At 49.4% G+C, this 70,060-nt stretch overlaps 2 protein-coding genes across 18 annotated transcripts in view; one reads left to right on the plus strand and one right to left on the minus strand.

Moving 5' to 3' along the window:
• The first annotated feature begins 2,529 nt into the window (after positions 1-2,529).
• Positions 2,530-44,288, plus strand: TRAF2 (TNF receptor associated factor 2). Of its 8 annotated transcripts, none has more exons than XM_027829863.3 (11): positions 2,531-2,642; positions 11,821-12,041; positions 14,000-14,078; positions 15,966-16,064; positions 26,692-26,853; positions 29,873-29,947; positions 34,757-34,831; positions 36,492-36,851; positions 38,537-38,714; positions 42,228-42,376; positions 43,565-44,288. In XM_027829863.3, the coding sequence occupies exons 1-11, from the start codon at positions 2,625-2,627 to the stop codon at positions 43,781-43,783; spliced, it is 1,635 nt and encodes a 544-aa protein (XP_027685664.2). In that variant the 5' UTR covers positions 2,531-2,624; the 3' UTR covers positions 43,784-44,288. The 8 variants fall into 8 exon arrangements, with proteins under 8 accessions (XP_043386654.1, XP_027685664.2, XP_027685665.2 ...); XM_027829864.3 differs by lacking the exon at positions 2,531-2,642 and adding an exon at positions 2,708-2,979; XM_043530717.1 differs by lacking the exon at positions 2,531-2,642 and adding an exon at positions 4,208-4,421.
• Positions 44,289-52,655: 8,367 nt separating this feature from the next.
• Positions 52,656-70,060, minus strand: part of FBXW5 (F-box and WD repeat domain containing 5) — a 24,377-nt gene continuing 6,972 nt past the window's right edge. For all 10 annotated transcript variants that reach the window (XM_027829866.3, XM_043530716.1, XM_037879446.2 and 7 more), the window contains 6 exons: positions 68,262-68,436; positions 67,307-67,455; positions 64,748-65,237; positions 57,853-58,000; positions 56,353-56,565; positions 52,656-55,616 (listed from right to left, as the gene is read on the minus strand). In XM_027829866.3, the coding sequence (XP_027685667.2) occupies positions 55,370-55,616; positions 56,353-56,565; positions 57,853-58,000; positions 64,748-65,237; positions 67,307-67,455; positions 68,262-68,436 (1,422 nt within the window). In that variant the 3' untranslated portion in view covers positions 52,656-55,369. The remainder of the gene's footprint in view (positions 55,617-56,352; positions 56,566-57,852; positions 58,001-64,747; positions 65,238-67,306; positions 67,456-68,261; positions 68,437-70,060) is intronic.

Here is a 70,060-nt window from a genome sequence, read left to right on the forward strand (position 1 = left end):
ATGGCTCATGTGAGATATCATTGGAAAGATTAAGATTTACTGAATGTGATTATCCTATTTGTGTACCTGTATCATTTCTGTATCTGAAGTTAGGTATACTGACTATATCTCTGTATTTCAACTATGCTACTTTGGGTGACACCCATTGCCAACACTTCAGGTACAACAATGGAAAAGCCAGACAGGGTGGAGGGCCCATCAACAAGGACAATTGACTGTAAAAAAATTTTAGTTTCCCTATAAACATGGGGGTCAGCCTGTGAAGAATGGCTACAAGGGCCCCACAGAGTCAGGTGGTCTTGTCTTGTCTAAAACATTGCCTGAGACGACTTGGAACTTTCCACTGTAAGGGAAGGGGGGGGGGGTGTCACACTAGGAAACACAGGACTCCCACCTTATGCCAATCCTATTTAAGGGTGGGAAGTGAGGTAATCCTGGTGGTCAGTTCTCTCCTGCTACCCCACCCAAGATGATGTCTGGAAACAACTAAGACTGAACGGGGGAAAGAACTAAGCCCAGACTGGAAGGGCATCTGGCCTGTGAAGAAGATTATTAGAACCACATTTAGGGTGAGAACTCACATGTAACCAGTTTCTTTAGTGTATTAAGCTTAGTTTGCATGCTCTGTTTTATTTTCTTAGTAATCTGCCTTGTTCTGTCTGCTACCTCCTTAGCTACTTAAAATACACCTGCTATAGTTAATACATTTATGTCTGGTTTATAATACAACCCGGGTTATGTGATTTCTATCGGGGAGGAAGGGGTGTGAGAAATTGTGCATACCCTCTTCCATATTGAGGGAAGAGGCAAATATAATATATCTTTGGGTCTGTACTCCAAGGGAGGTGGATATCTGAGTGCTGGAGCAAGTCCCTTAAGCTGAGTCTTCCCAGAGCTGATCTGCAGCTGGGTCTGGCCCTGCCTGCGTGTGTTAGAGGAGGTTTTAAGAGCCTGGCTCAGCCAGACAGGTGAAAGGGGGCCCAGGCTGGCAGAACAGGTAGACTCAGTGGTATCTCAGCACATCAGGTGACTTCCTCAGGGTTCTAACCCACCACAGGGTGAGTCCTGGCTCACACAGACAGACTCACACTAACTTTCACCAGCCTTGTGCGCTAAGAACAGTCGTGTAGCCACAGTAGCCGGGGCAGCTGCAAGTAGTGGCACGAGCTAGCCCCCTGAGTATGTACTCACAGAGCCCAAGTACTGAGGGTGCTGCCCCTCGCTGCTGCCTGTGCTACCACTGCTTTTAGCGCTCTAGCGAGAGGATGTCTGCCTAGCTGGGCATCACACCCCTTGCTCCAGGTGTGGCTGCACCCCCACACGGCAGTGGGAGAAGAAGAGCTGAGGCAGGGAAGCAGGTTATAGCAGCAAAAGCCCCCTGCCTGCTCTACACAGAGGGCCCCAAAGGAGGCTGGCCAAGCTTTGCTGTAAAGCCAGCTGCCTGGGACTTGAGAGTGGGAACCCTACAAGTGCATCCACAGCGGGGTCAGTCCAGCCAGTGTGGGGTGGTGGAGGCAAGGAGCCCTGGTTGAGGCTCTCCCCGTTTACAGAAAACTTCCATCCACTAGTCCCCCAATTCACTGCACAAACACCCCCCAATTCTGGCTAATCACTCTCCCTATCATCTATCAGCTCCCTCAACTGCAGGCCTGGTACCTGCTCCTGTCACCAGCTGGGGAGCAGGTTGTACACTGAACCTGGAGCATTGCAGCTAGGGGCTTGGTGGGAGGCCCCAGAATTGCTTGACCCAGCCCTACAAGAAGCAGCTTTTCTTGACAAGCTCCAGAGTAGCACACAGTCCCCTTTGGATGCTGAAGGAGCTGGGGTGTGTGTATGTGACTCCCGCTCTGGACTAAGCCCCAGTGTGGGGACCAGCAGCGCTGTCCCAGGGCTTGCCAGGGGCCAATTCAGTCCTTAGTGTGTAGGTTATAGCTGCCTCAGGGACTGCCATAACTTGCACTCTAGCTGCAATGCCCCCTCCCCCCACCCCTTCCATTGAGCCAATCTAACACCTGGAATAGCTGTGGCATAGATCCCCCTGCACCAGTGGCTCCCATGAGGGCAGTGGTGTAGACCTGACTATGCCAGCTCTGTGCCTGCTGGGGACTCTCCTTGCTCCAGGTGAGCTGAGCTCCCTGGGAAGAGGACAATCTGACTACTTCACACCCGGCTAGTGTAAAGAGCACTGAAGACCTCAGCCCTGTGGCACTGAGACATGGTATTCTTGACGGTGGGGACACAATGAAGAGACCCAAGAGCCCCTTGCACTGCCCAAAAAGGACTTAGATTTGCTAAGCTAAGTATCAAATGATCTCTATGGGGTGGTTAGGGAGGCAGAATAGAATGATCTGCTTTGAAATGTACACTTGTCTTTGTAAAAGTCACAGGTCTTTTGGCCTGACCTTTAGCAAAGCCAAGTTCCCCCTGTGAAAGCACCTATGGGTGGCTATTGCTGGCCTGGAACGTCACACAGGGTTCTGGTTTTCAATTCCCTTCTCCTCAGTTCTTATTAAAACAAAGCCAGCCCCCTGCTGACTCTCCTCTAGGCATGCATCTCACTTCCACTTTCTGTTCTAAGCAACCACCGCCCAGCCAAGAGCTGATTCTCAGAGCTGGAATGAGCAATGTCACTCTTCTCAAAGGTAAGGGAGCTCTGCTGCTTTGTTTAAGGTAATCAAGTGTGTTAAAGAGCCTTTGGAGGCCAGTCCTCATCCTGGGGTTTAGCCCACATGCCTCAGAGTGGGCTGCAGGTGTTCTGTATGGCATGGAGAAGATGTGCATTGCCTAGAGTTCTTAGTGGGGAGCCTCAAGTGGGGGATAGATTGTCTTACGAGGAGTGAAATTCATCATGTACCCAGCCAACGGGCACAGCACGGGCTGCAGCATTATCGATGCAATACAGATGCCTACAGAGATAGATTGGATAGAAGCTAAACTGCCCTGCTAATCAGCTTGACTTCTAAAGACCACCTCAGTGGGGTGAGTACTTTCCAGTGCCCATGCAGTCCATGGACCCCTCTGCTGAGGCTGCCAACAGGGGCTAGTTGACGGTGGTGGCATGAACCCCACCTTTGGATGCTCCCCCCACAGCAGGAGGAGCGCCCTCCCCTCACGGCTGGTGGAGCCCTTGTCCAGCTGGCCCAGCCCGGGCTGCCCCTGGCGGGGCCCAGCTCCAGGCTGCCAGCTGGAGCTAAGTCTCTGCTGGCTTCAGGGGAGAGGGGGAGGGAGGCAAGGTCTGTGTTAGTGGAGGCTTAGCCTGCCTTGGCCTTTGATACCAGCCGCCCATGGTGGTGGGTTGTGTGGTGCAGGCACCGACCTGTCCACTAAGGATTTGACCGAGATCAGCAACTCATTTGACAGGAGTCACTGATTTTGAACCACTGCCACACTGGGCTGGATTTGACCTAGGCACCTTGGGCTGAAAGGCTTGGACTAAGTTTTCTAGCAGTCTGAAGAATTCATTTGAAGGATTACACACATGTACTGTACGGGTGACATCCTGGCTCCATTGAAGTCTGTGGGGGTCAGGATTTCGCCCTGGGAGATTATAGAATGAGCCTGATCCAAAGTCTATGTGAGTCTCCATTGACTTCAATGGGCTTTCAATAAGGGCATGCTGTTCTCAAGCACAGGGTAAAAGCTGTGGGCCTCTGCAGGGTGGAGGTAGTATGTTTAGTGATTACAGAACGGGACTGGGGGACACAAGATGTAAGTTATAGTCCCAGCTCTGCTGTTGACTCTGTGCTATTGGGCACCTTGGTTTCTGTAAGATCGCACGCTGTTGAGAAGTACTTTCATTTCTGTAGCTTTGTAAGGTGTTGGGATCCCATCATGCTGAGGTTGGGATGAATGGAAGTAGAAGTACCCAGATGTTCTTCTGAGTCTGGCTGTCTCAGATAACTGCATCTCATTCCCCAAACTAGCATCCACCAGGGAATTGAGAAATGAAACAGAGACCTCAGCACTCACTTTCATTCTGTCTAGTGAGGGGTTCTCTTTTGAACGATGCTGGGAAGAGCTGTGGCTGCCTCAGCTGCCCCAAGTCAGGCAAAGTGGTGTTTTGCATGAGGTGTCTGATTACGGAAAGTGCAGGGAGCGGAATTTCTGTGATTCTTTATTAACTTGAAGCAAGGGGGTGGAGAGTGGGGGGAAAGCTATGACACTCGGGACTTTTGAGAAGCTTTACTAATTATTAATGTCTTAGTATTGTCTACTTCTGTGGCACAATGGATGTGCCTGGCATTTACAGCTCAGCAAAATGAAAGGAGACAACCCTGAGGAGCTTACAAACTGTGTGTGGAGATTGGAGGATCATCTCTGGATGTGTGCGGGAAGTGGTGGACTCTGCACACAGCTCTCCCCTCTCCTCCATTCTAGAGGGGCCCTCGATGAGGCTGGAGATCTGTGTGTGGGAGCGGCAGGTTAGAAGGGGGATTTAGATCATCCTCTTAAGAACCCCCTAGTTGTTCTGAGGAAGGAGTAGAGAACATGCTTCCTGGGAGATCTGGGGAGAGAACTATGATCTGCATCCAAGATAGCCTTAACACAGGGACGGATACACATGAGATGCAGGCGGATTGTGTTGTGTTGTGGGCCTGGGGGGAGGGTGCAGAGTGCTGGGATGGGGGTGAGACAGACAAAGGGCCGAGAGAAGGGGGCAGGTGGTGACACAGGGACAGGTCTGGGGGGTTAGAAGTGTCACAGGCAAAGGACCTGGTGGGGGGGGGGCAGGTACCATGGGCATGAGGGGATGGGTCAGAGGATGACCCAAGTACAGGGCCAGAGTGGGCAGGTTGCCATGCATCTGGGGGTAACGTAGGCACGGGGACGGGGCCAGGGTGCCATGAGTCAGGGGTAACGTAGGCACGGGGACGGGGCCAGGGTGCCATGATCTGGGGGTGACATAGGCACAGGCGAGGGGAGGAGGATGCCAAGGTCTGGGGGTGACAGAGGCACAGGCGAGGGGAGGAGGGTGTGGAGGGTCAGGGGGTGACGGAGGCGCGGGGCCGGGAGGCAGGGTGCCGTGGGTCAGGGGGTGACGGAGGCACAGGGCGTGGGGGCAGGGTGTGGTGGGGCAGGGGGTGACAAAGGCTCGGGGTAGCGTGCGGTGGGGCAGGGGGTGACGGAAGCGCGGGGCCGGGGTGCCGGAGGCGCGGGGGTAGGGTGCGGTGGGGCCGGGGTGACGGAAGCGCGGGGCCGGGGGGCAGGGTGCGGTGGGGCCGGGGTGACGGAAGCGCGGGGCCGGGGGGCAGGGTGCGGTGGGGCAGGGGGTGACGGAAGCGCGGGGCCGGGGGGCAGGATGCGGTGGGGCCGGGGTGACGGAGGCGGGGGCCGGGGGTGACGGAGGCGCGGGGCCGGGGGGCAGGGTGCGGTGGGGCCGGGGTGACGGAGGCGGGGGCCGGGGGTGCCGGAGGCGCGGGGCCGGGGGGCAGGGTGCGGTGGGGCCGGGGTGCCGGAGGCGCGGGGCCGGGGGGCAGGGTGCGGTGGGGCCGGGGGTGACGGAGGCGCGGGGCCCCGTGGGTCGGGCCGAGGGGGAGGGGGAGGCCGCCGCCCGTCCCCCAACCTGACCTTCAACCGCCGCCAACGGCCACTTCTGGCCGCGCCGCCGAGCGGAGGCGGAGCCGGAGGCGGGCCTTAGCCCTCGGGGGCGTGGCCCGGGGGACGTGTCCGCTGGGCGGGGCTTATGGCGGTGCTTCCGGTGTGGCTGGCGGGGAGCGGAGCGAGGCTGCCGGTAAGTGGGGCGGTTCCCCGGCCGCCCGCGGGCTCAGGCCGGTCGGCGCCCGGCCAGAGTCCGGCCCGGGGCGGGGTGCGGGCCCCAGGGCGCCAGGCGCAGCGCGGGGCGGGCGCGCGCAGCGTGCGGGGCCCGGGCCGGGGGCGGCGCGGGAGCGGCCCCTGTCCCGCGGGAGGCTGGGCTCGGGTCCGTGCGTGGGCGGGGCCCGGGCGGGCCCGGCGCGGGAAGCGGGGCCGGGGGCCTGGGGGCGGCCGGGGTGTTCGAGCGAGAGCCGCTGGCGCGGGGAAGTCGAGGCGGGAAGTGCTGAGGGGAAATTCCAGCGCTGGCAGCCCGGGCGCTGGCGCGCGTGGGAAGCCCCTTGCGAGCCGGGCGGGTGGGTCGCTCTGGGCCCCTGGTGCCGTGGCGCCTGTCAGCCCGTGGGAAAGCTCGTTGCTTCTGGCCTTTGCTCCGGGCTTGTTTCTGTTTCGAGTTGAATTGGGCTTTAGTGATCAGACTGAATGACTCAAGTCAGGGCTTGCTTTTATTAAGCCGCTCCTTGTTATTCAAAGAGAGTCTCTAACGGGAGATCCCTGAATATCACAGAGCCGTTTAACCTACATGCCGCCAGTAGGTACAATAATGTGGTCTCAGCAACAAAAGCTGCTACTTCGCCACTTCTGCATGATTCACGCTTGCCTCACATCCTACTTAACATTGCCCAAAATGCTGGGAAATGGGACTGTGGGAAATATACAGAACTATACTTGTCAAAAAGGTGGCCTCCACACAGTCCCTGACAACCTTAAAGGGCTTTTTAAACTTAGCGGGTGAATGTCAGTCTAGTTCCCAGCAGATAGGAGGAGGTGGCCTTGCAGAAACCTTTGTGGAAAACATTTACTGACACCTGGTTGGCATTCTCATCAGAATGGTCATGGGTTACATTAAAAGAACAGGAGGACTTGTGGCACCTAGAGTACTAAGGTGCCACAAGTCCTCCTGTTCTTTTAGTGGATACAGAGTAACAGGGCTGCTACTCTGAAACCCTGGGTTACATTGTGTCAGTGGTTAAACACAATGATGGGGATCCTGAAGTACTGCTGTCCTGTGGATGCCTGGGGGCATTCAGCCTTCAGAGTTTTCAAGTATGAAATTCACCTGAAAATTAGAAAAAGAGGAAAACAGTTAAAAATAATCTTTCTGTATGGATTTTAGAGTCCATATTCTCACATTACTCTTGTTCAATCACTGTAGGCACATGAATATGTTGGTGTAATAGGACTACACTCTTATTAATGAGAGCTTTTCTTGCAGTGCAGCAGACCTATACATTCTCTCCCTCACTTGCCAGCCCCACTAATTTTTTGTTTTCTATGCAGCTGTTGTATAATGTATTTAAGTGCTGTCGTTAACATGACTGGTACTTTTAGCAGAAATAACATTTTTGTGAGTTACTCTGTCTATAAAGGGCACTACATTTATATTATAATTAAACTAGACTTGAACATTAAAGTGTGCGTCGCTCAGTCTTTGTCTTCAAAGCTATTCATGGGATTGACCCAAGGTACCTAAGAGATCACTTTGCTCTCTGAGGCTATGACCTTCCATTCTAGCTATATTCCACTGAAAGAATGGAAGTGGTTAATAATGCCAGCAGAGTCAGATTCAAGTGTGAGACTCAGTTTTCTCGGTAATTGGCCCATGGTTGTGGGAACTTGCTCTTAGAAGAGTTAGAATTAATGCACTTCTTTCAATCTTCTGATCAGAATATAAAAACTGCTTTTCTGATCTAGTCTTTCCATGATGATAACTGAGTGGGGTGTGGAAGAAAGATATGGCTACTGTAGTGATGAGCATAGTACAAATGTTTAGATAAGCATAACATGAATAAAGGATAAAATGTACAGGTCCATTTATTTATGGTTACAATGTCCCACAGGTGCCCCTGTACTTATTTAAATTGAACACATGAGAACGCTTTCACCCACCTGCTCTTTAAGCTCGTCTTGTGATCTTTTGATGACCACAGGCAATGAGCATTTTTTAGATCTCAGCTGATATGTAAAGTGCAGCATGGTGTGCTCTAGCATCTCTCTAGGTCAGGGATTGGTAACTTTAAGGTAGTGGAAGGCTACAAAATCCACTAAAATCTTTTAGCTAGCAGGGGTGTGTGATGTGGCGGAGAATTGGGTCTTGCCCTGAGAGGTTGTGGGGAGGGGGAAATCTGGTCCTGGTGCAGGACTGGCGAAAGAGCCCATCCTGTGCTTACCCCACAGCAACAGTTCTTGTCCCATGGAATTGGGTCTGGCTCACTGCTCCGGCTTGCTGGCTCCTGTCACAGCGTTATCTGATGTGCACATTTCTGCCCCCTGCAAAGCCCTGTGCCTTTCCTGGCCCTTACAATGATCTAGCAGGCCAGATTTGTCCTTTGGGTCACCAGTTGCCTATCCCTGCTCTAGGTCACTGGTAGAGCTGCACAGGAAATGGCTGTCAAACGGTTTTGAGAATTGAAAAGTTTTTCTGTTCTTTATTGGGACAAACCCAAAACCTTTTGAAATATTTCATGGAGAGTCAGAGAGAACTCACTCCAGAAAAGCCTGGTGGTTATGGTACTTGCTTGGGATGTGGGAGACCGAAGTTCAAGTCTCTGTTCTACCTAATTTGGAGCAGGGACGTTACTCTGACTATCAAGCTATTCTGGTGGGTAGCTTCTGTCTGACCAGAAATTCTGTCCTGGACACAAGAAACCTTTCAGAAGAAAGTTTCATTGAAACTGATCTGTTACCACACAAAGTTTTCGTTTTGATAGATTGGCATTTCTGATGAAAAACCATTTTGTAGAAAAGTCCCTGGCTACCTCTAATTCCTGGCTAAGTATTCCCTTAGAGGGAAGTGCAGACTCATTAGCACCCTCTATTCCTATACTTTAAGACCAGAAGAAGGGACCATTAAAAGAATCTGGTCTGACCTCCTGTATGACATAGACCAAAAGATATCACCCAATAATTCCTCCATCAAGCCCATATCTTGTGATTGAGCCAGAACATATTTTTTTCCCTTCCTGAAACAGCCAGGGTTTTTACTGAAGGTGAATGTCGAAATTCTTGGCTAAATTAAATGCAGCCAGCAGTGGAGTGGCTTAGTACTCTTATATCAGACTGACTTCTGAATTGTTCTTAGCTAGTGATTCTGGGTTATGTGGAATTTACATGAACTACTCCATCAAAGTAATGTCTAGCCAATCTGGAAAGCTTTTTAACAGGCTGTGCCACTGAGTTTGTCTTGCAGGGGGGAAAAAGGCAGCAATACAGAACTAAAAGTGATTGGTTATAAGTTATGCCTCTTCTCCCCAGAAATGATGGTATTTACAGGAGCTACTGTATCTATGCCAGGTCCAAAACAATTCGCCTTGCTTTTGGTTATGGTAGTTTTACTGGGAATAGAGGGAAGGAAACCAGCAGTCTGTTAGCCCACTTGGAACAGGGTAATAAATAATGGTCTCCACATCCTATAGAGTGCCATCCAGCAATGGCCCTCGGGGCACTTTATAAACATTGATAAATTAATCCTCAGGACTCTCCTGTGTAGTAGCAAAGTATTGGTAACTCTATTTGACAGATGAGGTGTAGAGGCAAAAAGAAAAGGAGTACCTGTGGCACCTTAGAGACTAACAAATTTATTTGAGCATAAGCTTTCATGAGCCACAGCTCACTTCGTCGGATGCTCACGAAATCTTATGCTCAAATAAATGTTAGTCTCTAAGGTGCCACAAGTACTCCTTTTCTTTTTGCAGATACAGTCTAACGCAGCTGCTACTCTGAAACCTGTCATTATGTGAGGTGTAGAGGGGGATTTATATGTTCAAGGTCAGGCTTTCAGTCTGTGGCAGAGCCAGGAATATAACCTAGTTAGACTTGCTGATTTCCAGTCATGTATACAAACCTCTAGGTCAAATTGTGGCCGTTTGGAACCCTTTAGATACTCTTAAGAATATATTGTTCTGAGATCAGTGTGCTTAATTTTTCATACACTGGTTCCTCTCCGTTGGGAACATTCCCGCTGAAATTTTACTTTTTCTCCAGAGAGACTCTGATTATTCAAGTCTGGCTGCAAACGTATAATGCAGTCTGTGAACCAAGAGCATTTTCACCTGCCCTGATGTCGGCTCTCTTGTCAGTGAACATTGGCTCTGAGGTTAGGGCATTACATGCACAGCTTTACCCTTCTTCTGGCCCTACATAATTGCATGCAATCAGAAGGAGCCTTCCTCTTGTTCTATCCCCCTTCCTTCCTCCTCCCTCCCCCCCGCACTCATCCATAATTTGCTGTGGCTGCCGTTGTCGGCAGTGTTCACTGTCCACAAAGTGGGAGGATTTCTGATTGGAACAAGGACAGGGTCTTGAGCTGGTGAGAGGCAATATCCAGCAATCTTCCGCTTATTACCTGTGGAGGAGTTATGCCTCCTGGCATTGCTGGTTGTAACTCCTTATCTTCCCCAAGGCACCACTGCCTCAGAAGAAGCAGGATTTTGACCTAAGTTGGTTTCCTCTAAAGCAGTGGTTCTCAATGTGTTATGTGGGCCACATCCAATACTACCTGTATGGCCCTGAAGATGTCACATGGGCTGCAGCTGTGTGCTGATTGGGCCGCAGGTTGAGAACCACTGCTCTAAAGACTGGCTGGGTCACAGAATGATTCAATTACGCAACATGCGTTCTTTTTTACGTAGCTTGTTCCCAGTGTTCTGGATATACTCCCCCACCCCATGCCCCTTCATATCTTCTCCATGGTCCAGCTACACTTAACTGCTTTTGTGCCATTGGACACTTATGAAGGGAGAGATCCTGCAAGATGCCCTCAACTTTTCTAGAGCTGTTAATTTATATTTCGGGGAGGCATTTTTACAGTTTTGGTCGATGGTCAATAGCCAACATTTACACCAGGTTACTTCTCTTAATAAATTTAGACTACATTAAAAACATCTGGTTAAAGTCAGTCATCAGGCAACACAATGACATTAAGCCCTGGTCTATGTTTAAAAGTTAGATCGACTTACCTATGTTGCTCAGGGCTGAACAAGTTTATACCCTGAGGGCTGTAGTTAGGTCGATCTAGTCCCCAGTTTAGACACAACTATGTTGCCAGAAGAATTCTTCCATCAACCTAGCTACCGCCTCTCATTAACTAGGAAGCTTTTTTGCTACGACAGTACAGCTGCAGCACTATACCTGTGTCGGTGTAGTGGCTGTAGTGTAAATATGGCCTCAGAATACATCAGATTTAAATGCTAAATGCTTGGAACTCGGTCTAACCCCGGCTTATAGCTTGTTTGGCTGGTTTGATACAAAGATAACATACATGTAGTTAACACACCTTTTGGTCTAGTCTGTACATGGCAGCATTGGGAGGGAGGTTTTCTGAATGGCGCACACAGTAAAAATAAATCACTAAACTGCCTTTTATTCCCAGTATATTACCCCTTTCGTTAGGTTATACCATTTTTGCCTTTTCGTTTTGCAAACCTTCAAAGAAACCTGGAACCCTCAGACACCTGACTAGATGTTGTAAATCTTGGCTCTCGGCTGTTCAAACAGGTTCCACCTGTGACTCAAGTGAGCCACTGGCCTTATATAGAATCACAGTGAATTTTGACAACTGCCAGAAATGGAAGTGTGTGGCACTGGATCATGGCTGTGTCACTTGACGTGTAGGAAGTTCTCAGGAGGCTCTTTGTTTATTCTCTTGATCAGTTTGACATTGGGCAAGTGGTCTCCTCTCGGGTCTCTCTTGTTTTGGACTGGAGGCAGCAATTTGTCCAAAGTTTGTTTTTCCATAATTAAGGTGGGTGGGGAACTAGGCAAGGATACCCCACCCCATTTCCTTGTTTCGGATTTAACTTTAGAGCCCCTGCCCCTGGCAAGTGCCAGAAGACACAATCTGCCCAGTTGGCTGTTTCAGTGTGTATAATACACTGCAGACCTGTGCTTAGGAATAACAAGCTCAGCTATTGCGGTGGCTTCCAGGTGATCAATGCAGTGAAGGTAGTGAAAGGTGAACCGTGTCCAACTGAGAACAAGATAATCAAATGGGACAAAACATTTTTCTCTTTTCAGGCTCTTGAGGCACATCTGGGGTTTTTGGTTCACATGGCAGCAGCAAACTCGACTCCACCTGGTTCTTTGGATTTAAACCAGCCTGGATTTTCAAAGGAGATACTGGGGACTAAATTGGAGGGCAAATACCTCTGCTCCGAGTGCAAGAATATTCTGAGGAGGCCATTTCAAGCTCAGTGTGGACACCGCTATTGTTCTTACTGCCTGAAGAAACTTATAAGGTAATTTATCCCTCTCCAGTCTGAAACAAAATGATTAGAAGCAAAGGAAAGCAAAAAAGGAAATACAGCCTTATTTTCAGTGGGTTGTGAGTGAGGGCCACGTTTTATGTCTGTCTCTTAATTTCAGCATCTGGTTCTCTTCAGGCCTTAGAGCAGTGGTCTCCAACCTTTTTACACACAAGATCACTTTTTGAATTTAAGATCAACCCAGGATCTACCCTGCCCCTTCCCTGAGGCCCCACCCCGCTCACTCCATTCCCCCCTTCCTATCGCTTGCTTTCCCCCATCCTCATTCACTTTCACCGCGCTGGGGCAGAGGGTTGAGGTGTGGGAGGAGGTGCAGGTTCAGGGCTGGGGCTGAGGGGTTCAGAGTGTGGAAGAGGGCTCCGGGCTGAGCCTGGGGCAGGGGTTTGGGGTGCAGGAGTGAGGGATGCAATCTCTGGGAGGGAGTTTGGGTGCAGAAAGGGGCTCCAGGCTGGGGCAGAGTGTTAGGGTGCAGGAGAGGGTGAGGGATGTGGGCTCTGGAAGGGAGTTTGGTGCAGCTGGGGCAGGGGGTTGTGGTGCATGAGGGGGTGAGGGCTCTTGGAGGGAGTTTGGTGTAGGATGGACCTGTGGGCTGGTGTAGAGTGTTGGGGTGCAGGAGTGGGTGAGGGATGTAGGCTCTGGCCGGGAGGCACTTACCATAGGCAGCTCCCAGCCAGTAGCGCAGCAGGTCTCAGGCAGGCTGCCTGCCTGCCATAGCCCATGGTGCTCCCTGAAGTGGCTGGCTGCTGGCACATCTCTGTGGCCCTGGTTCCCAGCCAATTGGAGTTGCGGGGACACTGCTGGGGGTGGGGGCAGCGTGCGGAGCTGCCTCCCCCGCACCAACCCAGGGGTCGCAGAGACGAGCTAGCAGCCAGCCGCTTCTGGGAGTAGCGTGGGGCCAGGGCAGGCAGGCAGCCTGCCTGAGCCCTGCTGCACCGCCGGACTTTTAGTGACCTGGAGATTGCAATCGACTGGCAGAGGCTCCAGGATCGACCAGTTGATCATGATAGACGGGTTGGTGACCACTGCCCTAGAGAGTATGTCTACACAGCATTTTGCCATTCTTGGGAAGGAGCCTCCCAGCCCGGGTCAACCAACTCAGGCTAGCAAGGTTTGCACTAGCGCTCTAAAAATAGTGTGTAGACAGCTCTTTTAAGTTGCAGCTCAGGCTGGAGCTTGGGCTCTGAAGCCTGCTCTCTCAAGGTTTCAGAGCTTGAGCTTCAGTCCCAGCTGTAATTTCAAAGCACTGTCTACACAGCTATTTTTAGAGCGATAGCACAAGCCCCGCTAACCCAAGTCTGTTGATCTGAGCTGGAAGGCTCTTTCCCGTGGGCTCCAAAACGCTATGTAGTCATACCCAGAGTTTCCTGAGTTTGTTGTGTTCTTCAGGTGGTATGGTCAAGCTGAAACGCAGGAGATTATAGGGTGTGACAAAGACCAGGTGGTCCATCTAGGTTGATCCACTCTAATTAAGTACTGTTGTAAGTGACTATCGGGGCCATATAAAGAATTTGTTCCGTGGAGGTCCCTGCTTGGCAATAATGCCACCTGTGTGAATTGTAAAAATACATTTTATGATCGCAAAAGAAGTTTCAATTGGCCTTCTTAATTTCTCTGTCTTCACTTTTAAGGGCATGGGGGAAAGTTTAAATATAAGAACAGCTAATCATGAGAGGAAGAAAACTAGAATAAAGATCACTACAAGGAAGAAATAACTAAAATAGAGCAGAAATGTATATCCATTAAAAGGATCAATCAATGAATGCAAAATGTATGTTAGTAAATGGCTCCATTTGCTGTTTTAAAAATATACTTGTGTAAATAAACCTTCTTTGGCTCTGAAGGCTCTCTTGAGAAGCCTCTATTGTCTCTGAATCACAAATTCAGCATGAATCTTTTTATTTTGTGGCTGATTTTTTCCCCCACCCCATTAGCTCTGGGCCTCAGAAGTGTGCAGCCTGTATTCAGGAAGGAATATATGAAGAAGGAGTTTCTATTTTAGAAACAAATTCGGTAAGTAAGATCTCTCCAAAGCAGAGAACATTGAAGTCATTCATAAACATTTCCTGTTTTTGTTTAGAGTGAGAGGCCAGAGACTGGTACCTAAGAATGATGGAATCCATTATATAACAGGTGTGAATTCAGTATCCCAAGTGTTATGATTAGTGCTGCAATTGATTCCCCAACTTCTAAAATTTAGGACATCTGACAACATAGTTTACTTGTTTAAACTCTGCAATAAAGATTTGTCATAGATGCTGTCACACAGTCTGGAGTGGCTCACGAACATGAGTGCCTGCCTCAGGGCAGACTATCAAAACCAGGGTACTTACCCCATACTCGTGGTATGTTTTATAATTAGATTTCACCAACCCAGTAAGAAATGTGAACTCCTGGATCACTGTAACAGTCTTACTGTGGAGTCACAGACAGTCCCCTTGGGCTCTCCAGTTTATCTTGCCACCCAGGCAAGCTGGACTTAGTGATAAATGGCCACTTACTTCAGAAATCACAAAATACTCGGGTTGTGACCAGTCACTTACAAATTGATCTGGGGTGTCTTAGCTCTCACACCAAAGACAACACCTGTAGCCAATCTTGTAGTAAACTAACTAAAGGTTTATTAATTAGGAAAAAGAAATAACAGAGTTATTTACAGGTTCAAGCAAGCAAGCATATACGCACAAATGAGTTACCATCTATGGTTCCTAAAGGTGACAGAGATGTAGTAATCTGTCAATTCAAAATGTCATTCAGGAGAGGCCAAGGGGTAACCCCTGGGGATGTCTGCCTAAGGCTATGTACACACTACAGCTTAGATTGGTATAAGTTAGGGTGAATAAGCCACCCCCCTGAGCAAAGTAAGTTACAACAACCTAAGCGCTGGTGTGGGCAGCGCTATGTCAGCGGGACAGCTTCTTCCATTGGCACAGCTACGGCCACTTGTGGCGCCTGGAGTAATTAAGTTGATGGGAGAGCTCTCCCGTCGGCTTAGAGCATCTGCATTAGCAGCGGCACAGCTGCACCAATGTCAGCTCTGTAGCCATAGCCTTAGTTTAGTGTGAGAGTTCAAACAGCAAAGAAATGAATTGTGACCCTGTTTTGCCTTTTACATTTAGGGCATGTCTACATTACCACTGATGTCAGCAAAACTTATGTTGCTCAGGGGTGTGAAAAAAAAAAAACCCTTCTGAGCAACATAAGTTTCACTGGCATCTGTGGCCCTGGGAGAGCTTCTTCTGCGGACATAACTGCTGCCACTTGTGGAGGTGGTTTTGTTATGTCAACGGGAGACCTCTCTCCATTGGTACAGCTGTGCCGGTGTAAACTTGCTAGTGTAGACACGGCCTTATAGCCTTCCAGTCCATGAGACAAACTCCCTTGCATGTACGTTTCCAAGGGGTGATAGGGCTGTTCACCAATTCTGTGCATTGTGATGTTCCTTAATGGCCCTTTTAATCTTGATAGGCCTCTTTAATGGATTGGGGGCATGATTCCTGTGTGTGGGTTCACAAGTTCAGAGCAAACATTTTCAAAATTATGAAGCAAAACGTACATATTTCCTTATAGCCTGGAATACAGACATCATACGTGAGATTAGTACATGCAGCAATTTACAAGCATTTCATAGAGTCTAACACTAAATACATTCTTATGATACTAATACCTGTTTTGAACAACACTAACATACAGGTGAGCTGGTTTGGTTTCCAGCTGTGAGTTTATCTTAGCTAACTCCTATGGCCTTGGCTGGAGCTGGTTTACAAGATGCATCTCTAAGGGTATTGTGGGACAACAAGTTTGGGAAGACTGTTTATTAGCAGTGGCGTATGAAGAATCAGGAGACTAGATCAAAGCTGCAATCCCAGAGTAACTTGTCTTTGCTTTTTCCCATTTGAGGCTTTCCCAGATAACGCAGCTCGTCGGGAGGTGGAAAGTCTGCCGGCTGTCTGTATTAACGATGGCTGCCCATGGAAAGGGACTATTAAAGAATATGAGGTAAAGACTAGAGTCTCTCCATGTATCTCTTCATTGTGCTTTCTCCTTTCTTTTGCATGTGAGTGGTGATGGGCAAGACACTGGGAATTAAATGAGTTCCTGCTGGCATTAGCCTTCAGCCTCTGAGCTTTCAGCTGCTCTAATTCAATCCTAGATAAGCTCTGGCCTCCTGGAGCTTTCAGAGATTTCCAATCTAACCTAGGTGGTTGTGTATCCTAGTGAGGGTGTAGACTGACTGGAGAAGTTTTCAAATACTTTGTATGATCCCTCAAACCAACCATTTTTTCCTTCTCTGACCTCCAAAATCACTCACTTCTTACTTCCAAGACACCATATCCCAGAATCCTTCTTGCTGCATCAGCCCAAAAAAACTCCTCAAAAACCTGTAATCATAGAAATATCGGGCTGGAAGGGATCTCCAGTGGCCATCTAGTTGAGCCACCTGTGCTGAGTCTGGCCCAAGTAAACCTAGACATCCCTGCCAGGTGTTTGTCCCCCTGTTCTTAAAAACCTCCAATGGTAGGGATTCCTCAGTCTCCCTTGGAAGCTTATTCCCAGAGTTTAACTCTCCTTAGAGTTAGAAAGTTTTTCCTAATATCTAACATAAATCTCCCTTGCTTCAAACTATGCTGATTCCTTCTTGTCCTACCCTTGGTGGACATGAAGAACAATGGATCACTGTCCTCTTTATAATGGACCTTATCATATTTAGAAACTGTTATCAGGTCCCCCCTCGGCCTCCATTTCTCAAAACTAAATATACCCAGGTTTTTTAACCTTTCCTCAGAGGGCAGGCTTGCTAAATCCTTTATCATTTGTGTTGCTCTCTGGATTCTCTCCAATTTGTCTCTGCCATATATTATGGCTAAAATAGGCATTTACCTTCAGGCCTGAATAAATGGATTTGTTTTGGGGATGGTGGAGTGGCTATAGTTCTTGTCCTGCCCACTGCTCTTTTACATCCAGGGACTATAGTAATTGGGAAGGTGGGGCCATCCCCCAACACACAGGAGGCCTGGTCAAGAGGTCCATAGAGTCGTGGATTCAGTGGGTGTGCCCCAAAATAATCTTTTCCATCAGCTTGTTGGACAAAATGTCCTCTGTACCCCCTCTTTCCCTTAGCATCAGAACCTCACCAATTCTGTGTTCAATGCCATCTGCAGTTTTTATGGCCCAGTGAATGTGACCATTAGCACATATACATACATATGATACTGATCTCATTGGAAAGATACATCCCCATTGAAAATTTCATGAATGGCACATTTCCCAGCACTCTGTAGTGAATAGAGTCTACTGCAGTAATTTGCATTGTAAGGATTTATTTGCAATCAGATGGCTTAGGAACAACTTAAAAAAATAAATATAAAAGAAAACTTGGTCTGTTGGGAAATTTTTACAACCCTCTGGAAACACTGGAATCATAGCCCAGACCGTGAGAACCACTGAGTAAAGGGACTGAGATAATAGCAGTTGGTGACTCCTGAGGAGTTGGGGTGAGGAAGTGATATTTTACTCCTGACAAAGCATTTAAGATCAATCTGTGTAATGTGACATCTTGATTCTATTAGCAATGCCATTACAGGGAGGCAGGAAGAACTACGTTTACTTCTGATTTTGTCTGAGTCCTCTGGTTTGCCTTTAGTGGCCACTAGTAGAGAACTTTATCTGCACTTTGGGCTCTAATTGGCCAATACTCTAATACTTCTAGGCTTGGATTTCAGCCTAGAAATTTAGTGGGAGTTGGGTGCTGAGCTCCCTTAGACTGCTTTGAAAATCTCACCCCTAGATCTGTGAGTGTCATGGGGTATTTATGCAATTGACGGAAATAAATGTTAAATTCAAGATCTAACCCTAGTGCTTGTTGGTAGCGTTTCTAATTTATAGGGAGGAGATTAGAGATAGCAGCTTCAGGATACCAGTGTGTTTACTGAGGATTCAGTTTAGCATTGCTGGGTTCCGAGTTCAATTATGTGCTGTATGACTGGCAGTTGTTAGCATGAAATTTTGTGCCCCAATTTAACATGTGGGACCAAATTCAACTGTGGCATAAGTGAGCCCAGCTCAATTAAGGTAAATGGAGCTACGCCTGGCGGGAAGGTATTCAGCCCCCTCACTTTAAACAGCTACTGACTAGTTTGGAAATAGGTTTGAGAGACTGTTTGAGAACTTTAATTCTATTGGATTCCCAAAAAAGGGCATGAGGGCAGTTTCTGTAGGGCCAAAGAAGTATCCTCTGTAGCCATATGTCCGTGTGATCTTGTAAGATTTCACAAGTTAGACAGGGTTGGGCTTGGTCACTACTTGGACGAGATACCTCCAAGGAAAAGGTGCCACATGCCATGTTGTTGGTTATTCATGAGAGAGCTTTTTTGCTCGCCAGTGCTGCACCAAAACCTAGCATGATAAGGAGTATTTGCTGTTGGAAGTAACTTCTTTTGGATAAGACATTCAGTTGAAGAGCTGACCTCTGGTAGCCAATTAAAAATCGTATAGCATTCTTGCAAGATTAGGGGTGTTAGCCTTGGTGTCCTGGTTAAATTCCAAGTTGGGTAATTACATTCTACCTTCTTAATTCCTTCTTGCATGTAAAGAGGGATACAGGATTCTTCTTCACCTCCCATCCCAAACTATTCTGTAGTATTGCTGTGGACTGTATATCACTACCCCACTTCACCCGAGAGGTGCCTGTGCTCCAGTAGTGAGAGAAGCTATTCATGGGTGGGGGAGCAGAGAGGGCACTTTGGGATCCTTCTGAATGGAATGTGCTGTATGCATGTGAGATATTAGTTGACAAGCACTAGCCTTCTCCTTTAATCTGCTCTTAACAATCAGAAAACATTGAAGATTATTTTGCTAAAATAAAGTCAGGTCCATCTGAGGCAGTCCAGTGGAAGCATCTTGGGCTGCCATGCTGTGCAGCTCTGAGCCTGGAACTCTATCCTGAGCGACAAGCAATACTCTTGAGGGAGCTCTGCACCAAAAAATTAAATTCTGCGCCAAAAAATAAAAATTTTATGCACAATATTTTAAAATTCTTCAATATTCTGAAAATGGTATTTGTCAATACATAAATGTGGAGGCTCCAGCATGGCAGTGGGGAGCGCAGGTCACTAGCTGCATGCAGGGTGATCTCCCACCTCCAACACTCTGCTCCCCCTCCCGCCGGACAGGGACTCAGCAGTGAGGCTGCACCCAACCCTGACACAGCGCAAGGGCCAAGCCTGCCCCAGAAACAACTTGGGCTCTGCACCAGGCACACCAGGTGTGGGTGAGCAGGCAAGCTGAGCCTAGCAGGATCCGCGTGTAGAAGGGGTTAGTGTGGGGAAGAGGGTTCTGTGTGGGGCAGTCTGGGTGTGGATGGCTCAGTGGGGGATCTGAATGCACAGGGGCTTGTTGGGGGGGGTCCAGGTGCAGGGGCAATGGGACTCTGCAGGGGGGTCCAGGCAAAGGTGGTTGAGGCTCAGAGGGGTGTCCAGGTGCAAGGGAGGAGGGACTCGTCAGGGTGAGGGTCTGGGTATAGCTGGTTGGGGCTCAGTGGGGTGGTCACGTACAGGGGCGGTGGGGCTCATTGGGATGGGGGTTTGATGGGTCTGCTTAACAGGGGAGCCCCAACTTCAGCTGCTGCCAAGGGGATGCCGCGTGCTGGGCTCCTGCTTCCCCTATCTCCTTCTCTTCCCCATCCTATCACCCTGCCCCCCCATCTCATCCCCCTTCCTTCCCCACTGCTTCTTTCCCACACCCCAGCCCCTTTTCCCTGCCCCACCACAGGCACTCACTGTTATACAGAAAACAGGATGTCTCCCAGCAACAGAAGGCAAGCACAACTGGCTCTAGGACTCAAGAGGCAGCAACCAGCTGCAAAGTCAGCTGAACCGAGTGGCACCCTCTTTCAGCCAGGCAGCTCTGTGCTCGCAGAAACGGGGGCGGGGCAGGGCAGTGGCACGTGACTCTGTGTGCCTCCTCATGCCTCGCCTCTGTTTGGGGGGCAATGCCTCCCCAAACTACGCCCATGGGCATCCCCTGCCCCTCCCATCCCACCTGGCTTCCCTTGGCTTCTCCATCACTTTCTGCAAGGAAGCAAAGAAATCTGCAGGTGGACATGTTTTCTGCGTGGCTCAGAATTCCCCCAGGAGTAAAGCAAGGATTGTGGGCATGGTAGTAGTGACTGTTGTGTCTGTAGGGAGCTGGAGAGGGATTATGGCAACTGTAGTAGTTGATTTATCTGATACCTCATATCTCTTCCCCATTGTGGCAAGGTGTTGGATTGAGTGTTACTGAGAGTGAAGGGAAGTGCCCAATAAATATATCAAAGCAGGGTCTAACCAGCCTACTACATACCTGTGTACATTTCTGGCTAGTACAGATACAGTCATTAGGTGAGCAGGGGTTGCAGAAGGGTGCTGTGGTGTCGGAGCTCTTCTGTATAGCGTGCCTAAGCCCTGCTGTGTCATCTGAAAGCAGCAATGTGTGTTGCTGCCTTCAGCAGCAGCAACACTCCCACCATGGAAAGCCCCTTGCTGTGCTATTTCAGACAGACCATGGAAAGTACCTAAAAGATCATTCACTCTTTGTTCATTTTAAAAGCTCGCAGCCACTAGCATCAAGAGAAACTCATTTGACTGCCCTCTGATTATAAATTAGGAGATTGTGTCACTGGCATTTTAGTAATTTCACAGGGGTGGGAGAGGAAGAGGACCAGCTTCTGCAGCTGAAAATTTTCAGCCCTTTGCCCTTAAAGTCCTTCCTCAGCTCTCCAAGTTTTGTTTCCTGTTTAAGCTACCAAAGGTCATGTTTCAAATGCAGCATGTTTTTAAAACTGAGTGTGTGGGCAAAGTTCATGCCGTCTCTTTCAACTCTTCCTTTTGTGAAAAGTATTAAAATATTCAGCACTGTCAGAAGAGAGCTGAATTTTTAAATACAATTTTCTTCTTACTGTGTTTTGAATATGCTGGTAAATGCTTGGAACATGTGGACACTGCCTCAGAAGAGATTTTTTCTTTTGTGCACTAAAAGCTGTTTCCACATGATAGCTCACTGATCAATATGTGTGTGTAGATAGAAAGTGTGCTGTGGTAAAGGGTTTTTAAAAACAGGTGCTTTGCAGAAAGGGGAAAAAATCACAGATGAGAGATGCAAAGACTGTGACGTTAGGCAGTTGGAGCATGAGAAATAACCAAGAAAATATATCCTTGTGACTTCCAGGTGCTGAGATATGATGGTGCTGGCAGCCAAATACGTACCTAGAGTAGGTACAGACAGACTCCTAAGGATCATCAAAGTCCCCAACTCTTCACACAGTAATAAAATGGCACTTTAAAAATACATGAAATGTCACTTCTCTCCCACCTTGCAACAGAGTGATGAGGGAAGTGAATGTCCTTCAGCTTCTGAGAGAGACTTTCTTAATCATCAGCAGGATTTTAAAATAAATTGACAGGGACATAAGGGCTTGCTTTAATTTAGACTCCTTCTTGGGGAACACAGGGTCATTTGAAGGCTAGGGAGACCTGAGTGGAGCATCAGGATCTGCCTTTCTAATCCTGAGAGCAATATTTAAATAGACTTAATGAGAGGTTGGATTAGTCTGCCAGGTAGTTCTGTGGCTTGCTGGTCTGTTTTCAGATAAAATAAAGGCCAGGAGGGAGAAGCCAGTAAATTGGTCTAAAAGAGACTCAACCTTCCTTGTCAGTTGAGTTCAGCTAATAAGTATAGATGAGCTTTCTTGTCTGTTTGGATCTTAACCTGTCCTGGTCCAGATTCAAATTGTTTCTTGTTAATACCCTGGAGTTTGCATTACAAACAGTTTTGTAGGCCTGGAGCCTTTCATCAGAGCTCAGCTGAGCCTGTGTAAGAGAATAAGAACATCCAGTTGAATATCTGTGTGGGCAGCAAAGGCTCCCCTTCCAGAATTTAATTCAGTCGGTAGAGGGGAAGCTAACATCCCATCCCACAGGGTTCAGGCTTCAGAATTACTTCTTGAAGTTTTGTGGCTGGCCAGAGTAGTCTTGCTTCTAGAGAGATTTCAGTGCTCTTGGTGGAGTCTTAGTTCAATGGTCTTTACTTGGAATGTAGTACAGACCTGCTGGCCTTGGGAATTGCTTCACCTCCTTTTCTTTCCTCCTTGGGAATTAATATTAAAGGTTTTGCAGCACTGTCTGTGTTTGTTATAGTAAGATATTGCATCTAAAGCTTTGTGGTTGGAGCACTCTGTGATGCTGGGCAGGACACCAGAGTTCTGTCTTTGAAATTAGGAAGAAACTTCTGTTGTATTTCCCTATTGGAAGCTTCTGGTTCCAAGTTGGATTATAGCATTGAGGCACCATTTTCAGCCAGTTCATAGGCTGAAAATGGTGATCAAAGTTGTATGCAAGGGAGTCAGATCCCACTTTCCTGAGTGGAAATGTTTGTTTCAGTGCCCTGTACTTGTAGTTAGAGATGGCTCGAGAAAGTCCTATTTTGGAGAGAAGGTCTAGTGCAGGGGTGGCCAACCTGAGCCTGAGAAGGAGCCAGAATTTACCAATGTACATTTCCAAAGAGCCACAGTAATGCGTCAGCAGCCCCCCTCTGCTCCCAGAGCCTCCCACTGCTCCCAGTCCCGCCGATCAGTTCGTGCATGCAGGAGGCTCGGGGAGCGGGGGCGCGGGGAAGAGGGCATGGCAGGCTCAGGGGAGGGGGCGGGAAGGGGTGGAGCGGGGGCAGGGCCTGTGGCAGAGCCAGGGGTTGAGCAGTGAGCACCCCCTGGCACATTGGAAAGTTGGCGCCTGTAGATCCAGACCCGGAGTCGGTGCCTAGACAAGGAGCCGCATATTAGCTTCTGAAGAGCCGCATGTGGCTCCGGAGCCACAGGTTGGCCGCCCCTGGTCTAGTGATTTGATACCTCTACACTAGAGCTAGGGTTGAAATCCACAGACTTGAAAACTGGCCTCCCTTGAAGTCCTAGAGGTAAAGGTTGCATAGCTGATTGCCTAGATGTAGATTGTTTCCTGTCCAACCTGCTCTGTGGGAGGTAGGCTACAGGGAGTGCCAGAAAATGTGTGTGGGAGGGGATTGGAAAGCCCCATCTGAAAGGGTCTGATATGTCAGTGTTTACTTCTCAAAACAACTCAGTGATATTGTGGTGGCTTTGCTGATTAATACTTCTAGCATCTGGCTCTCTGAAAATGTAATGCTGTAATTCAGTATCCTGGACATTCAGATCAGTCACATGTCCCTTCTAAAGCCTTGATGAAACCCCACCTTGCAGCCTTAGTTTGAGCACAATTCTGTTTAAGTTTTCAGGCAACATTTAACAGTCAGTTGGGAATTGACATTTTTGGACTCTCAAAGACTTTCTTCAGAGAAATGCCAAGGCTGTTATCACACACTTTTGTGTAAAAGCTGATGGAATTTAATTGGTGCTTTTGGTTCATGTTTAAGAAACTCAAAAGATCGAGATCTAAAGTAAACCCTGTTTGGGGGAACCTGGTTTGGTGCGGATTTTCCAATGTGTAAAGGGCACTGGTCCTGACTATGTTTGCATTTTCTTCCCTCACACATTTCCTTTCCTGAAAGCTGCCTCCCTCCTCAGACTAAAGTAAGAACAAAATTAATATTTAATGTCCAAACTCCCATACTTTTGGGACACAGATTTGGCTGATTCACCTTGCCCACATCCTTCCCTAAAAATTGGAAGGGAGGTGGGAGCTGTGTCCTGTCTGGGCTGGCCAGATGTGGTCCACAGAGTTCTATTTTATGACTTGTTGGTGACCTCATCTTTCGTATAGAGGCCAGACCAATAGAGATGAAAAGTGCCAGCATGGAATACTCCAATTCAATTCAAGTGACTGAGCAGCTTCAATCAAGATGAAGCACTGCGTGCTGGGACCTGGAGTATCCTCTGTGTTTAAAAGAGGAGGGTTGCTTCTTTATTCAAAGCAGGCAGGGCTGTCGGGCTTTCAGCAAGTTGACCATGTACCCCTCAGAGTTGCAGTATTTGGGTGCTTTTAAGCTATACTGTCTGGCTGGTGGAGATAACCATTGAATACTGAGCTAAAACCAGAAAGTGGCAGTGTGAGAAATCTCAGTGCTATCAGAAGAATCTTGGGAATGGAGTGTCCTCATTAGCAACAAAGGAGAGACTGAGATGGTGGTCTCCAAAGAACTGTGATCTGTAGCTGTTAAATGTAACCAAGGTGATGGTTTGCAGAGAAGGTACCTTCAGACCAGTAGTTCCCAATATCTTTGGTTGGAGCGCCGCGTCAGGTGATGGATGGGTGCTGTCTACTATGTCCTATATCTAGGGCCTTGTGTACTCCATGGCTTTGATTCCCAATTTCCTTAGCAAGGTTAATTTAATCTTTTGCCATGAAATGAAATTCACTGTATCTGAAGCTGAATCTGAAGACAATGCATAGGCTCCAGCTGGTACGGAATGCAGCTGCCTACCTTCTCCATTTAGGCCACCGTGTGCACATCAGGCCCATGCTCAAGTCCTTTCACTGGCTCCTAATCAGCTTCAGTTTAAGGTTTTGGTCCTAAGCTTCAAAGCAATTCATGGATCAAACTCCAGCGAGTTCAAGACCATGTTTTGATATATGAACCACTGCAACAGCTGCATTCCTCTGAGACAATGTAGATCATAAAACCCAGGACAAAGGACATGAGAGCTAGGGACAAAGCATTCTCTGTCAAGGGGATCCTAGTTTTGAATGAACTTCCAGTGGAGATTAGGCAAATCCAGAGTCTGACGGACTTTGGGAAATGCTGCAAAACCCATCCTCTTCAAAAAGGCCTTTTCCATGTGAGAACGACGCTAAAGTGCTGAAACTCCTTTGTGTCCAATAAACCCGAACCAACCTAAAAGCCCCCTATACCAAAAGTCAATCTAAAAATAAATCAATAAATCTAAAAAATTAAAATCCAAATCCTCCCCAATCAGAGTGTATACCCTGAAAAGGGAGAGCCAGAGACTTCATGAAATCAACTATGAACTTGGTTGTTGCTATGGATGTTACATGGAAGGCATTCAGATCCTACAGTGATAGGAGGCAGTGTAAAATCCTCTGATAGGCAGAGACCCATTTCCATCCCCCTACCACACACAGCCAAAGCTCACAGTAGAAAACACAACATAAAATTAATCTTCAATTCTTTTTGACAGTGATTCGTTCCGAGGATGGTTTATTTGTCATGCCCTCCAAGTGGCTTGGCCCACAGTCTCCTTCCCCTAAGTGCCCCAGAAAAAGGAGAGCTTGTTACTGGTATCAGCTGCTGTGCTGCTGTTCTCTAGGTAGCCGCATTCACCAGCCGACACTTCTGACTGCAAGCTGGGCTCCAGCTTGCCAACCGCCTGCTGCCAGGCTCCATGGAGCAGTGTCAGGAGTATGCACTGTAAGCCAGTTAATACCCACTTATGAGGAAAGTGGGAAAGATAGCCACAGCCAGGAGGGAGACAGAAAACAAAATATCAGTCATCTGGCTGTAACAGAGTGGCAAATTCCGTGGCAAAAATGCTGAATTTTTTTGGCATCTTGGGAAAAATGCCACATTCCAGAGCCAGAGAATCTTGGAGTCCCTGGAGCCCTGATTGTGATAAATGAGGCTGGTCCCACCTCATAGAGCTATTGCTTCAGCCTCTCTACAAACGAAGGCAGACATCTATCTGCAGATTTTACTGGGCACCTCTTCAAGATTTTTCTCCACAGTTATATGGACTAGAAACTTTTAAAATAAAAGCTGAGATTCTGGAGCACAGTTCTGCCAAAGGGGTGACTATACAGAATATCGGCTGCAATCTCTCTGTTCATTTTCTTTCCTCTTTTATTTCTTTCCCTCCCATGGTGGCTTCTGCTCCTGATGGCATTCCCCAGTCTCTCCAGAAGGCCATATGGTCTCTAGTAATCTCATGGCTGAGCTGAGGGCCATGGGAGCAGAGAAGAGAAGCTTGGGCCATCGGGCTGCTGGCAGAGCCTGCAGCTTTTTGTATGCAGGCTGTTCCTGTGGACAGCTACAGTAGGACACTCCAAGGGCAGCATAGTATGGCCTTCAAGGAGCAACCTGCAGCTGGGGGAGAACATTTGCAGTCGTGTTGGGGGTTATGCAGCCTACTGCACCCCCACTACTCTGCTGTGTCCAGTGTGTCTCTGGCAGCCCCCCTACCCCCCATTCTGGATAACACTCGGATAAGACACTAAGGCTTTGTCTACACTGGAACCTGAATGACAAAAATTTTGTCGTTCGGAGTGTGAAAAAAACACACTCCCCGAACGACACAAGTTTTGCCGATGAAAAGTGCCGGTGTGAACAGCACTTTGTCGGCAGGAGAGCCCTCCTGCCGACAAAGCTACTGCCGCTCATTGGGGGTGGATGATTTTGCCAGCGGGAGACCTCTCTCCTGCCAACAAACAGCAGCTACACTGTGTGCCTTTTAGTGGCACAGCTGTGTTGCCAAAAGGTGCATAGTGTAGACATAGTCTTAGTGAAAATAGAATTAAGTTGTTAGTTTCCTTTGCCCTCTTTGTGCAGGCTCAGAAGACCCTTTCATCCTGAGAGCCATTAGGAAATGGGCTTTACGCATCTCAAAGCATCTGCATTTGTGGGGTTTTTTGTATGGTTGTATTGAAATGTGCTGCTCTTGTTGTCACAGAGCTGCCATGAAGGGGACTGCCCGTTCATGCTGATTGAGTGCCTGGCATGTAAGGGAATGATCAAACTGAATGAAAAGGAGCGCCATTCGGAGCGGGAATGCCCCGAGAGACGCCTCAACTGCAAATACTGCAAATCGCTTTTCTACTTTCCAGACATTAAGGTATGAGAGTCCCAGCATAAGCACACTTCAGGTATCCTTACCCTGAGACCCATCTAGACAAGCACCCTGAGGCAAGTGAGCAAGTGTGAGTACTGTCCATTAGGGGTAGATCATTGTATTAGCACTTCTTGAGAGAAGCAAGGATCTGTCTAGTCTGAAATTTATGGTCCTGTTTTAACTAGCTGCTAGGGTAAATCACAATCATTTGTGTCCTGAACAAATGTTCATAAAGTGTCTAGATTGGCACTTCCAAGGGTCTTAGTTATCCTGAGTGACTTGGCAATCAGTTAAGCTAAAAGAAGACCACAAACTCCAGTGTAGAGATCCTCGAAGTGGCTTGTACAATGGAGCAATCACTGGGCTGTTTCACTGTCGCTTTTAGGGAAAGGAAGTTATTTGCAAACTAATGAATATTTCAAGCTTTACTTGAATGAGAGAAGCTAGATGTTGCTTTGCAAGATGCTAACTTTACCCAGTGTTGTCATTGTACTGTTGGTTCAGTTGCATTCTTAGGGTCTGATATGAAACCATGATGTGTGCCATTTTGCCACTGACTGATTGGAATTCGATAGCTGCAAGATCAGCCCCTTAGTGTTTAAGCAAGACTAAAGCCTTTTCACTCCCCTCTGTTCTCTTGGGTTTTCCCAGTCTGCTTGCAGGACGATAATGTAATGGGAAAGGAGACTTTTTTGTTATACAGCCCACTCTGAGAGTAATGGCAAGCTGCCTAAAAGTGATGGAGATGAAACCTTGAACATTCAAGTTAAAAAGAGAGATTTGCCCTTGTGGCAGCATACCTTGCTAGCTGGCGGGGGCTGTAAATGATTGCTCCATCCCTGTGTGGTTAGATTGTAATGCATCATTCTTGAACGATATCCCTCTGCCTCTTTGGCCCAAGGGTGGAGTGGCTTCCTTTTATAGGAAGTAAAAAAATAGCTTTGCTTTGAACAGCTTTCCATGGTACCTGTGCTGCGAGCGGAGAAGGATACGGTGCGGGGAAAACCAGTGGAGAATCCAGAAAAAAATTCAGATATTTGTATGGAATTTTTTTGAAATGTGCCTGTTAAAGCTAATATTTGTAGATGTCTTAGAGAGATACAGCACAGTGCAGTTTCATTTACAGCATAACAGCAGATTTGTGCTCAATCAGTACTTCCCTTCCAGCTGGCATGAACAGAGTGTGTCTCTCAGATAGTGCATATTCAGTAGAGTCTATCTGCGGCTGCTACTTAGAACATAAATGTTCTTTCCTTCATGGAAGATAAATGCTGTGCAGCAGTCTTAGACTGGTTGGGAGCTGGGTGGGGATTGAATGAGAGGGCTAGGAAGGGAGAGTGGCTGGAGGGAAGAGGAGTAGAAATGAGACCTGTTTGTAAATGGCAGACTTGAGGGAGTCTACAGCTCCACCTCGTCAGATCTTCTGTTGTATATGCTATCCCTTTTGAAATAGTTGCATTTGAGGTCAAACCTTCCTCCCTTTACTGAAGTGAAGTGGTGCTGTTATCAGGATTTTATGGGATAAGGAAGGGAATGAAGAAATTGTTTGGAGCCCTCTTAGGATAGGAGCAATTGCTGGGTAGGGAGGGAATCAACCCCTCTGTTTTGAGTGGGTTGAAGTCACACACCCCACACCAACTTTTACAGAATTCTACTAATCCTTGGTATTGACGTACACAGTTAATCCAGTCTGTTTGAACTATCAGTAGATTGTAGCATTCACATCTCCAAAGACATTGCAGCTGCTCTCTTGGCTCAAATACTGTTCCTTTAATCTATGGAAGGGAAAGAGTAATTAGTAAAACATTAATATGAGTTAGCAAATGGATTTCTCTTTTCCGTTTCTGATGTGGTGGTAGAAATGTAGCTAGTGGTTTAAAAAACAAAGCAAGTCTTTAAGAGTGTGAGTTTTGTACAGTATGAACATGACCTGCAAGGTTCCCAAATAGTTCAGATTTTAGACAACAGAAAGAACTGTGTATTTATAAAAGGAAGTTCATTAAAATGAATGAGTTTCTAGTACTAAGTGAACAATTCTATATATTTAATCTGTTTTAATCTGACTTGCAATATACGTATAAGCAATAGAACTCCAGCAGAAGATCAGAAAGATGACATAACCTACCTGGCACATAAGAAGAGTACTAAAACACGTTGTCTAGATTTCCCTTTTGGGTAGGAGATTTTAACTTACACAAGATCGAGTGATTAGACATTTTGCTTATCACAGAACTAATGTAGGAAGAGAGGGTTTCAGCACTACAGGAAAGATATGAAAAGATGAGAGGAGGTGTTAAGAGTTCCCATTTTAATTTTTACTTTTATCTGTTGAGGGGTCAAAAAATCAGGTTTCTAGGGTCATTTGTGTGTATTCTCTTTTCCCTCCTAAAACAAAGTTCTTACTGCAGAATAAATGTAGGGTTTTAAAAAATTTTTATCTTTAAAATATGATTGTCTGTCTGGTTGGTTGAGAAGCACTTGCTTGGTGAACTGATCTGGACATGGGAGGCAACATTGGAAAGCTCATGATCTGTAGCTGTCAAGTGTGGCTTTGGGGTTTTAATTCAGCCAACTGGTGTCCGTTAGGACTGGCAGATCATGGAAACTTCTTATCAGGAGGGTGGTTTTTTTCACATAAATCTCCTGAACATGTGTTTTCCAGGCAAAGCTACAACTGTAGTTTCTTCTTGATTATGTTATTCCATCAAAGAAGTAATTTGATTTTTCTCACAATTAGTATGAGCTGAAACTAACACTCTTAAATCAAGGCTGAGTACTTGGAAAGGCACAAAGGCACTCAAACACCATAACAGCCTGGAAACTGCAATGTAGAAACATGACTTGACATGCAGAAACACCACGATTAGGCCAGGATTTGATTTATGTGCTGTCACATGACAGGCCTTTTGCTAGTAAAATGTATTCGTAATAAAGTATTGGGTTCATTGAGTTGCATTCTTCACAGTGGCCTTATCAAAGCTGTTTTAGGTGTACAAATGGCCTCTTGTCACTTCTTTTACAGGCTCATGATGAGATCTGCCCTAAATTTCCACTGAGTTGTGAGGGCTGTGGGAAAAAGAAGATTCCAAGAGAGAAGGTATTTGAACATTCTTGTTTCATAGCACACGCTGCATGTGGTTTGAGTTCTGACAGAATGTGACTTGAATTCTGTGAGCATAGAAGAGGGACCCTTGAGCTAGCTCATGAGAGTGTTCAGTCTGTATTGAGGAGTGAAGGAAAACAATTGAACACATTTAATTTTGAGAGGCAGCTGCCATTCACACCCAGTTACAATGTTCCATAAGGCTCTTAGCACTGGGGTTGTCTCAATTTGTGATGCACTATAATTACTTGATGTTTTTTCATGAGTAGTGAGTAACTCCACCTAAATCAGACTCTGATTAATGCTGTATTTGGGTGCTAACCACAATGACCAGAGAGACTCTTTCGTCCTTGCATAGTGGGTAACTTATCCTAGGTAAACATCTTTTATTGGACCAACTTCTGTTGGAGAGAGAGACAAGCTTTCAAGCTTACACAGAGTTCAGAACTTGTCTCTCTCACCAAGAGAAGTTGGCCTGATAAAAGATATTAGCTCACCCGTCTTGTCTCTCTAATATCCTAGGACCAACATGGCCACAACAACACGTATCCTAGATGATAGAGTTACGTTAACTGCTGTAGTTAGTAGGGAAGGAACACCGCTATTCCACTAAATGAAAGACCTACAACCCTTCAGACCTAGCATTGGACTCCACATCGATTACCCAAGGAGTGACTCTTGGGACAAGTGATGAGGCACTGAAGTTCTAAAACCTTGATTGTGAGTCACCTTGGAAAAGTGAACCCCTCGGTCACTCTCCCATCTAATAACTGAAAACTGCCTTGAGGCAGCTGAAATGGGTGGGCTTCCCACTGGAAACAGGAGAGAGTCTGAAGAGTTGGGTAAAGAAGGTTTCGAAGTGGACAGTAGCAGAGGCCTCAACACCTATAGCAGGGGAGGGCAAACTTTTTGGCCCGAGGGCCACATTGGGGTTGCGAAATGGTATGGAGGGCCGGGTAGGGAAGGCTGTACCTCCGCAAACACCCTGGCCCCCGTCCCCTATCTACCGCCTCCCACTTCCTGCCCCCTGACTGCCCCCCTCAGAACCCTGACCCATCCAACCCCCCTTGCTCCTTGTCCCCTGACCAGCCCCCCATCCCCCCGGGACCCCCTGCCCCCTATCCAACCCCCCCTGCTCCCTGTCCCCTGACTACCCTAACCCCTATCCACACCCCCGCCCCCTGACCCATCCAACCCCCCCCTTGTCCCCTGACCACCACCTCCCAGGACCCCCATCCCTAACTGCCCCCCCAAGACCCCACCCCCATCCAACCCCCCCTGCTCCCTGTCCCGCCCCCCTCTGGGACCCCCTGACCTTCCGGGACCTCACCCCCTATCCACCCCCCCCCCCCCCCCCCCCGTCTCCTGACCGCCATCCCCCGAACCTCCGTCCCATCCAACTGCCCCCTGACTACCCCCCGAGACCTCCTGCCCCTTATCCAACCCCCTCTTCCCCTGCCCCCTTTCCGTGCCTCTCAGAGCGGCAGGACAGGCTTATTGGAAAGCCTGGGAGATGGGCGGGTGCAAGCCACACTGTCCGCATGGCTGCGAGGGAGGGGGGACTGCGGGGGAGTGGCTGGGGTCTAGCCTCCCCGGCTGGGAGCTCAGGGGCCAGGCAGGACAGTCCCACAGGCCAGATGTGGCCTGTGGGCTGTAGTTTGCCCACCTCTGTCCTATAGCCCTGGCATTGTGATCATTGGATGCCAATCTGCCTGAGTCTGAAATCTGAAGCCATTACAGCTGACCCAGACTTGTACCAATACGGAGCAGGACTTTCAGTTGTTTAAAGTTTTAACTTCCTCTCTCTTTCCTTTCTCTCCAAATTTTTTGTTGCTCCACAGTAGACATTGTCCCAGCGTAACCATGCTGTTGCGTGTAACTCAGAGAATAACTTGAATCACTAAGGGTTTATCTACCTGGTACGTTAGTCTGCACTAGAGGGGTGTAAATTCTAGTGCGCACTAGCATGTTGCACACTAACTGGTCCACGTTGTCCCTGCTGTTGAACACTAAAAGTTCCCCCCGAGGTCATAGTGTAATACCTAGGGAACTTCTAGTGTGCACTAGAGCACTTTTAGTGTGCACCAATAGGGTACATACAGCCAGTTAGTGCACAATGCACCAGTGTGGACAAGCCCCCTAAGTAAGTGAGTCACCTGGGTGTGGGAGTATTTGTCAAATTAATCAAACGCCTTTTCATTTCCACATAATGAAGCATGTGGCTGTGAATTGTCATCCGGTAAAGGTCCAGCATATCTAATTGGTAGAAGGAAGATTTAAAAACAGGATGATGTGTGTCAGTGCCTGTTCGGGCTCCCATGTGCGGTATGATTAGCACTAACAACTCCATGCTCCAGTGTAGCTGTTGGTGCTTCTCTCCAAAGGGTATACATGGTCCTGGAGGGCAGCTACCAAAAAGCCATTGCCATGCTGAGAAGTAGCAGATTTTGGTGTGTTTGAGGTACAGTGTTTCCTGTCTCCACTGGTTCTGTGGATGAAGGGAAAGCAGTGGACATGTTGTTTCTTGACTTTAGCAAAGCTTTTGACACTGTCTCCCACAGTATTCTTGCCAGCAAGTTAAAGAAGTATGGGCTGGATGAATGGACTATAAGGTGGATAGAAAGCTGGCTAGATTGTCGGGCTCAGCGGGTAGTGATCAATGGCTCCATGTCTAGTTGGCAGCCGGTATCAAGTGGAGTGCCCCAAGGGTCGGTCCTGGGGACGGTTTTGTTCAATATCTTCATAAATGATCTTGAGGATGGTGTGGATTGCACCCTCAGCAAGTTTGCAGAGGACACTAAACTGGGAGGAGAGGTAGATACGCTGGAAGGTAGGGATAGGATACAGAGGGACCTAGACAAATTGGAGGATTGGGCCAAAAGAAATCTGATGAGGTTCAACAAGGACAAGTGCAGAGTCCTGCACTTAGGACGGAAGAATCCAATGCACCGCTACAGACTAGGGACCGAATGGCTAGGCAGCAGTTCTGCAGAAAAGGACCTAGGGGTTACAGTGGACAAGAAGTTGGATATGAGTCAACAGTGTGCCCTTGTTGTCAAGAAGGCCAATGGCATTTTGGGCTGTATAAGTAGGGGCATTGCCAGCAGATCGAGGGACGTGATCGTTCCCCTCTATTCGACACTGGTGAGGCCTCATCTGGAGTACTGTGTCCAGTTTTGGGCCCCACACTACAAGAAGGATGTGGAAAAATTGGAAAGAGTCCAGCAGAGGGCAACAAAAATGATTAGGGGACTGGAACACATGACTTCTGAGGAGAGGCTGAGGGAACTGGGGATGTTTAGTCTACGGAAAAGAAGAATGAGGGGGGATTTGATAGCTGCTTTCAACTACCTGAAAGGGGGTTCTAAAGAGGATGGCTCCAGACTGTTCTCAGTGGTAGCAGATGACAGAACAAGGAGTTATGGTGTCAAATTGCAGTGGGGGAGATTTAGGTTGGATATTAGGAAAAACTTTTTCACTAGGAGGGTGGTGAAACACTGGAATGCGTTACCTAGGGAGGTGGTGGAATCTCCTTCCTTAGAAGTTTTTAAGGTCAGACTTGACAAAGCCCTGGCTGGGATGATTTAATTGGGGATTGGTCCTGCTTTGAGCAGGGGGTTGGACTAGATGACCTCCTGAGGTTCTTCCAACCCTGATATTCTATGATTCTATGAAAGGATTAGTGGACCCTGAAAGAGGGCACCTGCTTGTGGCAAAGTGTTTGCAGTAAGGACTCAAACAGGAAATAACATGAGCATGCTCCTAGTTCTTAGGTCTTCAATGCTTAGCTGGAAATAAAATTATCAAGCTGTGATGTGATCTCAGCACACTGCCTTGGGAGCCATCATTATATAAAGTCATGGATTTGATACAGTGCATCATCTCGAACAGCCCGCAGGCACAGTTACACCAAAGGAGTGAACTGGAAAATATGCAGGGGAGAGGGGAAGCTTTGGGACTCCCGTGGCTTCATGCAGTGCTTGCAAGCAGCAGCAGGACTGCTAAGGGTGGATGTCACTCTTACTCTTGAAACCTTCTTGCATTTGTTGGCTTGTCTTTTTTATTTGCTCAATTACGTGATTGTGAAACCTGCACAAAGTTGAATGAATGTCCATCTGTCCAAAATGGCTGTTCCACCCCTGACAAAGTTTATGGTCTTGCCATATCACTTTGAAAGAGTGTGTCATTGGTCACACTAATCCCCATTGATCTGGCACATTTTGTATGTGCTCCTGGGAAGCCTTTTTTTTTTTTTTTTTAAAGGAGCTTCATTTTCAGTTGCAAAGGAATGTTTGAGTTGTGATGAGAGCTGCAATGAGGCCCCCACCTTTAGTAGGTGGCATCTTGTTTTAACTGGCCACTTCAAAGTAATCCCAGGGCTTCCTGTACAGCTTTGTTTGGCCAGATTCTAGGTTCCCTTGGACAGTCACTGAAGACAGATCTCATTATGCAGGCGATGGTCAATTGTATCTTCACTAAGGAGCAAATGCAGAAGTGGCAGGTGGGATTATCCCTGCTCCCCCTGGGCCCTGCCAATCCCTGCATTGTGTCCTGTGCTGTTGGGGCACCTAAAGAGGAAGTGCCCGATCAATAACATTGGGTGAATCAACTCTCTGGCCCTTAAGCACTGTTGGATCAGCTTCATGGACCACAACTGTGTCATGATCAGTAAAGGGTCAGTTATCCTCTAGTTCATCTTCACCTTCCTGTCTTGTCTTGGGTGTAGGGCGTGGAGTTTCTTGGGGTGTGTAAAATGGAAGAATTAGGCTTATATTTGTCATGTTGTTTTTCCCTTTTTTGTAGTTTCAGGACCATGTGAAGACTTGTGGCAAATGTAAAGTGCCTTGCAGATTTCAGGTTGTCGGCTGCACTGAGATGGTAAGGCCAGTTTCTTAATATTTGTCTAGGGCCTTGTCTTCACCGCAGTGTTAGCTTTTGGTATAACTTGAGTGTTGCCCCAGCTCGTCTTGCATCCACACACGCAGAGCTCTAGATGGAGTGAAGTGAAATGTAGCTGGCCTCTGGTGGGGGTGGGGGGTTGAAGTTTGAGTGCTGCTGATGCTCTAGCTAAGCAGTGGGAACGCAACTTATGTCTAAGATTGTTTCTGTCCAGTATCCAAAGCTGGATGTATCTAGAGAATTAATTGATTTGAAGTGATTGTTTCCTCAGTGCAGAAAAATTCCTCATAGCAGAATGCTAATATTCAGAGAAAGCAGGCGCTCCTGTTCCCTGGGAGCATGGTTCAGGGATCTTCTTGTAGACTGTTTTGTGGGGAAGTGTGTCCAGGCTTCTGAGCTTGGCCAATGAAGGCTAATAGTCACTCTTGTCTCTGGAGCCGGGTGTTGTGGGGAATGGAAGAGAAGCCATTCAGTAAGCTCTCCAGGGCGGTGAGTAGCAAACTCCCTGTGCTTAAAGTCAGACTGCTGCTCCTGGATACCAAACCACGCTGATAATCTACCTTTAAAGACTGTGAGGCTCTGCCCAGTGAGGCTTATCTCCCTGGGAACAGGACACATTTTTCATTCTGGGCTCTAACCTGCGAGCAGTTTGCACACGACCCTGCTGTTGACCCTACACAATTGCAAATAATTTCAGCCTGTCTGTAACTCACTAGATCCAAGACCAGGCAGCCCAGCAGCCTTTAGGAGCTGAAAGTACAAATCAGCCTGAGTGCAATAAAGAAACCTTCCTGGATCAGGACCAGGATTGGTTTATTAAGTCCTTTTGGTGTTAGAGCCAGAACCCAGAGGAATGCGTCTGGCATCTGCCTGCAGCAATTTAGCTGAGTGGTACTTTCAGCTATGCAGTAGCATGCCACAGCACACTGCTGCAGGCAAGTGCCAAAGGAGGTTGGTACTGCCTGAGGAGTAAGCCATGCTCGGGTGCGTGTGTGTGGGAGGGATGCGGCAGTCTTTCATAGTGTGGGCTCTTCAGACAGTGAGAATTTGGAGAGTAGTAAACACCTCCATTCAGAACATGCCAAAGAGTAGGTCTCAGACGGCTTTCATGTAATTCCTGAGTAGCTGGGAGCATGGTGTTATTACACATGTGATTTTATAAATAAATAACTCCTGATTCTGTGTGATGACTGAGCTTATGCGTAAAGCACAGGACAGGGTATCAGCCGACATGGGTTCTCACTGTGGCAAATCACTTCCTCTCTTTGCAGCTTGGGGATAATAATAGTAATACATCCCGTCCCAGACGTTTCGAGAGGGTTCATTCACTACTGTTTGTAAAGTGCTTCTGAGGGATCCTTGGACTGAAGGTGCTATAGAAGGGGGGCAAAGCTTTATCATATCTACAGGGGGGTGAACGTTCAACATCTGTCATTGTGTAAGATTAGAATTTTCCTTTTAAAAAAAAAACCTGCTTGCTGTTGAACAACAAGTTTGTAACTGTATCTTTCGTTGCATTACCCTTTGCTTATGTTAGTTACAGTTGTAAATCGGAGGGGATGAATTGGTCCTGTGGATCTCGTGCCATAGTGGGAAGCTAACTTGCTGCAAATGGGAATGAGTATTTCTTTTTCTGCAGGTGGAAAATGAAAAGCTGCTGGAGCACGAAAGCAAATGTGTGGAGGAGCATCTGTATATGTTGCTGGGCTTTGTGCTCCGCCTCAAGGCTGAGTCTGGAGACTTAAAGCACCACCCAACCCGTGGGTCAATGCAGGACAACTCCATGCTCTTAACAACCAATTCGCTGTGCTCTGAATCAGAGCTCTCTGAGTCCTTGGAGCTGCAGGGGAGGTGCGAGGCCCTGGAGAGGAAGACAGTCACATTTGAAAATATTGTGTGTGTGCTGAATCGGGAAGTGGAAAGGGTGTCTCTGACAGTGGAGGCGTATAGCCGGCAACATCGGCTGGATCAGGAGAAAATTGAAATGCTCAGTAACAAGGTCTGTAACCTCTGGCTTTGGGCTTCTGATTCTTTGTGTTCTATGAACATCTTTCAAATCAATTGTCCCAGTAATTAAAGTTCTTAGCTTTAGTGCAGGTGTAATGTGTGCAGGGGTCTGTGATATGACCTCACGGCTATCAGGAGCCAAGCTATGAGTATATTTGAGATGTTCTGAGGAAAAGCTCTCTGGACACATACTCCTGTGAGATATACAGAGGAGGCAGCATTTCAGCTTTCTGGATGCTGAAAGAGCCCTCCTGTATTTGTAATGACCCCTGAGCCTGGTCAGCTCCTCACCCTTATAGTGGGAGAACCTCAGTTTCTGCAGCCTTACCTGCATCCTCAGCTTGTCTGCTCTAGAAAGGTGTTCTGCTTTAAACGTTCCAGCCTAGTTAAAGCAGCAAACTTCCCCCCGCCCCACACTAATGTGGATGCAGTTATACTGTCAAAGCTTATTCTGCTTTGGGAACCAAAATAAGCTAATAAGGCATCTTTATACTGGTGTACATGCGTCCACACTAGAGGTTATACTGGTATAACTGTATTGGTAAAAATTCACATCTCCAACTGACATAGTTACACAAGTATAACTTTTTGAGTGTAGACTAAGTGTTAGACTTTTTCAGGGTGTCCATCACCCTAGTATCTAGATCAGTGGTTCCCAAACGGGGGTTCGCAGAACATTACGGGCGGTTCACCAGAAAAATTTCACTCATGGCGGCCAGAGGACCCCGGGCATTGGAGGCAGCAGGTGGGACCTGGTTGCAGGGCAGACAGCCCGAGCCCCAGGGAGAGGGGGCAAGGCAGTTGGGGCTGGCAGCCTGAGCCCTGCCCCCGTGAGCGGGGGAGCCGGCAGCCCAAACCCCAGTGCTCCGCGCGGGGCTGCCAGCCGAAGCCCCAGGGAGAGTGGGGCCAGGCAGTTTGGGCTGGCAGCCTGAGCCCTGCCCCTGTCAGCCGGGGAGCCGGCCGCCCGAACCCCAGCGCTGTGCTTGGGGCTGCAGCCCGAGCCCCAGGAAGAGCGGGGCCAGGCAGTTGGGGCTGACAGCCTGAGCCCCGGTGCTCAGCAGGACCTGCTACCTGAGCTCAGTGGAGCTCAGTTGACCAGGGCGGTCAACGGGGTCCAGCAGCAGGAGCCCCACGGAGTGCGGAGGAAATTTAAATTTAAATCCCTGGAAATATTCATTTTTAGGAGGGGGTTCACGAGATTTCACAATTTAGTGAAAGGGATTCGCGGGCTGTTAAAGTGTGGGAACCACTAATCTAGATGCCATTTCAAAACCGCATACATGTTAGAGCGGGAAAAGACCTGTTATGTAGGTCATCCTCCTACCAGTACAAAACTGATCCCTTACAGTATGCTCTGCAATCTTTGTCTGGCTCTAGGCCGTCTCATCCTTCATTGACCGGATTCTGCCATCCGCAGCTAGAAAGTGCCCTGCCCTGGCAGTGAAGAGAGATGCTGGTTACCTGTTTGCTCAAGAGCAGCAGGGCAATCTCAAATTATTTTTAGTGAGTTTCGCCAATAGCGGTGGATTTCTTCCCTCTCCTGGCCACCATCACATCTGGAGAACATTCCCCACCAAAGATCAGGCCTGAATGAGGTTCACAGGATCCCTTGACTTTCCTGTGTCCCTTACCAACTTATATTTCTAAACAAGGTGCACTGTGTATTCCCCTGATCAGGTCCGGCAGCTGGAAAGGAGCACTGGACTGAAAGATCTGGCCATGGCTGACATGGAGCAAAAGATCCGTGACATGGAAGCTTCCACCTATGATGGCGTTTTCATCTGGAAGATTTCAGACTTTGCCAGAAAACGTCAGGAGGCGATAGCTGGCCGCTGTCCTGCCATCTTCTCTCCAGGTTGTTACCTAGACATTAGCGAAATACTGCGAGGCTTTCCATGCTCCAGCTGTGCCCAGTCATTTGAGTAGTGTTGAAATGGGCATGTGGCATGCAGAGATTGTTCCTCCCAAGTTCTTTCCCTCACCCCCCAAGAATGCAGTAGAGACTGATTTGTTACAGTGAGATAAGTGAAATTGCATTGCTATAAGATATCCCTTTTTCCTTGCACACAGACGACTTTTCTTTCCCATCAGGAAATGTAGCCCTCTTAGGCCCGGAAATAGTCCAGCAATAATAGCCCTTTTTACACAGCACAACCAAAATTAGGGCCATCAGAGAGATGGTAAGCAAGGGAAGGAATCGAGGTACGTAGAGCATAACATGACAATATACAGTGTGTCCAAAGACTAAACTGTGTTACTACACAGGGATCGAGAAACATGCATATCTCCAGCGAGGCTTGCACAGCTGCCTGCTCTTCAGATAGTCAGCATGCTCACCCCAGCCATGCAGCATTCCAGATCTTCTAAAGCGAGTCTTCAGATCACTACCCATGTTGGTCTTCTCTGAGCTGTGAACTTGCTAAAGCAGCAGCATTCCAGCACTCCAGATGCCATCTCTTTGGAGGGGGTCAGTACTAAATGAGCCCTGGAGTGTGCTAGTGCCATAGTTGAGGGTTATGGAATCTGTGTCTGTGCCAACAGGAACAGCTCTGTTTCTAAACCAGCAGGATGATTCCTTTTTAAAGCAGCCAGTCCTTGGAATTGCACATAAGCCAGAGACAGACTAGTTTAAACAGACAATCTAAAGAACTGTTTTACATCACCAGTTGTGGTTATTTTTATATTGTATGGGGACTTTTTTATTCTCTATCAAAAACATTTTTGTCCCTTGGAAAATCCCTTTTCTCCAGTTTTTCAGTGGAACTGAAGCTTTCCCATAACTGTGTTTGATCTAGTAAGGCTTCCTCTTAAAAACAGTGATCAGCCTTGAAACCCCCTAGACTCCACGTTCTAGCAGGGTCAACTCTGCCCTTTGTATTTCCAAAGCAGACACACTGAGTTCCACGCCATTTTGTGTGCGCCTTTGAGATGAGACCTTAAAATCTTACATCCTGTCTGCTCTCTGGGCACTAAACTCATACAGCCCTGGAGGGGTTTGACCCAGTTTCCTTGGCCTAAATGTCTCCTCTCTCACCCCCACTTCCCTTCTTGTGTAACATGCTATATGCTGGCTGATGCCTGTACTCTTCCCCAGAAGTGGCTGCATTTTAGTAGGAAACACTTTGGAGAGAAATGCTATATAAGATATTTCAGAGTAACAGCCGTGTTAGTCTGTATTCACAAAAAGAAAAGGAGTACTTGTGGCACCTTAGAGACTTCACTTCATCGGATGCATACTGTGGAAAATACAGAAGATGTTGTTATACATACAACCCATGAAAAAATGGGTGTTTACCACTACAAAAGGTTTTCTCTCCCCCCACACTTTAGATAAGCTGTTACCAGCAGGAGAGTGGGGTGGGGGGAGAGAAAACCTTTTGTAGTGGTAAACACCCATTTTTTCATGGTTGTATGTATAAGAACATCTTCTGTATTTTCCACAGTATGCATCCGATGAAGTGAGCTGTAGCTCATGAAAGCTTATGCTCAAATAAATTGGTTAATCTCTAAGGTGCCACAAGTAGTCCTTTTCTTTTTATATAAGATATTAATTCTTACATCCTGTGTCACATCTTTATTAATGAGCCAGGTCACTGATGATCTCACAGCTGTGGGAACAGTGTTTTTTTTAAAATTGCTGCAACAAAGGGAGCATAGACATTTGTGGATCCTGTTACAAACAGGGTTTGGGGTTTTTTTTGTTCAAGCCCCAAGGCCCACAGAAAAGCCATGTGTTGTGCTTGGTTTGAAAGGGACTGGAAATGAAAGAGAGAGAGAGATTTTTTCATGGAAAAACACTTAAGAGAATGTTTATGGGGAAGGAAAAACTTACCTGCCAGGCCCTGAGTTCGAAGGTTTGTGTTTCCTGCATGTTACTTAGACCCACCACTAGGCAGGAAGCTGCAGTCCTGATGCTGCTTTAGCAATGCAGAAATGAGGCAGAGAAACAGAGGTTAGGATTGGTTAAAAATTGCCTTGTAGGTGCGTAGTTTTCCTTACTGAGCTAAATGGACACTTGGTGCAGATTTCTAGCATACATGTCTCCGGTACTTTGCTGGCTGGTCTGTCTTCACCTGAGCTTGCCTCGTACTTTGCTCAGCTGTCCTTCTCCTTCTTCCCTCAGTTTGTTTTTGAATTATGAACATCTCAGTAATGCGTGGAGGCCCCAGCTGAGCTCAGGCCCCATTGTGCGAGTACTGCACAGCTCCATAGTGGAAGTGACAGGCTCTGTCCCCAGGAGCTTACAGTCTGCACCGACAGACGGAGCAGTGGGGAACAGAGATGAAGTGACTTGTCAGTGCCAGAGCCAAGAGTAGCAGCCAGCTCTCCTAAGTCCCAGCTCGGTGTCTGACCCACTGGACCACACTGCCCCTGTGCATCCCGTCATAACAGTGCACCCAGTCCCTTAGAGACGGGCCTGATCGCATTACCCTCCATATGCACACAAGCCACCCATTCCCCTCACATTCTACCAGCGTTAGCACGTTGGTGTATCCACACTGGTGCATTGTTATGAACGGGCTGTTCCCTGCATGACTCCTTCAAAGGCACACTGTGCAATATAGGCGCAGCTACGCGCAGTGTGCTCTCCCCTTCCTTGTGGAAAAGGAGATGCATAGCTTAAAGAAAGAGGGAACGAAAGGCGGTGGCTGAATGTAAAACTACACCTCTGCACTGTTTTAAAGTAACTTGAGTGTTCCTGGCACGGTGGGGCTCAGTATCTGGGCCCCAGACTCCAGGTCAATGGTAGTTAGTTTACAAGTACAAAGATGCCTGAGCGAGTGTTCTGTCTGCCAGCCGGAGATCTCAGACACAGTTTGGGTTCTTTCCTGCTTGTACACTCATTGCTAGTAATGAAGGGGAGTAGGCCAGACTAGGCCCTCAGTGACACTTGTTCAGCCCTGTTCCCTTTAATGGGGTTGCACAGGTGTGACTGGCCCTGTCACTGGAACATAGGCAGCAGTGGGATTGTTTCCTAAGCAGGTATAGGCTCCAGCTCCATCTCTCAGAGTGGAGTTGTCTCTGCAGGGCAGGAGAAGAGTGGAGGGAAATCCTTTAAAGGTCAGCAAACTCTTTGTTCTTGTCTTGTAACAGTGGACGCATGTTAATTGGGCCTAGTGCCTCATGTACTGGGGCCCCAGTGTCTTGTGTGCTTTTAAATACATGTGCCATCATTTATTAACCCCCTTTATCTGCACCCAATGGAGCTGCTCCTGTGGGACCCCAGCTCAGGGAGCCTGCTCCTACTTATGCTTCAAAAGGCAAAGTCAACAGACAGTTGAAACTGTTTGGGAACCATCTGGGCTCCCCTGCTGCCCTAACCCTTGTTCTGCACCCCTGTTTATTCTCAATGTTTTGCATCACTTAGCTTTCTACACAAGCAAATATGGCTATAGGATGTGCCTGCGTGTGTACCTAAACGGGGACGGCACTGGACGTGGGACCCACTTGTCTCTGTTCTTTGTGGTGATGAAAGGACCCAACGATGCACTTCTGCGATGGCCCTTCAATCAGAAGGTAGGTGCTGGGAGTGAGTGCAGAGCCAGTCCTGGTGCCTGAAAGACCTGCCAGACCTATTGATGTATTTCCCTTGGTTTTAGCCCCACTCGGCCCCTCAGATGCCTGCTCTCCTAGACACCAGAGAGCTGGCACGTCCAGCAAGCAGAGGCAGAGAACGCAATCATTGACACTAGGCCAGGGGTTCTCAAACTTTATTGCACCACAACCCCCTTCTGACAACAAAAATTACTACATGACCCCAGGAGGGGAGACCCAAGCCCTGCCACCCTGAGGGGTGGGAGGTGGGGCTGTAACCTGAGGCCCACTGTCCAGGGCTGAAGCCCTCGGGCTTCGGCTTTGACCCGAGGTGGTGGGGCTCAGGCTTCAGTTTCCACCCCAGAACCCAGCAAGTCTGAGCCAGCCCTGGCGACCCCATTAAAATGGGGTCCCGACCCACAGTTTGAGGATTGCTGCATTTGGGGGAGCTCTTCAATGCAGGTTCCTGTCATGGTGAAAGCCCAGGATACTACAAGAGAGGCCCAGAGGAGAGGGGAAGGGGAAGAGGGACAAAGATACAGTCAGGAGTGGGATGTGTTTGGAGAATGAGCAGAACTTTCATAGTAACCACGTTCTGTGTTCTCCAATATTTAGGGACCCTGAATTGTGCTCCCTTAATCTGAGCTGTCATCTTTATTTTCTAAATTAAATTTCTAAACCTTGGCAGTTGTGAAGAAAACTTTAAAAATAAGAACCAGGTATAAACTGATGCGGTGCTTGAAACGACCCATTGGAGCAGTGTGATGTGCCTTGCTTATCTCAAAGGGACATGCATGCGATGGGGCAGGATCAAATTGAATATCAAAATCTGCAGCTGCTGGCTACCCGGGCTGCTGCGCGGACTTCATTTTCGCATTGAATTTAGCAAAGTCCCTAGTTGTCAGTCCCTCTGAACCAAGTGTAGAATTTCCCTTGTGGCACAGCAGAGACTGGGAGAAAGCAGGGAGCCTTCTTGCAGGATGTAGATCTAGCTGGGGCTTGGAATTGAGCCTGAACGCAGGTATTACCCCAGCTTGCTGCCACATGAATGCGTAAGGTTGTGTGTGTGTCTGCAGCTTTCAAAAGGTTAAAATGAATGGGAGTCACAGACTGGGGGCTGCATGTTTGCCATATTGCTTCATGCTCTTTCTCTTTTGTATTCACCTCTAGGTGACCCTGATGCTGCTGGATCAGAATAACCGGGAGCACATTATCGACGCTTTCCGACCCGATGTGACGTCATCGTCCTTTCAGCGACCCGTCACCGAGATGAATGTTGCCAGTGGCTGCCCACTCTTCTGCCCAGTCTCCAAGATGGAGGCCAAGAACTCTTACGTGCGTGACGACGCCATCTTTATTAAAGCCATCGTAGATCTCACAGGCCTCTAAAGCCGCCTCCCCACCAGGAGCACTGAGCACAGTGCTAGCCGACCAGGGCTCGCCCTGTGCTGTACCCTCAGCATGCCCCAGAGCAGGGGCAAAGTCCAGACCTGGCCCCGTCCCTGAAGGGACCTACTCCGCTGAGTGGAAATGCAGTGTCTGATGGGAACCCTCCTTTGGTGTCAAAACACCAGCTGCTGTAGTGCAGATCTTCCTTGAGAAGAGGCTTGTGTTGAAGTTAGTTTCAGTTTGATCCATGATCAATGGGGACTGGATGATCCCCTGCAGGAATCAGCTACCAGGGCTCCCTGCACCCGGGTTTCAAGCTAAAATGAAGGCAGCTCTTATGTACTTGTTTAATGCACAACTCCTACAATGGAACAGGCATTCAGCTTGCCCAGAGCATCACTGCACATCTCCCTTTGGCCAGGCTCTTTCATTCGCCTAGGAGAGCTCTGTGTTAGAGGGAGCTGGTTTCTCTCTGGTGTTTTTGCTTAAAGGTTCTGTAATTCTGTGTTGCTGGTTGGTTTGATCTTTGACATGAGGGTGTGAGGGAAGACATGGCCTAGGAGCAGGCAGAGGAGGTATGTGGGCTTGGCACGGCAGAGATAGCTGTTAGCTCTCAGGGAGAGGGAAGCAGTTTAGCGGAGTCTCGCTGGCCTCTCTTTGGCAGACATAGCTGCAGAGGCACTTTGAGTGGGGCCATATGTCAGTAGGGCAAGAGGAAGCTGTTCCCAGTGTCCATGTCAGAGACCCAAACCCCTGCCTGGGTTTTATCTGTAAGTGATCTGATGGGAGGGGAAGTGCAGAGTGAGGGAGGACAGCACCTGCGGAATATTTTCCTCCTTTCTTTCAGTGTAGGCATCCTATAGAACCTACTGCTCCAGTGCTCTAGGTGCCTTTGGCATAGCTTGTGTTTTTAACGACCAAAGAGATGAGTCTTGTAACTCTCTGGAGCGGGTCCTGACCAGTCAGAGAGGTGCCTTGGAATCTAATTTGTTGCCTTTTAATGGTTAACACCGGGAGCTGGGCTTAGGGCAGGACAGCCTTGGTACCCCATGTGTGAGCTGGTCAGCACCCCAGGAATGAGGGTTTAGCTGAGGGGTTGAGCTCATTAGCTCCTTTCCCCACCGCTCTCATCCTGGGTCTTAGCGCATCTCTCCATTTGGCTTTGCAGGCAGGCCCCTTCTGGTGTTCTCTCGCCTGGAGTCGTTGATCCCCCACCGAGTGTCCTCCCCAAGGTGGCAGGAGATCTTGAATGTGAACTCTTGGGCTCTTCACTCTATCAAGGGGGGTTAGTTGTTTACAAGGCTGGGGGACTAACAGCCACTGCAGCCCTGATTGCTGCGTGTAGCTTTTCAGTAGCACAGACTGGTGGCTTCCTTCGCGGTCACGCTCTCCAGAGCAGCCTGGCCAGCTCAGTGTGCTCTCTCCAGCCAGCCAGTCTGCAACTGCTTGGTTAGAAACTGTCTTAGGGCTTTCCCTGTGTACTCTTCCCTCCCTGAGTTCCTTGCACTGTGGCCCCAGTTGTTTTTCTATTTCGTGGAGAATGGGTCCCCCTCAGTGTGTTGCCATTGTGGCTAATTGGCCCCTCAGAGTTACTCTGTGGTGGTCACCTGTAACTCCAGAGTGGCCATTAGTCACTTTGGAGCCTTATTTGTGGTTTTCTGTCTCCTCTCCCCTTGGGTCCTGTTCTCTCCCACCAGTACAAACCTTCAGGTTCTCTTTGGCCAAAGCACCCAGCTAGCTGCTTTTCGAACCATCCTTCAGGTGTTGTCCCAGCCCTGTCCAACTCTTCCCCTGCTCTTCTGGCCTGGAGGACAGGCAAAGAGGCTGGCCCTGCTGCTCATGTCAGAGGTGCTCCCGGTGGTTGGCTGGAGCCCCCAGAGAGCAACAGCCCCACTTCCAGGTAGCATCAGTGATCCGCTGCCTGTGTGCAGGGGAAGGAATTCTCTGTGGCACGATCACCAGTTAGCAAATGCAAGGGAATCCAGGGTTGTGAGATTGTGGCCCTCTCCGTGGAGGAAGGCCATAGCCCTGCTGTTGTGTCCTCTAAAGAGAGAAATTGTGTGTTCCTCACTGGTCTACAGAGCTGAGACACTTCTGCCTTCACGCTGTCCTAGCTCGGACCAGCGACAGGCTGTCTCACTGTAGGCCACCACTCAAGCGTAGGCAGCTGCCTGCTTCAGTCCACTTGGCCTCATGCTCCTCCCAGCCCTTCCTGACACCTCAGCTGGGGTCAGAAATCAGTCAGTGGAGATGAGTTTTGATTCCAGGCTAGGGTGACGGGAAGCTTCTGCCAGGACTAAAGGGGTGCATATTGGCTCGTGCCCAGAGAAGTAAGCCAGCAGGGGTCTCCAGCACTGCACTGCTCCCCAGCTGAGAGGCCACTATTACGGAGCCGTTATTTACACGTCTCTCGTTTCTGGGCCAGGAGCAGTGGCTGGTTCTCTAGGGATGGGGGCAGGGAAAGGATTATCTGTGTGCAGAACTCCCCATCCAAAGAGGTGCCAATTCCATGATCTCCAGCTGCCAATAAACAGATGTAAAACAGCCGCTCCATGGGAGTCAAAGGGAATTAAATCAGCTCAGTTTAAAGACCAACTTCTAGATACTGGAGGGTCACTGGAGCAGGCTGGGGTGTGAGTGCCTGCACCGCCCTAGGCTTCCAGTCTGTACAGTACTCCACAGCACTCTCTGAGCCTTTCTGCTCTCCCAGCCCTGCACTGACTCCAGCCACTGTTCCCTGCCCTGAGGCAGGGCTGCTGCATGCCCAGTGCAACGGGCCTAGGGGCTGTTCAGTTTCAGAACACTGTGCCCAGATGGGGCCCAACCCCTCAGGAACTAGCTGTTTCTCCAGCCTGTTCCCCTTCATGCCAGGAGCCTGTTTTCTGTTACGTGCACTCTCCAAATCCCCCTTGCAGTGACTCTCCTGAGCCTTTGGGCACTTGCTAAGAGTGGTTTCCCTACCTGAGGAGGCTGGAGACCACACATTCCTGTAGACTGAGCAGCTGATTGGCTGTTCGCAGGGGCCAGCCTGACTCTTTGTACTACCGTCCTCCAGCCCTGGGAGGGTCCACTGACAAGGCCATGGCAGAGTTAAACTGCTGCAGCAGAAGGCAGTGGGAGGTGAGCTCGCCCCTGCTTTGGGAAGTATTAGCTTTGTCTTCAGTGGCCAGGGCCTGCTTTTTGAGAAACATCAGTGTCACTGCTGGGCTTGTCCCTCCACAGCAAGCTCCGGGGATTTAGAGTACAGCTGCCTTTGGGGGATTGAGCGGTCAGGCAGTAAGGGGACAAGTGGAGATTTTTGGGAAAGGGGACCTGGGCCCCAGGTCCCATCAAAGGCCTAAAGCCCTAGCAGGGACCCTGAGGTTTGAAAGGCATTTCTGGCACATACTGTATATTGGCATCTGCTGTGGGTTCTGTCCAAGAGTCAGTCTGGTGGCTGGGGTGGAACCCAAAGCCAGCTCTATATAGTGCTTATGGCAGGAGAGACCAAGGTGCTGTGCTGGAGCTGTCTGGCTCTCCCTCCCTGTGGAGAGGTGTTGGGATGAGTTTTTCGCCAAGGTTCAAAGCCTACCTAGGATGGCTGGGACTGGGGCTGCAGGAGCAGCCCTGTTCCACATCGTGCTGGGGACTTCACAGACACGTGATGGGCCCCTGCCCCCAGGAGCTGCTATCCTAAACAGTGAGGGGAGAGGACTCCAAAGAGGAGCAGCGTCCAGACTCCCCTGCTGTTCTGTGCTGTGGCAGCAGTGGCCTCCTGTGCAGCAAGATGGCTGCTGCTGTGCTTGTTAGACCACATTTTGTGCAAAGTGTGGTGGCTCCAGCAAGCGATTGCGCCCTGCTGCACAGGCATGGATGCTGTTAGTGGAGGCCCCCTTGATCCCTGTGTGACACACGAGGTGTTGGGGGATGCTTGCGCTGTCACTGCTGCACCTTCCCTCATAGCATAAATTCACCCAAAAGCCTGCACTGGCTTCCTGCTAGAGCCCCAGTGTTCCCATGCTGGAGAAGACCCCCTGGTTCCATCCAGGCTGTAATATTGACCAGAGGAGCCCAGCTCTGGCACAGAAGGAACCACCTGTTATATCCGTCTCCTGGAAGAGGGTCCTATCTGCATGAGCAAACCTGTTCCAGCTGAGGGCACAGTTGGGCTGCTGCCCGTTTAAGCACAGCAGAGTGGAGGGGGAGAGAAGGGGTCCTAGTTTCTGAGGAAGTCACTTGAAAGATTTCCTGCTTTTCATGTTGTTCTCTAGAGGGCTGAGAGTCCCACCCCATTGCTTACCAGCTGTGCCAAGGTTGATGGCTTTTCCATGCAGGACCGCCTACCCCCCCACCAATTATTTCAGCTTACTGCCTTCCTTCAGTGGAATTGACTGGCTTCCCCCTGCTGTTGGCTATGATGCATTCAGCTGCAGCAGTGTCTGTGTCCACAAAATTCCAGAGTGCTTGCGAGGCTAAATGCCACCTGTGCCATGCAGCACCCACTTTGTGAAAAGGTGGGGGCTGGAAAGCCAGTGGAGGCGTGGCTGTTCCTTCCCCAGTGCTGCTGTTCAGTGGATGTAAAGTACGCATGGACGAGGCAGGCGGAAGGTAGCTGAGGCTTGTACTGGAGCTCCTGCCATGGTGCTGTTTTGTGCATGGATGCACTGAGAACTACCAGCTTGAAATGTGCTGTATGTGTATTTCACTGAGCCAGCTGTGGATACCTGCTTCTTAGCTGGGAGACAGACCAGTGATGGCCTGTGATCCTAGCCTCATACAACCTCCCTTCTGAGTCCAGTCAGTAATGGGATAGCTGTGTCACAGCTCCAGCTGTCCGTTTCACACAACTGCCTTGAAAGACAGTAGCAAATCTGCTTGGCCAGCACCATATCGTCATAGAATATCAGGGTTGGAAGGGACCTTGGAAGGTCATCTAGTCCAACCGCCTGCTCAAAGCAGGACCAATCCCCAATTAAATATCCCACCCAGGGCTTTGTCAGGCCTGACCTTAAAAACCTCAAAGAAAGGGGATTCCATCACCTCCCTAGGTAACCCATTCCAGTGTTTCACCACCCTCCTAGTGAACAAGTTTTTCCTAATATCCAACCGAAACCTCCCCCACTGCAACTTGAGACCTTTACTCCTTGTTCTGTCATCAGCTACCACTGAGAACAGTCTAGATCCATCCTCTTTGGAACCCTCTTTCAGGTAGTTGAAAGCAGCTATCAAATCCCCTCTCATTCTTCTCTTCCGCAGACTAAACAATCCCAGTTCCCTCAGCCTCTCCTCATAAGTCATGTGTTCCAGTCCCCTAATCATTTTTGTTGCCCTTTGCTGGACGTTTTCCAATTTTTCCACATCCTTCTTGTAGTGGGGGGTCCAAAACTGGACACAGTACTCCAAATGAGGCCTCACCAATGTCGAATAGAGGGGAATGATCACATCCCTCAATCTGCTGGCAATGCCCCTACTTATACATCCCAAAATGCCATTGGCCTTCTTCGCAACAACGGCACACAGTTGACTCATTCAGCTTCTCGTCCACTGCAACCCCTAGGTCCTTCTCTGCAGAACTGCTGCCGAGCCATTCGGTCCCTCGTCTGTAGTGGTGCATGGGATTCTTCCGTCCTAAGTGCAGGACTCTGCACTTGTCCTTGTTGAACCTCCTCAGATTTCTTTTGCCCCAATCCACTAATTTGTCTAGGGCCCTCTGTATCCTATCCCTACCCTCCAGCGTATCTACCTCTCCTCCCTGTTTAGTGTCATCTACAAACTTGCTGAGGGTGCAATCCACACCATCCTCCAGATCATTAATGATGATATTGAACAAAACCGGCCCAAGGACCGACCTTTGGGCCACTCCACTTGATACCGGCTGCCAACTAGACATGGAGCCATTGATCACTACCCATTGAGCCCGACAATCTAGCCAACTTTCTATCCACCGTGTAGTCTGTTCATCCAGCCCATACTTCTTTAACTTGCTGGCAAGAATACTGTGGGAGACCGCGTCAAAAACTTTGCTAAAGTCAAGGAACAACACATCCACCGCTTTCCCCTCATCCACAGAGCCAGTTATCTCATCATAGAAGGCAATTAGATTAGTCGAGCATGACTTGCCCTTGGTGAATCCATGCTGACTGTTCCTGATCACTTTCCTCTCCTCTAAGTGCTTCAGAACTGATTCCTTGAGGACCCGCTCCATGATTTTTCCAGGGACTGAGGTGAGGCTGACTGGCCTGTAGTTCCCAGGATCCTCCTCCTTCCCTTTTTTAAAGATGGGCACTACAATAGCCTTTTTCCAGTCGTCCGGGACTTCCCCGGATCGCCATGAGTTTTCAAAGATAATGGCCAATGACTCTGCAATCACATCCGCCAACTCCTTTAGCACTCTCGGATGCAGCGCATCTGGCCCCATGGACTTGTGCTCATCCAGCTTTTCTAAATAGTCCCGAACCACTTCTTTCTCCACAGAGGGCTGGTCACCTTCTCCCCATGCTGTTCTGCCCAGTGCAGGAGTCTGGGAGCTGACCTTGTTCTTGAAGACAGAGGCAAAAAAAGCATTGAGTACATTAGCTTTTTCCACATCCTCTGTCACTAGGTTGCCTCCATCATTCAGTAAGGGGCCCACACTTTCCTTGAGTTTCTTCTTGTTGCGAAGAAACCCTTCTTGTTACTCTTAACATCTCTTGCTAGCTGCATCCCCAGGTGTGATTTGGCCTTCCTGATTTCACTTCTGCATCCCCAAGCAATATTTTTATACTCTTCCCTGGTCATTTGTCCAATCTTCCACTTCTTGTAAGCTTCTTTTTTGTGTTTAAGATCAGCAAGGATTTCACTGTTAAGCCAAGCTGGTCGCCTACCATATTTACTATTCTTTCTACACATTGGGTTGGTTTGTCCCTGTAACCTCAATAGAGATTCTTTAAAATACAGCCAGCTCTCCTGGACTCCTTTCCCCTCACGTTATTCTCCCAGGGGATCCTGCCCATCAGTTCCCGGAGGGAGTCAAACTCTGCTTTTCTGAAGTCCAGGGTCCGTATTCTGCTGCTCTCCTTTCTTCCCTGTGTCAGGATCCTGAACTCGACCATCTCATGGTCACTGCCTCCCAGGTTCCCATCCACTTTTGCTTCCCCTCCTAATTCTTCCCGGTTTGTGAGCAGCTGGTCAAGAAGAGCTCTGCCCCTAGTTGGTTCCTCCAGCACTTGCACCAGGAAATTGTCCCCTACACTTTCCAAAAACTTCCTGGATTGTCTGTGCACGGCTGTATTGCTCTCCCAGCAGATATCAGGGTGATTGAAGTCTCCCATGAGAACCAGGGCCTGCGATCTACTAACTTCCGTGAGTTGCCGAAAGAAAGCCTCGTCCATCTCATCCCCCTGGTCCGGTGGTCTATAGCAGACTCCCACCACGACATCACCCTTGTTGCTCACACTTCTAAACTTAATCCAGGAGTCTTTTGCTAAGCCATGCAGGGGAGGATTCTTGTAAAATTCAAGCCTCTTTACCCACAAGCCTGTGAGGGAAAGAAACCTTAGGCTAGTACACCAGTCACGGGGGAGAGAAATCAGTGCTGAGGGCTTGTTGTGGTAGGGTTGCCCAGGAGCAAAACTCAAAAGCAAACAAATCACACCCATAGTTAATCAAACAGAAGTGCAGTAGGCCAGGCTCCTGCGTGAGGAGCTCAGGTGCCGAGCTCCTGCAGCTCTGAAACCAGGCCACCTGCAGGCAGCCCGTGTGTGGCTGAGGGTAAGAGGAGGTGGCCTTATGATGAAGGAACAAGTTTGGTGAGAGGGGCTGTAAAAGTTTTGGTCCTCCTGTTTAGCTGCACTAGCACTACGTAGACAGAGCGGGAGCTCTCCGACTGGAGATGCTAACACAGCTCTTTGCACTCACCCCAAGGATTGGCACACTGCTTCCCAACGGCCAGCAGCAGTGTAAACAGCTAGCAGGAATGAGGCCTGGCTTTAAGGTTGCACCACACTTCCATTTTCTACACAGACATATACAGAAGTGGCTTCATTATCATAGCATTTCCTCACCCCCAAAGGGAGCTAAATCACAGATGGGGTTTTACTTCTGCAGAGTGTCTCCTTTGAGGCATGACCGTGTTTAGACCTCAGAGTGTGGGTGTTTGGCACTTGTGGAAATGTCTTTAGTTTGATGTAGCTGATGAATCTTCCAGGGGCCTGACCTGGTTGGTGATTGCTGTGTGCTAGCTTAGCCATAACAATATTTCCTCCATTAGCAGCTTTGCAACACCTTCCCTCGAACAAGCACTAGGCTCGAACCTTTCATGGATGTGTCCAAACAGCACAGGCTCTAAATGTGAAATGAAGTGTCCTCTGTGCTGTTGTATGAGTGAGACCATTAATAAAGTATTGTATCATAAGGGAAGGTTGGACAGTAATGGGACAACATGCAGCACCATCAAGAATGGGAACTAGAAACTGTTCCTGTGAAACTGATGGGCTGGAGGCTTTGAAAGCAGGACCCCTTATGTGCCACAGCCTCCTTCCATTCCCTTTACTTTGCTAAAGAACAGGACAAATAACCCTTCCCCCCCCCCCCCCCCTTACTGTGGTAGCACATACTGGGTCCTGGAGGTGCTGAGAGCTGTTCAGATGCAGGCCCTCCCCTGGCAAGTTTACTTTGCAACATGTGCATGTGGGACTGGGAAGAAAGGGGCTTACCTGACTAAAGCCCCACCAGTCTGTAAATTTTTGTTCAAAAGAAAACCTGCCCCTGTGAGTCATGGCTCATTGGCACTGCCCCAGCAGCCACTCATGGCCTATGTGAAGTACATGTATTGCCCCCATTTCAGAGAAGGGAGAACAGGCAGCCATCACCATCATGGGGCTGTGGCCATGCTGGGGCAAGAACACAGCTCAGACTCCCAGCCCCTCAGCATACTACTTTCAGCTCCTACAACCATGCTCATTTCTCCAGCCCTCCACACATCACCCCCCAGCCTAACATTGGCCACTGACACCAAGCTCCACCCATGGTACCTAAAGCCCCATTTGGGCTCCACAGCCATCGATGAAACTCCCACAAAAAGCTGTAGAAGCTTAAACTCACTCAGTGCTTAAAGTTGCTAGGTTGGGGCCTGGGCCCTGTTGGCTTTCTCTAGGCAGCCAGATGCCTAGCTGCCGCCTAAGCCCCACAGCCCAGGGTAAATGGCACGCTGAGGGGCTTGGCTACGTGAACAGCAGCAGCAATCATGGCCCACTTTAACCGTTCAGGCCCTGGTTAGGACACAGCTGGGATATGGGAGACCCAGGTTCAGCTCCCTGCCTACTGTGGTGGTCTAAGGTGGGCCTCTCTCTACGCTGAATGGGCAGATAGCGCCTAGGCCACCCACCCACACTTTGTGACTCACAGGGGGGGGTCAGGAGGGTCTCTGCTTATTCCAGGCACTGCCCCAGTCAGCAGTGCAATGCTCAAGTCCTTGCTGGATCCTAAGGACAGGCCCACCTAGCGTATTGCCTCTGTACTAGAGTTCTTGGCTAGAGGGGATTGTTTTGGGCAGTTACAAACATGGGCTTGTACCTCATCTAAAGATGAGGCCGTCTGACAATTCGAGCTTGGATCCTGTGTAGTAGAAAGCCACTCTGCAGTGAGGAGCAGAATGTCTGAACAAACAGACCACCTTGCCGTGCCCAGGCAGTGTGGAGCCAGCACTAAGCCCAACGCAGCAAGCAGGAGAAGGGTTCACACAATCTCCCAGCTATGTAAAAAATCCCCACGCTGGGGGAGTGAATTTAGTTTTGTTAATGGTCAAACAGCTCCAAGGGAAGTATCCATGTTTTCCAAACCATTTGCAGACACCAACTCCCTGCTCTCTGGGGCAGTTGTTACTGCTAGTGACAAGACAGACCTGGTATGTGAACTGCAGGTGGGGAGATGGGGGTGGAGACCCTGGAGCCTGCTGCTAGGGGAGGGTAGCAACACTATTAATCTTGCCAGCCCTCATAAAAGAGGAATTCAAACCCTCCGTGTCCACACAGCACAGAGGCTGCAGCCCAGAGGACTGACCGAAAGCAGAGCGTACAGACAACGAACAAGTACGCAACTTTCTCTTCCTCCCCAGCCCTCCCTGCTGTGCAGGCCACAGCCACTGCTTCCCAGGTCAGAGGCCTCCAAATTCCAGCCTGCTATGTCCAAAGCTGCTGAGACATGCAGCTTGAAGGTACTGGGAGCTGCGGTTACCAGCACCTCAGAAATCCTAGCATGTGGATTTGGATCCTAGATCAGACACCCAGTTAAAATCCTAGGGCTGTTTTCAAAGACAAACTAGTTCTTAAAGAGGGATCATCTTTGACCAGGTGCAGCTACTGGAAGTGAGACATTTTCCCCTCATCTCCCGCTGCTGGCTTTAGAAGCCCCCATCAGTCTTGGCTTCCCCAGGCTGCCTCATCACACCCAGCTCTAGGGACCTTGGGTGAGACCAGGAGTGCAGCATGACCGAGCACAGCAAAGACTGACTCATTGTTTCATTAGGTGATTTGTTAGATGAGAACTTAAAGGCGCTTGGGGAGGCCAGTACCATAGCAGGGAGAAGTCACCCAGTGAGAGAGCACTTGGACAGGTCTCAGCCAGGTAGCAGTTAGTGAGCAACTCGGCGTCAGCTGGGATGGCATAGGCACCTGCTATGTCCTGCAGACCAAATACCAAGAGTTTCCAACTGTCACAGCATGAGCTACACTCATGGCCAACTCTAGCCCATAAGCTGCCCTCATTGAGGGGGAAACTCAGCTTTGTGATCACCACTGCAGTGGATTGCCTGGAAAACACCACATTAGGCAATGCAACTGTAGCATCTTAATGTTATTTAGCAGCTCACCAAGGTCTGTCCCATGTGACTCACCAGCTCTCCACGTACCCTTGTGTGGAAGCCAGTGGTGGAGATGCACAGGCTCACAGCTACTGGAAAGCAGCGACTGAGGCTTGCCTTGGGCTCTGGTAGGCCCGAGGTGGAGACGTGGGGCAGAAAGTTGCTAGCTGCCGTCAGCAGAATCTTAGTGCCGGCAAGCCAACGCATGTGCCATAATGCTGTGCACTTCTAGAGCGAGCGCCTCTTTTGAAAGTCTCTTCGCTTCCCAGTTTGTATTCAGGACCTAGCTAACCAGTAACACTGTCAGCGCCTCCTGCAAACAGACATCAATAAAACAGCTACTAAAACAGTCCAGCTGTGACAGGAGCAGTGCTGCGACATTTCCCTTTGGCCACCTGCTGTGCAGCCAACAGCTGTCAGTGAGGCTAGATCCCAAGCTCTCGAAGAAAAATAAGCCACCAGAGTCTGTGCTGATCAGTGACCAAAGCTGGGCTGCAAGTAGCGTGACCGCCTAGCAGCACTGGTGAGATGTGGACTGGGAATGTGCCCTGCAGTGACCCGCTAAGGCCCAGATCGGACCCAGCTCACAGGCTGCAGTTTGTAACAGTTTTGTCAGATGCGAGCCATTGGCGGGAGCGCGAGGTTCTCTCTTGGGGTAGGATCCTTCCAGGACCTTTTGCACACAGCTACTCTCCATCTACGCTCCCACTGTCCGAAGCACAATAAAGGGTGTGGCTGGAGTGAGGCAGCAGCATGAGCAGGTGCCTGGCTCAGCTCTTCTGGTTCATGAGCCAGGAGAAGAGCAGCTTCCGGGGCTTAGGTTTCCTGGCTTGGTGGATGCGCACTGTGCGGGGGGAGCGCCACACTTTGATGGTGGTGTCATCACTGGCTGTCAGGAGCAGTTCCTGCTCAATGGGGCTGAATACCACCGAGTTGACCACGTCGTCGTGCTGCAGCTTGGCCAGGCAGATGTTATAGTGCCGGTCCCAAATGTAGCCATGATGATCCTCCGCCCCACTGCATTGAACAGAAGACACCAGTAAGAACCCAGCTCGGCCAGAGGGAAAGGGGCCCTAACCCGCCTTCCCCAAAAGCCTCACAAAAATATATGGAGGAAACAGGTGCCTCTCCCCTAAGGCCTGGGGTTACACCCAAAATACTGACCCAGCTTGTGTCCAGCCCTCACAGCTGCGAGGAAAACCTTTCCAAGAAGGAGCCAAGGGGAATCGATGCAAGGGTGTTTGTCTGAGTTTGCAGTAGTGCTGGTGTGAATTGTGCTGCTCAGTTCAATGGGTACTCACCAGTGTCATCTTTAGGGTTCAGAGTTAACTTACCCATCAACATGCTCCTTCTTCCACAATCCCAAACCACCAGAAGCCTCGACTATCTCCTCCCCAGATACCACCTTCCAGAGCTCCCTCCCCCAGTACTGCACTGTCAAATCAAGAGCGTGGGGACAGTATAACATACTGACTGCTAGCCTCGTCACTGCACTGAGCACGTGGTTGGCAGTCATCCCATTCGGTACAAGCCTACAGTTTTTCAGGTAAGTCGCGCTGCTGCAGGAATTGCCCGAGTGCCTCCGAGGCTGGGCCTTGTGCTGCAGAATCTACCTCATCTCAGCCACAGACCTAGCTCTGTAACAACAAACCCAGGGGCCCAAGGAGCACAGTACAGGGGTCCGGGGAACTGGGTTTCTCTCCCCTCCCATCCCACTAGCTTTGCGGCCAAGAGGGACAGGCCCATTGGGCACCTGGCTACGAAGTCCCTGCTGACATCAAGGAAGATGAAGAAGCATTCATCGTTGGGGGTGTAGGCCCGGTGCGCGCGGAGGGCTCGCTTCACCTCCTTCATAGTCTTCAGATCAAACACATGCAGGTCAATCTCCTCTGCGATGGGGGGTGGCTGCATGGGATCAGAGATCACACAGTCCCGCGGCCAGGACCGGCTGTTCACATACAGGTACCTAGGGGACAGGAGGGGAAAGGTTACACTGCTGGGTCACTGCTCCAGTAACTGCATTACCATCCAGTCTAGAAAACCTCTCTGGCGTGACTGTGCTAGGGCACTGGCTGGTTTCACTGCCTGGCTCTCCAGTGCAAGCTCGCAGCCGTGGTGTTTGGGTTACAGACTCTGGAGGAGGAGGAGCAGGAGGCTGGAGTTTTGAAAACAGCCGTTTACATGAATTATTTTTAAGATTTCAATTAAGCCATTTCCATCCCTGCTCAATTCTGCAAGTCGGAACCCCCCAAGTGCCTAACAAGGGGCCTTTAAGTATGTGCTGCTGGGAAACTCCAAGGAGAGTTCATTTTATACACCAAGCTCCTCTATCCATTCAGCCACTCAGAGGTCCTGGCCCAGCTACAGAGCCAGAGCAAGAGCACACAGATGGGGAAAACATCTCCTTAGGCAGCTCCTGCATGCAGTTACTGGAATCAGCATCTGGCTGGTCCCCAATTCCATTTCTATCCCTCCCAGCCAAGACTCCTGGCCACCTCTTCCCCGGTGTGGGCTAAACCAAGCGCCCCTCCCCCCCTTCTGTCACACACATGAGAAACAGAAACATACAAGACAAGAGGAAAGCCCAAGCTCCCCGGGTCAAGAGCAAGCTACACTCAGCTGAGCTAATGGAGAGTCCTCTCAACTCTCTCCCCGACTTGCTTGAGAGGGGAATTCCTTCCTGACCCCAGATCCTGTGACCAGTTTAACTCTGTGCACATGAGCGAAGCACCACCATGATTACATGCAAGAGCCATTTACGCTCCGAAACACCCTCTGGGTCCAATGCCCCATTACAGCAGCCTCTGGCATGGAGCAGCTTATGCATGCTGTGCCTGGCTGCAAGGTCACTTCCCTGCCGGCACGGAGACATTCTTCTGCACAGTGCTGTAGTTGATGGTTTTCAGAACCCAGGGTTAGACCCCAGCAGAGCCAACTTGGCTTATCACCTTGCTAATAGGGGCATTAAGTTCCATGCATTTTGCTTTGTGCCAGGGGTGGGGAGAAGAGATCTCAAATACCAAGGGCCTGTCTAGTCTGTGCCTGTGTACATGCATTAATGAGCCCATAGAGGCAGGGGACAATCCCTTTGCTCTTCTTAAATAAAAAAAGTGACCAAGCTCTGGAACCTTCCCCCCCCCCCCCCCCCACACACACACACTAACTACACTTAAAGCGATCAGCTGGTGGCCAGTGGCTCCATCCCCATGGCAGACCCTCTGCTCTGCTGTGCCTCGCATCCTGCCACACCCACCTGTGATCAGGAGAAAGGCCCATCCCAATAATGTGACCGTGGACGTCGATGACATGATCCAGCGAATCAAAGAACTCGTCCGAACGTCTCTCCTCCCCAAGCACCGGTCCAGCAGTCGTCATCTGATGAGGCAAGATCTGCTTAATCCCTTCGGGGGAAAGGGAGGCAAAAAGGGGGATTAGTCCGCTCTGCAAGAGGGCGCTGCTGCTGCCTGACTCGTAGGTAACATGCAAAAGCCAAAGGACTGAGGGGAGCTCCCCGCAGGCTCCAGAGCAAGGAGCGTCCCTCTGAAACCTTATTACAAGCTGCTAGGAGTGAGGAAACCCACATGGGGGACCCTGGCTGGGAACCGACTCCTTTATGACAAGGCTCGGGTGGGGACTGAGAGTCATGGCACAGTACAGGGCATCAGTCCCTTGGCACTCTCCTCTGCTGGCTATTCCTGTGGCACCAGCCCAAAGCGTCATTTGTGCCCTTCCAGTGAGGTTTGCAGCTAGGATGGGGGTGTTTAGTCCCTTCACTCCCACTGTTTACAGCCAGAGCAATTCCAAAAGCAAACACAAAACACTTCCTTTCAACGGTTATAATCTCCTTGGAACTAGGTTTAACCGGGACCAGCCGATTACTGCAGTGGTGGTTTCCTGATGCAGTCCTGAGAGAAGGTCCCATCCCTGCTGCCTGGGAACAAATTAACTGACTTGTAAGGGTATGATTCTGTCATAAAGGTCACGGATTCTATTACTTTCCAGGACCTCTGACTTCTTCCACAGTGGTGGCTGGCCCCGGGAGTGGCAGAGCTGCTGGCTGGCTGACTGCTGGAGCTGCAGCCCCGTGGGGCTGGGTCCACCCCCGTGGGGCTGGAGCAGCAGCCATCAGCCCTTGCCACAGGAGCAGTGGCAGGACTGGAGCAGCTGGCGGAGTTCAGCCCCTGGCAGCGCTCTGACTGACTGTTAGTCCCCCCCCCAAGTGAATTTTAGTAAAAGTCAGGGACAGGATACAGCCTTCTGTGAATTTTTGTTTATTGCTCACACTTTGTGATGTTATTAATATGAACTGTGACCATACAGATCATTGTTGCAACCAAAGTCATGTAGTGGCACCAAATCTTGTACAAAGGAGGTCAAGTAAGGTGTCTATGAAAAGGTTATGATTTGCTGGTTATGATTATGCTATCTGTAGGCATGTACCATTTTTGTATTTAAAGTTAAGTATTCGCTCTGTCTGTATTTGTCTGAACCTTGTGCTCTGCTTCAGGGTCTAAAGACAGTTTGGGTTACTGGTGTTTCAGAGCTTCCGTGGAGCAAAGTTCCTCCAGGGGTAAGAAGCAGGATTGAAGAAAAAAATGGAGGTAATGCAGCTGCCTTTTATAGTCCTGTTGTCACGTGGCCTGTGCTTCTTTGTTCCAAACACAAGCTGCCCAGCACATGGCCTGGAAAATCCTTAGAGTTCTCCCCATAGGCAGGCCCCTGCATGCCTTGCTGAGTCACAAGGTGTAGCTGCCATCTCTCAATGGGTCAGTTGTGTAGCTGATGGTCCTTGATGGGCCATCAAGCAGCCTAGGCAGTGCTGATGCCAAATTGTCTGGGGTGTCACCCAGAAGCACAGCACAAGTTTGAAATACAGACAGTAAAGAGCCGATACTTATAACTTTAAATACAAAAATGATACATGCCTACAGATAGCATAATCATAACCAGTACATCATAACCTTTTCATAGACACCTTACTTGACCTCCTTTGTACAAGATTCGGTGCCACTACATGACCTTGGTTGCAACAATGATCTATACGATCACAGTTCATGTCAATGTCACACACCTGTCCTAGACTTTTACTAAAAATACCTAAGACAGAATCTTAACCGTAGTCATTTGCAACAGATTCCTCAGAGGCATCCTGCAAAGGCAAATATATGTATGCAGAGACAACCGAGTTGGGGAATGGGGGTGTAGTCAGACATTTGGTTTACACCTTTTTAAACTCACGCTTGAGAGAGAAGCTCTGTGCTAAGGATCTCGCACCAACCCCTTCAGTAATTGGCAGAGAGCTCCCAAGCCACAGCTCTGAGTCCTCCAAGCTGGATCAGTCCTGGGACGATCACACTCAACACCACTACCAGTTCTCAGTAAAACACACTTCAGGCCTTCTAGAGGTAGAGGCCCGGTCTACACTAGGAAATCAGATTGGTATAACTACATTGCTTAGGGGCGTGAAAAATCCCCATCCCTGAGCGACAGTTATACTGACCGGTTCACACAGGAGAATTTCCCATCAACCTAGTGCTGTCAACATAGCTATCACCTCTCAGGGAGGTGGATGGGAGAACCCTGCCATCAGCACAGGCAGTATCTTCACTGAAGTGCTACAGCTGCATTTGAAGTGTAGAGAAGCACAGAGAAGTGTGGAAGTGCCCCAACTGCCAGCCTTTTCGGGCCACATTTCCAGTTCCCTCCTCATGGGGATGATACCAACCAGGTGTGTAAAGTGCTTTGAGATCTGCTGATGAAAAGCACTGTAAGAGCTGGCATTATTGTTATTATTTAAATGAAGGGACACTGGTTGTGCCTGGTGGTTTTTATCTGGCGATCAAGGCAATTTACAAGCCCTCAATGATTGTGCCCACAATGCATCAGCTTGTGGGCAGGACAAGAGTCACATGAAAGGCCTGTTGTGACGCACAGCTAGAAAGGTTAAACATCCTGCAAAATAAAAAACCCTCATAAGACATGTGAGGAGAGAATGTTTGTGTTTTTGGGTATTTACATATGTATGAGTAGGGTCAACAACGTAATCAACAGTCCCTGCCTATGCTGTATTCCGATAATTCAGAGGTCAAAAGAACATCCTAGCATTTAAATGAATTGTAAACATGGGATATCTCGGTATTCATCTCTCTTTGAAATGTACTGTGACTGGTGGAGGAACAAGCAAACTGCCTTATGTTAATTCTATAGCTAAGTACTGGTGATGGACCTCCTTCAAAGTCATGCTAATAACCTTTTTAACTCCAACTTGTCAAAAGACATGACATTGTATAAAAGGTCCTTGGGTCCTGATTCTGTCATCTCAGATCTGCTTAGGCTTCATCAGGGGAAGTTTGAGTCGCAAGACTGAGGTCCCAGTTATGCTGGGGGAACGCCCTGAATATGATATTTGGACATAGGTCATTGGACTATAACCTATTTCTGAAAGAACTCTTTGCAGCTGTGAAGCTCACCATCTCTGCTGTCAATCTGCACCTCAATGAATTGAACTCCTGTCCGTCTGTCGGTCTTTTAACCCTACTCTCTCTCTCTCTTGTTTTTTAATAAAGTTTAGTTTAGTTAATAAGACTTGGCTGTAGCGTGTATTTGGGTAAGATCTGGAATATTCATTAACCTGGAAGATAATGTGTCCAATTCTTTGGGATTGGTAGAACCTTTTCTTTTATATGATGAAGTAAGATTTACATAAATTTCATCATATCTGATGTGGGTACCTGGATGGAGGATTGAGGCTGGATCACTTTAAGGGAACTGTGTTGTTTGGACTTCTGAGTAACCAGTAAGGTAATAAAGAAGCTGTTTTATGCTGGCTTGGTAAGTCTAAGTATTGGAATATCCACCAGCTTTTGGGGGTTTGTCTGCCCCATTCTTTGCGGTTCACCCTAATTGAGTGACCACAGCTGGCCCCCACTAGGACCCCGGTCACACCTGTCTTCTGTATACCACAAAGGGGCACCAAATAGGTTCCCTGAGGGATGTTTTACCACATGAGCACAGCACCATGACAGCTGAATTCCAGCTTTGAGATCCTGTCTGGGAGGTGGCTCGGGAAATCCATCCCAGCAGCCCAAATGAGACGCAGCTGAGAGCCTATAACAGGGGCCCTGGGTCGCAACTCTGCCTGGACCTCAATAGGAAAAGGAGATGACCTTTTCCCTGGCTCCTGTGACAGGTTTCATTTGAATATTAGACTAAGTAGCACATTTCCTGGATTCAAACCTAGGTCTGGCAGAGAAATCCTGCAGCGTGGGAGGAAAGGGAAGCCACCAAAGCACCTGCTGGAGAGCAGCACAGGTCAGATGAGCGAAGCCGAGAGCTTTGGTAGCAGGACTGAACTCTGATCTCACGTGAGTCAATGACACACCAGGGCATGTAGGACTTCCAATAGTGCACCCAACCCATCGGAGCAGTGTGCTCCAAGCATGCAGCGAGTAAATTTAAATACCAAGTCCCTGGGGCAGAGAGCAGATGCAGGAGGCCTGTTCTACACACAAACCTTTCAGCAAACATTCTGTGACGCCTGCCATTGGGAGAGGAAGAAGCCAGTGGTTTGCCCTGGTATAAGATCACTCTCTCTGCTTTAGGCAATAGTTCCAAGTTAAGAAATCCCTTTAATTCAAAGGCACCATAACTATCCCACAGAAGGCTATGCTGGCAGCTTTACAGGAGCCCAAGGGCTGCACATAATTTGCAGTTGTTTTCCATTTTTCACATGGTGCTTCAGCCTGTGTACACTACAGGTCCCAGCATGCAATATGCAGCCTTGATCCAAGGGACCTGACTGCTCACATCCAGATGGAGCATCCTGTAGCCACCAGGGCCCATGCTGAAAAGGTGATGTCAGGCCAGGTTGGAAGATGGGCTGTACTTTTCTCAACACCAACACAAGACCAGATGGCAGAATATTACAGCCTGCTCGTGGTGGTGGTGGAACCTAGAGATGCTAGTTCTACATTATTGCAGTATTACAGTGCACAGGTAAAGTCACAAAATGCCAAAGCTAGGGTTGGACACATGACCTTAACTCTGCCCCTTGTGTATATCATGCACTAGGAGTCAGGCTTCAATTATATGATCAAAGACTATTTCCCAAGTGGCTCATCTTAACTGTTTTCTACAAACTTAGAACCTGGAAAGCCTTCCCTTCTGGCTCAGGCAGGTGGTAAAATCAGATCAGAGCCAAGAGAGCCAGCAGCAGGAGGGGATGGAGGCTGAATTGGGGAGTGCAGGCAGGGGAAGGAACCAGGAAGATGCAAAGTTCGCTTCACCCTGGTGGCTTCACAACAGATGCAGAGCAGGGAGACCAAGAGCAGCTTCCCGCTCCCTCCCCTTCTGCTTGTACTAGAGGTGGTTGGTTCCTCCCTGGCCTTGGGCTCTGTTTCTTAGGGACCTTTTGAAAAGAAGCTAGGGGGTAGGTGGGGGGAGGATCAGTTGTCCCCACTCCCATTCCTGGTGGTGACACTCCTCACAGCTCTAGCATCTGCCCTAGCCCCACAGGGCTCTTCCCACTTAAGGCTCCAGCATGGGGGACGGAAAAGTGGAGGGAAAGCCCCCTTCCAAAGAGGCTGTCACCTAGGACTCTGGCAGTCAGCCGCCAGCGCTAGTGTTGTGGCTGTGGCTCTGTCTCCACAAGGGAATGAGGCAGGGGCTGGAAATCACTGAACCTTCTACAATTAGACCACTTAAAAGTGGGGTTCCAGACTTTAGAGAGTGCCGTTTGTGGGAATGCTTTAAAGTGAGCATTGGCTGAATATGCAAAGCCCTAACATGCTGGAGTTCTGAGCACTCAGATCTGAGCTGATCCTCTTCCAACCCGCCCTGAGTCTCAATGAGAACAAGCCAAACTGGGAGAATCAGAGACGTATAAGGTGTCAGTATTGCCAAGAGCTCCCATATAACTGGTTGCACCTGCAGTTTTCCAAGAAAAAATAAAAATACATCTGCTGTGCATGCTCGGTACGTAGCCTGCAGATGCTCGGAGCTCTGAAACCCAGCAAGGGCTCGAGCCCTCAGACAGGTCCCTGGCTATGACAAGATTTACATTTCTCTAGCTGTAACTAAATAAAAGGGATACTTGTGGCACCTTAGAGACTAACCAATTTATTTGAGCATAAGCTTTCGTGAGCTACAGCTCACTTCATCGGATGCATACTGTGGAAAGTGTAGAAGATCTTTGTATATACACACAAAGCATGAAAAAATACCTCCTCCCACCCCACTCTCCTGCTGGTAATAGCTTATCTAAAGTGACCACTCTCCTTACAATGTGTATGATAATCAAGGTGGGCCATTTCCAGCACAAATCCAGGGTTTAACAAGAACGTCTTGGGGGGGGTGTAGGAAAAAACAAGGGGAAATAGGCTTGAATAGAGACTGGGAGTGGCTAAGTCATTATGCAAGGTAACCTATTTCCCCTTGTTTTTTCCTACCCCCCGCCCCCCGACGTTCTTGTTAAACCCTGGATTTGTGCTGGAAATGGCCCACCTTGATTATCATACACATTGTAAGGAGAGTGATCACTTTAGATAAGCTATTACCAGCAGGAGAGTGGGGTGGGGGGAGGTATTTTTTCATGCTTTGTGTGTATATACAAAGATCTTCTACACTCTCCACAGTATGCATCCGATGAAGTGAGCTGTAGCTCACGAAAGCTTATGCTCAAATAAATTAGTCTCTAAGGTGCCACAAGTCCTCCTTTTCTTTTTGCGAATACAGACTAACACGGTTGTTACTCTGAAACCTAAATAAAAGGGGTGGCTAGATTTTTATTAAAAAGTTCTAGGGAGTTGAAATTTTTTTAATCTCAAAACAGCTGACAGGATTTTGCATAAACTTCCCAGAAAGTTTCACCTTTGGCCAGAGACCAAGCCTGGAAAAACACAGCCTGGTGGGAAGCATTTTGGAAAGGGGTTATAATGGAAGCAGTTTTGAAACCTTAACTACAGAAGGCACCTAACAGAAATCCACCGTGCTAGGAGGTGACCAGAGCCTCTGCACTAAAACAGCAGTTCACTTACAATAAGGCACTGAGTCAGCAAGGGGACTGCCATTGCCCAGCTTTGTCCCTCAGACTGTGTCGTGAACGTCAGAGCCCAGCGGGAGCCCGAGCAAGGCAGAGCTCTGCTACTCACCTATCTGGTGTGGAGAGTAGGTGAGGCATCCTGTGGTGAAGATTAAGTATTTCTTCTTGTTGCTGGCCTCTGTGGGGAGCTGGGTTAGTTCAGGCGGTTTAGTCCGGTTCCTAGCAAGCAGCTCTGCCACCTTCGTCTCCAGCTCTCTCTCACTCAGGACGGGCATCACACGGCCTTCAAGGAGGTCATCCAGGAACTGCTGCAGCCCATCCCCTGCTGTCCCGCTCCCACCACCCGGCGATGCCTGCGCCACTGGCTCTGGCATCACTTTCTGCTTGGGCTTCACCTCCTCTTCCTCACTGTCACTGCCAAGGTCAAAGACCTGGTAGGGAGAGGTAGCAGCAGCCAGCTGCTCCTTGTAGTCCAGGAGCAGGTCCGGGGCGTCGTAGCGGCTGCAGTCTGCCACCATCACTGTCCGGATGGTGCTGGCATTCAAGTTCTGGATTTTGAACAGTCTCTTCACTACATTCACATTCTCAGACTCTATGCCCTGTTAACAGAGGGGAGAGAGTGCGCAGATGCCTTCTCGCTGTGACCAAACAGTACCAGAGAGCACGAAAGGGCTCAGGATCACTTCTACAACAGACTTCATAGGAGCCCCAAACCCTCTCGAGAGAGAGCCCTCTCTAAACAGCACTGTGCCCTTTAGGGCCTTTCAACAGAGGCTGTCAAAGCACTTTACAAGTGGTGGTGAATGGAGCCCCCTGGAGAGGGGCCAGTATAGCAGTTCCCCTCTGTGCCTCAGTTTCCCCACCTGTAAGATGGGAAGTGACTTACCCAGGGTCACACAGCCAGACAGCAGCAGAGTTGGGAATAGAACCCAGCGTTCTCTGCTTTAGTCCTCTAGCTGACACCGCCTGTCCTAACAAACATAGATTCAGGAACAAAGCTTCTATTCTGACCACTGGTTCGGCATGATTGGTGCCAGCTGACTGGCCATTCTAGGAGCAGAAAAACAGTTACCAATTTGCTTCCTAGAGTCTGTTTCTCCATTTCCTTCCTTTGGGAGGGTTTCACTGCAGCTACTTCATCCTGCAGACTGCTTCATCTCGCAATCTGCACTGACATAGGCTGCCAGTGACACGAATGCTCCACTTCTTTGGGCATACAAATTGTCAACACCACTAAAAAGGGAGCACAGGCTAATGGGTAGAAAAAGGACTTACAGGGTCTGGCTCAGAACTTGGGCAACTCAACATCCAGGCTTCATTTTCCCCCCATCTGTAAAATGGGGGAATTAAATCCTTACCTCTCAGGGGCTGCGAGGGTTAACACTTCAATGTTTGCTGCACTGAGAGATCCCTGGTGCTTGTATAATAAAGACTGAGGTTTCACAGCACTCAGTGAAAGATGAAGGAGCTATTCTCATTCTATAGGGCTGCCGGGGCCAGCAACAGGACAGCGATGGGCTGCCAGGCAGTGTTTGTCCACCTTCTCCGGGGCAGTTTATAGTAACTGATGCAAGAGGTGGCAGATGGAATAGAGCATGCTTGAACCTAAAGAACTGAGGGGAAGGGGCACAAGTGGCAAACTAATAATAATACTCCCGTCTGCTAGGGAGAAGCTAGGGGTCAGCCTGCCAACAGAAGAGCCTGCTGTAGTAAGGCTCAGTGAGGAGAGCTGTACAAACAGAGAGCGCCTGTCAAACGAGGATCTCAAAGCGCAACAAGCAGACTGAGCTCAACCTCCCTATCCAACACCTGCCCCCCAGGGGGAGGAACTGTTCTCCCTATTTCACCAAGGAGGAAACTGAGGCACAGTGGGTAAGTGAATTCCACAGGTCACAGCGAACCCATGACAGAGCAGGAGCAGTGCGTGGATCCCTCTCGTTGGAAGCCGCAAAGTGCGAGACGGCACTTCCTCCAACAAGTCACATGACATTCACTTCCCTCATTTCCTCTAGCAAGGAGGATTCTTTGGCCCATCTGTGGCCATATTAATTCCCTGTCCAGTGAGCACCTGTGTCCCATAAGGCCAAGCACCCAGATATGATGGCAGGTTGGCAACAGCTGACAGACTCCAGCAGCCCCAGGCACCCAGCTCTCACAGGACCCATCAAGGCATCCAATGACTCTTAACCCACCTGCTCACCGTGGCTCATCCTCTGGTCCCTTCCAGAATGAGACCCTGGGCTGGACTCCAGTCTCCATCCCCATTAACACGACACGAGTGCATGGAAGCAGACGGCACAGAGCCACATGGGAAGTGCCCACTGCAACGGGTGCTGTGCCAGGGAGGCAGCGGGGTACTGGAGGGCCGCCTTGAGCCAACTCTACCTTGAGCCTAAGCTCTCCACCCCTCTTAACCTTCTCTAAAGTTCATGCTATCACTGTATTTGCTCCCAGAACAACCCTAACTCCCACTACAGGAGGCATGATCGTGGGAGAGTGCTCCGTTCCTCACCCCTGTTGGCAGTGCCCAGGGTTCTCTAAGGCATCAGCCCCCAAAAAGGGGGCTCAGCAGTGATGTCAGAGATTCAATGTCTCACACCCAGCTGACGGGAACTGTCCAGGCTATTAAACAACCCAGAGCCTGGAGAAGCATGGCCCTGGGACACACCTGGAAGGCATTGTTCAGCCACAGCACAGAGCAGGAGGTGATGTGCCCAATTCGGTGCAGGTTGCCGGAAATCAAGTTGGTTTCATTCAGCCAGCAGCCAAACACATCATAGGGTTTATTCCTCACCCTGGAGAGGAGCGTGAAGTTCTCTGTAGGGAAGGAGAAAGAGGGAGGATAATACTGCTCCACAGAAAGGACCCCAGTGAAGCAAGAGACAGGACCCACAGGACAGGGATTCAAGTCAGAGGCCCAGCTGATCCCTGAAGCAGAGTGGATGTAAAGATGGATGGTCCCTCTTACAGCTTATCATCAGTGTGGATTCCCAACACACTCTGCCTTTCAGTGGTGCTATGGTAACTAGCAGCCAAGATATTCCCCTAGATCATATAGGGGCTCTCTCTCTTTCTCGGCGCAGTGAGCGTCACTGTCGATTAACAAGGGCCCACAGGTTTTGAGCCAATCCATCCCTGTAAGAAGCCTCCACTTGGGTAGGGAACCCAGGATAGAGATAGCAGGAGATACTGTGACTCAAGATTAATATGGTCCCAGGACTGGAGCAGCAGAGGGCAATCCAGGCCAAGCGGGATGGGCATCAGCAAAGCTGTGTGTGATGACAGGAAAAGACCAGCTAACGGTTTTGTGACTCAGAGGCTATTGGCAGAGCTGGGAGATGGGGCGGCCGCAGGACTGAGCTGTGGGGGAAGCTTGCCCACTGCCTGCTCTCCTGCTGCCTGACTGTGGCATCAGTGCCTCACTTCCAACAGCATTAGAGTCTGCCAAAGGTCCCTTTTAAAAAGGGACACGAAAAACCCATCCAGTCCCTTTCCTAGCCACAGGCCAAGTCACAGCCCCTCCGTCCTGCCACCTTCAGCTTTCCTAGGGCAATCTGAATCTGTGGCTATCCAGCCAGCTCCACACTCACACCAAGGCAGAGCCAAGCTGAAACGAGCATTACCCAGGCTAATGACAGCGATCTCTCCTGACGAGGAGTTGCGGGGCCCCACAAAGACCCCTGACACCAGGAGGAGGGAGTCATCCGAGTTGAACTGGGAGAACTGGGTGTAGCTCCAGTTGTACAGCCGCATGTTGGAGCTGTGGAGCAGGGAAATGGCCAGCTCGTTGTTCCAGATCTGCGGACAAAGGGGACAGGGCAGCTGTTTCACTCAGAGCGTGTCATTAACCAGGATTCACAGAGCACCAGTCAGGAGGCACGGAAGCAAACAGATGGAGATATGCTAATCCCAGCCTCGCTGCCAGAGAGCCATTCAGAAGGGAGCCGGAGGGTTTGCAGTCATTGCTATGAAGATCTTCGATGAATTTGGCCCCAACCAGCTCACTGCCCCGTTACTATCATTCCCTCAGCCTCAGAGGGCTGGTGCTCTGCAGCACTCAGGACAGTTGTTCCTCTGAGAGCTCAGTTCTGCCTCCTGGTTCATTTTAGGGTCATTTCCTAGGTTCCCTCTAAGCTGCGTGGCCCCCGATTAAGCCAGGTGCAGGGGCTCAGGGCTGTGGCGGGGAGAGGCGCCCCTCACCGCCAACCCCAGCTTGGACCTGTTGTGGACTTGCCGCGGCTGGAGGAGAGGAGCCCCTCCCTCGGCCCGACCCAGGCCTGCCGGAGCTGCCAGGGAGAGGAGCCCCTCTCTCAGCTCAGCCCAGCCCCACTGGAGCTGCTGGGGCCGGGAAGAAGCACCTCTCCCCTGGCCCCGAGCTGCTGAGGTGAGAGGGCTGGGAAGAGTCCTCTTTTCCCACTGCAGCCCCAGCCCAGCCTGCACCCCTCAACCCCGGCCCCACCCTAGAGCACCCCTGCTCACCCTTCCCAACCCTCTGCCTCAGCCCAGAGCCCCCTCCCGCACCCCAAACCCCTTATCCCCAGCCCCACCCTAGAGCCTGTACCCCCCCACATACACCCCAACCCTCTGCTCCAGCCCTGAGCCCCCTCCCATACTCTGAGCCCCTCGGCCCCAAGCCCACCACATGAATTTTGTTATGGGCACCAATATGAAGGTGATGTGTCACACAGGGTCATGTCACACATCACCTTCATAGTGGTGTCCATAACAAAACTCATTCCGCACACGTGCGTAAGAAATTAGAGGGAACACTGGTCACATCCCCCGGCTGGGGGAAGGGCCTGTGACCACCTTCATTTCTGACTGCAGTGGGCCCCAGTGCAATGCGAGTGGGATTGGAGCTGGGCCCAGGCCCTATGCTAGCCGAAGTCACTGCAGTCTGACAGGATTCCCCTGGTTCCTGGCAATGGAGTTGGTCTCTAGGTAGGGACACCTGGCCTTAACTTAGTCCACCTTCCAACCTCCACACCGCCACTGGCCACCTCAGTCGTCAGGCTGGACCCTGCTGCACCCAGCCAGCTTTCCCCAGGGCAGGGCCAAGTGAACCCAGTCAATGTGCAGAGCCCCCCAGATGAGGCACAGGGAGGGGACATGACTCACCCACAGGGACAGCGAGTCAGTAGCAGGGTCAGGAGCCCTGACACCTAGACCCACAAAACTGTTCACACCACTGAGGGATAGCTCAGTGGTTTGAGCATTGGCCTGCTAAACCCAGGGTTGTGAGTTCAATCCTTGAGGTGGCCATTAAGGGATCGAGGGCAAAAATTGTGGATTGGTCCTGCTTTGAGCAGGGGGTTGGACTAGATGACCTCCTGAGGTCCCTTCCAACCCTGATAATCTATGTCTATGTCTCACTTGTTTCCTGGGTCCCCTTCCTACTCTCCTAATCCCTGCCCAATCATTG

This window comes from Chelonia mydas, chromosome 16 (assembly GCF_015237465.2).
Source record: "Chelonia mydas isolate rCheMyd1 chromosome 16, rCheMyd1.pri.v2, whole genome shotgun sequence".
Lineage (NCBI taxonomy): Eukaryota > Metazoa > Chordata > Testudines > Cheloniidae > Chelonia > Chelonia mydas.

Bases quoted from the DNA above. Each gene is read 5' to 3' on its own strand.
- TRAF2 (XM_037880081.2), top strand. From the start codon at position 5,684: ATGGCGGTGCTTCCGGTGTGGCTGGCGGGGAGCGGAGCGAGGCTGCCG. The intron at 29,948-34,756 runs GTATTTGAACAT...CCTTTTTTGTAG, and splicing joins AGAAGATTCCAAGAGAGAAG to TTTCAGGACCATGTGAAGAC. The intron at 38,715-42,227 runs GTTGTTACCTAG...TGCATCACTTAG, and splicing joins TCCTGCCATCTTCTCTCCAG to CTTTCTACACAAGCAAATAT.